This window comes from Halichoerus grypus, chromosome 2 (genome assembly GCF_964656455.1).
Source record: "Halichoerus grypus chromosome 2, mHalGry1.hap1.1, whole genome shotgun sequence".
In the NCBI taxonomy this organism is placed as follows: Eukaryota; Metazoa; Chordata; class Mammalia; order Carnivora; family Phocidae; genus Halichoerus; species Halichoerus grypus.
Genome location: NC_135713.1, coordinates 27416540 through 27488628, shown reverse-complemented (window position 1 = coordinate 27488628; position 72089 = coordinate 27416540).

Genomic DNA, 72089 nt, shown 5'->3' with positions numbered 1-72089 from the left:
CAAGCCATCAGCGAGAGGACCCCCCACTTCTCCTCCCGTTCTTGTTCGTGAGAGGATCTCTCACTTCTCCTGTTCCTGTAGTGAACATTATGAATTTAGCTGGAGTCACAGCATTAAGTGTAGCATGAAGTGGGGGAGCAGAAGGCTGGATGGATTCCTTGGAGGTGGTACAGCACACAGAAGAAAAAGATAACCCCAGATTTAACAAAGTTGCAAAGAGAACCAAGGAGCTGGAATTTATCAGGGTTTGTTACCTGCCAGGTAGGACACAGTGAGCACTATTTAGGTACTAGTTCATTCATTAATTTGCTCTCTCTTCATTTCACGAATACTTATTAAGTGCTAACCGTAGGCTGTGTGTGCAAGGATATCCCACGTAGGTTTGCTCTCTAGCTCCATGGAGTTTGCATGGTACAGTAGGGGACATATCCATTCAACCAGGGGGAAAATGTGAAAATGGAAAATTTTAAATCGTAGAATGATGTGATCTAACATGTGTTCTTAGAAGATGGCTACTGTATAGTGAATCATTTGGGGAGGACAAAAGTGAAAATGGGCAGATTAATCAGGAAACTATTGCAAAAATTCAGGTGAGAAACAGTGGAAAGGGGGCTGAGGTGGTGGTATGAGAGATTTCCGGAGGTCAGCAGGACTTGGGTAAGGACTAGATCTGAGAGAAAGGGAAAGGGAGGTTTTGAAAAATGATTCCCAGAGGCCTCGCTTTCACCTCACTGGGTGAATGGAGCTGGTGGTTTAACTGATGTGGAAAACATTGGCTTAGAGAAGATAAAACATTCAAGTTTCGTCAAGTTCATCTTTAGATGCATGTGAAATATATAAATGATAAAGTGGATATATGAGTCTGGAATTCAAAAGTGAGGTCTGGATCAAGGGTATAAACTTTTGAGCCACTACCATATTGACGGTAGTTACAGCCGCGGGAATGAATGCAGTCACCAGAGGAGAGAGAGAAGCAGCAAAAAGGAAGAAGGATGAGATCAAGCATTTAGGCATAAATCCACCCACCCCCGGGTGTGACTTGGTCATTCTGCTGTTTGGTAGCTGTCGCCTCCTCTTTCTATTTTCGCCCATGGGACTTCTGTGCGGTGCTTATCAGATCTCACGCGTACTACATGGCTCTGGACCTTTTGTATTTTTCGTTTATTACCTTTTATGCTGCATTCTGGGTACTTCTCTCAAATCTGTCCAATTTCATAGTCACCTGTGTCTAATTTACTATTTAGCATGCTCACTGAGTTTCGATTTTCTTTCTTTTTTTTTTTTTTTAGGAGATACGAATGCTTTTATTACTGAGATTTCCTTTAGTTTATGAACATATTTACACCCACAGCCTAATTCTGCTTTATGCCAAAGGATGGCGACTTTAAGCCTGGGAGAGGCTTATGAAATCCAAAGGCAGAGAAACAAATGATGGCGAAACAAGAAAGGAATTTCTTTCAGCGAGGCCCACACCGGAAGACAATGGACCAGTGTCCCAGAGGCTGTCTCCAAAGTGCTGAAAATACTTCTAGGTTTATACGAGGAAAATGTGGGACAAAGGAAAATGTGGGACAAAGGCTGGTGGGTACTGCCAGCTGGGTGGTCAAGGTCATGTCAATCATTGTCTCAGGGGTCTTGCTGGCATCCGTCAGGACAGTCCTTATTGCTTGAGGGGCAGTTTCAGTTCACATCATGAGATGCTTGGCCCCTCAGGTCTTTTGCCTGAGTTAAAAGATAAGCTGGAGAGAGGAACTGAATCAATTAAAAAGTACAGACTGAGGTCAAAATGGAGGTAAAGTCCTGTATCAAAGTGAAATCTGTCTGCCTTCCCTTTCAGGAACCAGGAACCTCAGGAGGCATCCTTCTAACCTATCTTCCAGCCTGAACACCTTGCTGCCTTAGCGATCTCCTGCCATGAAGCAAGGCTTCAAATCCCCTTCTTGCAGACTCCACAGCATCATAAGTGAGTCTTGTGTCTTGTGCGCAAATCCCGCTTCCCCCCAACAGAGACCCCATTTTCTCTCCTGGTTCTCTTCTTACATCACTCTTGGACAAGAACATCCTAACTTATTTGGTCTCTCTTCCACTTGAGGGCTGAGCATCAGATTCTCTTTAACGTTGTCCTTCAAGAATGCTGACGTTCCATTGTCAAGAGGGGCTGCCACTGTTTACCACATCTTCCTTCCACATCTCTGTGACACGGACTCGGGCTGTTCGTGTTGTTAAGCAGGGGGCACTGGACTCCACAGCAATTCAGTCTCAGGAGAGGAAGTCAAATTTCACATCTACTTGATTGAATTCTATATTGTTTGGATCTTTTATATCAAATATTGTAATATCTCACCTTTAGGATAAAAAATTAAAAGTAATGACATATTCTGAAGGCACCCTGCTAGACAGAGAGTAGAAGGAGGCAGCCCAGGAGTACACATTCTACATCTGAAAAGGAAGATATAACATTGTAATTTTTAAAACAAGACATTGTATGCAATCAAATGTTGTCTGTACTATCTTGGCCAAGTATGAAAGTGGGCAAATGTTTCTGTCCAAAGTCATGTAGCACAAATACACTTGAGGTTCTTGCTGGAAAAAAAAAAAAAAAAAAAAAAAACTGCTCACACTTCTCTTACCCAACCCTAAAACACAAATGAGAAAACAGATGATTTAACTATATATAATTAATTTAAATGTTGCTGAAAATTTCTTAAAAGGAAATAGTGGCAGTAGCATTTAAACAAATAGTGAGTAGGGAATCCAATAGGAAAAGAGCAGATCCTATACAGACATTAAATCACATTTGTCAAATAAAAGTGAAGTTAGGACAGTAACAAACGAGTCAGTGAGGCTTTTATATTTTCAGCCAAAGCACCCAGGGCATATCAAAAAGAGGGCATTGCTTTCATAAACCTGGATCAGTAGAATGAAATAGTATATATGTCTCACAGAATGGAGGATATTCAGGATAACGTTAGTTTCTGTGGCAAATAAAGCCAGAAATGTCTACTGACCCGAGAACAATAGAAATGAATATCTTACTCACGTTTACTAGGTGGGTGAGCAGAGGTTGGCTGCTCCTCTTCCACATGATCATTCAGAGAAGCAGGATGATGGGAGCTCTGTCTTCATCAATAGGTGGTTTCCAGGGGAGTCTCCTGGGATTCCCCTTCTAGCCAGAAGGAGGAAGAAGAGAATGGAGATGCGCTTACGACAAGTTGATCTGGTCCAGGTCTGCGTGCGAGTGGTATGTATTTCCTTCCATATTCCCTGGCTACAGCTCAGTCACCAGGACATACTTACTAAAAGGGCAACTGGGGAATATGCTCTTGCCTGGGAAAAACAAGAAAACATGTATTTGATAAGCAGCTAGCATCAGTAAGAGTAAAGGAGAATTACCTTCTCTGTAGATTGTTATGAACAGAACAGCTCTTCACCTGATTACAATAGTATGTATGCAGTGCCGCTTTGGACATAAGCATGACTTCACCAAATATTCTCCAAAGGACGACAGCCTAAAGCCATGACAGTTGTTTCTTTCCTTCTGTCTTCATATGAGGGCCTGACTTCAACTTTGATGGTGGGGCATCCACTTCAAAGGTACCTACGAAATGCATCGCCAGCCACACACCAGATGAAGAGCTAGGCTGCCTTCCCACTGAGGCTCCTTTGTTTTAGAGATCTTGGTCAATATCCGTAACTGACCACTTGGGCTGCTTGCTTTTTCTCCTCCCATGCTTGAAATTTCTGCTCTTCTGTTTAAAATTCACCAAAAAAGAGTGAGTCTGTGCCCTCCACCTCCATGAAAACAGAATCCCCAATCCAAGTACTGTCTACTCACTACCTTGCTGTGTGGTCCCAGGTATGCTGTGTAATTTCCAGGTCTTATAAGTAATAAGCCTTTCTTTCTTTCTCCTTCCTTCCTTCCTTCCTTCCTTCCTTCCTTCCTTCCTTCCTTTCTTTCTTTCTTTTCTTTCTTTTTCTTTCTTTCTTTCTTTCTTTCTTTCTTTCTTTCTTTCTTTCTTTCTTTCTTTCTTTCTTTCTTTCTTCTGAAGTTTTCTGATGGTTGTTGCTGCAAGGCATCTTGCAATGCTAAGAACCACAAGGTTGGCCTAGTCCTCACATGGGTGTGGGAAGGGGAGATGTCTGTGGGCAGCTGGTTTGGCCCAGGTGAGTGTCCCTAAGCTTTTCTAGCCCACAGCACTGGTACCAGTGGGCCAAGAGCAACACACAACCCTTCAAGTCTCCTGAGTTTTGGAAAGGTGCTTGTATTTCTGTTTAAGGAGAAAATAACTCATAGAAGTAGTCCATGTGTAAAAGAGTTTGAATGGCGCAATTGGGAAATTATAGAGAGATTTATGTTGGCAGGGGCTGTGGAAGGAGGTAAGTTAGAGTGGAAGGATGACAAAGAAGAGGGGGAGACTCGGGGGGGAAGGACAATGAAAGGGTGAAGGAGAATGTTCTTATTTTTCTGTGAAATGCTGAAAAAAAAATCTCAAAACAGCAATGAAAAGTGTTCCAAAAATTAAGAGAAAATATCACTGTCCATTCAGTGCCACTTACTCCTAACCTTATAAATGTCATGAGCAAGAAGAGTTGCAAATACACACATGCTCAGACTCACGCTTGGGAAGCCTCTACCACACTGGCCTCAGAACCGCCCGGGGTGGCCAGTAAATCAGAGCCCGTAACACGATATTTACACTAGGCTAAGTGTGCTGAAATCCCCTGCTTACTGTGACAATTTGAGGGCCCTTTTTAAATAATACCTTAATTTATTTTGATTGCTTTTTTCCCTTTCTCTCTTTCCCTCTCTCTCTCTTGGAATCCAGGTCAAACCAGTCATTCTATCGTTACTTTGAAAAGATTAACTTTCTTAAAGAATTTGAGGCTTTTAACTCTAAAAAAAAAAATCATGAATCTTGTGGGTAGGAGCAATCCAAAGTTCTGAACCTGCCCATATCCTTGCTTGTTTGAAAAATTTAAATAATGATGCCAAACCCACACATGACCTCAATAACCAAAGTCAAGCAAAACTGCTAATACAAGATTTTTTAACTCCTTCTAAACCTGGACTTTTATCGTGTTTGCAGCACTTTATCTGCTGCTTTGTTTTTGTTAGGCTGGCATCAAAATGATAGGTTCTAATGGGATCCATTTAGACCTTGGAAATACATCATCAGTTAGAAGGTTGTTCACTAGCATTCTGGAAGCTTCCCTTCGATGATAGCAGCCCATGTCAGCTGACAGAACTGCAGGCTTGTGGCCCAGACGTCATCTGAATCTCTGCAGCATCCGTGAAACTTACTTCTACAAGAAACAGGCAAACTGTAGATGGAAGATAAAAACTTTAGTGTGACTGTCCTTTCCAGCTCCACTGGCTCAAAGTAGCCGGCCTAACCTTTGCCTTTTGGTTTTAGTCAATGGCAGCCGCTGGAGCCAAAGTTAATGCCTCAGTGTCATGGCTTGGCTAGATTCATATAACTTCTGCTCCAGTTTTTCATAGAAATGCCTCAAGTTAACCTGTCTACTGAAGACATGCCATACACAGCATGGGAAGAACTATACGCCATCAGCTACTGATGATTGAAGAACAGTCTCACAGAATTTGGAAAAAGATGGAGGAACTCCATTCGGATACAGACACGTTATTATAGCAAAGGTATACCATGGGCTGAAGCCTTTGGCAAAGGATATTAGTGGCATGTGGATGGACCATGTGAAAAAAGATCTAATGTCACTGAGGATAGTGATATTTCTTTAAAACAGGGGAAAATGGTTTATATGTCATATTCTATTTGTAGATTAATACTATACGTAGTTATTCAATAAAAGTTCTTACATTTTGACTGAATTTTTCTACCTATAGGTTTATCGAAGAAAGTTATTTGGTCACCTTTAAAAGTGGGAAACAAAGAAAGTTTTTAAATTAGGTATTATCATGTCCGTTGATTTTTTGAACCAAAATATATTTGGTCTCACAGATGCATGCACAGACCTGTGGGGTTTTTTCTATCTATGCCTAGTTGTAAGGTCCAACAAAGGTCAATTGGGAAAACAAGGAATTTGTTTCCTTAGCTTATGGATTTAGGTTTATAAAGATAGGCTGTTGAGAGTTGCTATTTTTTTTTTAATGTGCTTTCATGATTTAGAATAAGTTGCCATTAGAGGATGGGGTAGGCAGAATAATGGCCCCTCAAAGTGGCCTACGTTCTAATCTTTGGAACAGGTGAAAATGGTAGGGACGTGGTAAAACATTCCCATATTAATATGCAGTCAAGCTATGTATCTATTAAATGGAATTATAATTGTTAATCAATTGACTTAAAAATAGAGATTATCCTGGATTATTTGAGTGGGCCAAATGCAATCACAGGGGTCCTTAAAAGTGGAAGAAGGAGGCAAAAAAGGAAGTTAGTAGTTTTGTGAGAACTACTCAACCCACTCTTGCTGGCTTGGAACACAAGAGGAAGGAGGCCATGATTCAAGAATGCAGGTCAGCCCCTGGCCACTATACACAGCCTGCCCTAGAGCTTCCAGAAGAGAATGTGGCCCTATGGAAACCTTTATTTTAGCCCATTAAAAGCAATGTGGAACTTCTAACTTAAAAAATAATAAATCTGTGGGGGTTTTAAGCCATGAAGTTTGAGGTCATTTGTAACAGCAGAAATAAAAAACTAATAGAAATGCTACCAGGGTGATACAGAATATCAATACTCAAGGGAAAAAAATAGATTGTAGCCCCAGAGTAGACTGAGGTAATATAGCTCAACTTCATGCCATTCACCTTGAATCCTGCCTAAATATATTACAAACCTTTAAAATGTCTATAACTAAACTTTGATGAAAAGAAAACAAAATCCTTTGGAGAGAAATAAAGAATTTTAAATCAGAGGGAAAAAAATTTTGCATAACTGATGGGATTTTGAACCAGATGCAAAAATCCTACTGGTAGCGGGAATAAAATGTTCCAGGATAACAAAGGAGAAATTAGTTATACCTTGAGTATGCAAGGGAGACCTGCATGGTGGTTGGCACATAAATTGGGCCTACAAAGGGGAATGGATTTTCACCAGGTGCATGAAGGAAGGCAGAAGGGCATTGTAGACAGAGATCAAAGACGTCTGGCATGAGAGTAGAAAGTGCGTTCCAGAACCCACAGTGTGCTCAGTGTGGAATGAGCTAGAGTTTAAAGGCAAAAGCAGATTGGGTCCAGATTATGCAAAGTCTTGGATGTGTCCCTAAAATGTTTTGACTCTCTTATAGGCCAAGGTTCACAAACCAGAAGTCTGCAGATGTGGTTTAGTTGTCTCTCACAATGTTTGTGCATGTGTGGGTTTGGGTTTTTGTTTTGTTTATAATTTACAAAACTAAAAACATTTTAAAAATTGTGAGACCTCACATAAAATTCTAGACTTCCAGCTTTGCTTGGGAAAAGAAAAAGAAGTAACAGAGATGATTTGGCCACACTGGGCTTCACTTGACCACAAATGGCTGGAAGTGAGTAGCAACTGACCCTTTAGTCTATGCATGTCCTCTGCAGGCCACCACAATTTCTAAACTTTCCACCACTCCCTACTGTGTGGTACCTTTCTATTTCACAAATATTTGTACTTGCTGGACTTCCACAGGCATGTGTGTTTGCGAACCCTGGTTACCAAGTGGTAACTAACCCCTGAAGGATTTTAAGATCGAATCTGTGCTTTGGGAAGAAAACCCTGGTAGCAATTTTAAAATATCCTCTGCATTCTGATGGCACATTATGTGCATTTCTGTCATCAGACTTGCAACATTGAGTTCAAATGATCTATTGATGTGTTTGTCTTCCCTGCTAGACAGTGAAATCTTGTGAAGGGTCAGAGATATTTCTTATAAATTGCTGTTACTATTCCTGGATGATTGTGTAAATAATGATTTTTAAATATTGTAAAGCACTAGACAAATGTTTAATAAACATAAATACATTTTAAGTCTTACCCAGATCCTTCTAATCACAAAGATCCTCTCTTTGTGATCTGTGATAGCCACTGTGCTATGTATCTTGCAGTTCTGAGGCACTGGGAAACTCCAATGGAAAAAAAAAATTGAAATAAACCATAATAATACTATCGAATCCAGTCCGAATAAGTATAGGTACTCATATCACTTCCCTGGTCACCTCTCTGCCCTCTTCCATAGATAATACACAAATACATTAAAATCCACTTAGTACGAGAGCTCCTCTGATAATAATGCGTTATATTGCTCCAGCAATTATGTAAAGAGGGAGAGTAGCTTAATTTCAAATGGCTGGCCCATTTGAGGCCGCACATAAAAATGGCATCGTGTGAAAGCTCGGTCATAGTGTTAACCGATCATGAACATATCCATTCAGCTAAATGAACCACTTTTCTTTTTAATTTATAGTAGACAAATAAGCTTTAGATCACTTACCCACAGAGAAAGTCATATTATTTGGGAATAAAATTAAAAGCAAAGCAAGAAAATTTACCCTACCAGTCTTTGAATTTACATACCCAGGTTACCATTGGACAAATTAACTGGCCATGTCCCAGGTATTAATATGCAGTAAAGCTATGTATCTATTAAATATGGATACATACCTTTAAAGTGAAACTTTACAGAATTCTAAGGGCACTATAGAAGTGGGATCTTTTGTGAAGGCAAAACCAAATACTTTTGGTTTGGGACTGCAAAACACTTCGCGTCGTTATAGACTAGGGAGGGCCACCAATTTAAAATGGCTAGTGACTAGGAATCTATTGACTTAAAGTCTTTAATGAAAAGTCTGGGAACACTGTCATATCAGAATATGGTGTTGGGGAAAGAAGAAGGCTTTAATCAAAATCTTAATAGATGAATCCTTTTCTGCAGAAAGAGTCCACTGTCAAGGAAGCTAATTTCTCATCCAAGACATTCTCTGAATGCTTACTCACGAAACAGCCCCTGAAAAAGCCACCATAACTCAGGCACCCAATAAATAACATGCCAAAATCAATACAAGGGACAGGGAGAACATTGCCTGCCTCTTTAATTTGTCCCTTCACTCATTCCATTCTTTAGTCCTTTCCTCTTCGGTCAAGGAGACCCATTGCACATAGACATGTGAGAACAGGTGGAGAGAAGAACAGAAAAGGAAGAAAATACTCAAGTCACACAATCTCAGACAAGCAACAACAAAGAAAGTTGTCAGAAGCAGGACACTGGTCAATTGTGCCCCAGAATCCAATGCAGAGTAAGGGGGTAAAAGCAAGTGCACGGTCAGTGGGTACAATCCAGAGAATATTTTCTGGAGGAATCGATTTAGGATTAGAGGGACAACTTCTGTGACTATGTGATGGTCTTCCCAGTGTAACTTTCAGGACCCTGTTCAAAGAAAAAACAGGACGAAATGTATTTTCTTTTCTTCTGCAGTTGCTCTCTGTCCTCACCTGTTATGGTATTTTTTTTTTTTTTTTAATTTGCTGTTAATGTTGTGCTTTCTCAGGCACAGGACTAACATGAAGCAACTCCAGATCTTCACAGGTGCCCCAGGCCCTGCACAACACAGCACACAAAGTGCTTGTGCCCAGCCCCCCTCCCCTGACGTGGTGCCCAGGATCCCACGGGAGCAGCGCTAAGAGGCAGGACCACGAGTGAGCTGAGGCTTCAGGCCACTGGCGCATCTCCATTGATCCTTTGGACTTCACTTACAAAACACAAATTCAAAGATAAAATTATGAAGAATTTCCAGATGAAACCTTAAACCCTATTCATGGTTCCTTCTCAGACTAGGCCCAGGGCAACCACATGGTCACATGCCATGTAGCCAGCCCTGTGGCAAATCAGCCAGTCCTGAAAGACCTCCCAAATTCTCACTAAAATCAATGTAAACATAACCATCCCACCCCCCCCCCCAAAATAAGAATTATAGAATCAAGGGGGAAAGAGAGGGAGAGGCAGAGCAGAAGTTACCATGAACTTCACTGTTATGTAAAACAACTTGAAGATAAAAAAAAAAAAAAGGACGATAACACAGTTCTATAAAAAGTGAATGAAAATAAGATCATATGTGGATATATCCTGGAAATATTTTTATTTTAAGAATAAAGAAAAATCCTATACCTAGCCAGATACAAAAATATAAATTGTCTTAAAAGCTGCCACAAAGAAATAAAAATCATCCTGACCTTACTTAGATGACCATCAATGTTAAAAGATGGAAGATTATTCCAGAACATGATTTGTGGACATTAGTGGCAAAATGTGGGGGCTTCTATCCCTGGTCAAATTGCTACCTACTAAAGCAAGAGAAACCCATTCCTATATGCTCAAGTAACAAAATTATATGTCATTCATATATTCTTCAGGGGAGGTGGGAGAACTATTTGAAATGTACTCTATCTGGCTACGACATTAACAAAAATCAGGGTATCAAGAATGTGAAAATTGTTTTATTAGAAGCCTTCTAGCGAGTATTAAAATTAAAAATAGAGTTAAGTATAAATAATCTTTTTCTAAATCGGTGTTTAGATTTTAATTCCCCCAGAAATAGACCCTGAGGTGTGGATTTGAGAGCAAATATTTTATTTGGAATGTCAGGAAACACGTCAAAGAATGCGAGAGAAAAGAAAGGCAACCAATACAGAGTGGGCTGTCAAGCCAGTTACAATGAGGATAAAACTAGAGTTGAATCCCACAGGGAAGTTCTGACAAACTATGCAAAATGCATGGCCCAGAGTCACTGCACCCAAGAGTTGAGAGAGCGGGGACACTCACACGCCAGTGTCCACTAGTCATTGGTTGAGAGCTACAGGACGGGGTTATTGGGCCCCACTTCCAGCCTGGAGGCTGGACAGAGCTCCCTGGCAGCTTCGGGGTGCAGCCGGAAGTGGCTGTCACCAGGAACACACTGCAGTGGGAAGGTCTGAGGGATGTCAGCGACCACAGACGGCGCCGAAGTCTGCTGAAGTCACCGAGTGCAAGCAGCCCCAACCAATTCTTATGGTGGCGGGAAAAAAAAATGCAGAGCATAGGCTGATTCACAGCTCCAGATAAAACCTGTAATACTAGAAAGTGAAAAAGGGTAGAGAAAACACAGCGAAGAAGCCAAACTCCTTATTGCTTACAAAGGAAAAATACAAAGTTACCGTCTATTGAGAATTACAGAAATATAAGCTTGGGTTAACCTTGCACTTGAAAAATTAAGGGCAAATACAAGCGAATAAAATACTAGTTATTTTCCATCCCTACTGTCACAAACAAAAAGAAACAAATGGGCACGACTGGGTGGTTCAGTCGGTTAAGGGTCTGCCTTCCACTCAGGTCATGATCCGGGGTCCTGGGATTAAGCCCCGAGTCGGGATCCCTGCTCACAGGGGAGTCTGCTTCTCCCTCTCCCTCCCCCCGGCTTGTGCTCTCTCTTTCTCTCTCTCTCACTCACTCTCTCTCTCAAATAAATAAAATCTTTAAAAAAAAAAAAGAAAGAAATGTATCATAACACAAAAGAAAAGCAAAGTAGAACAGAGTAACACCAAATGTTTCCATTGTAACTGGACGTCTGTGTGCGCACACTGCTCTGTCAGAGAGCAAAAGTTGTCCTTTATGTGTTAAAAATTCCTATATATGCTGCTTATGAGAAATATGTCCCAATCTAAGTATTATAAAGCTTAAAAATAAATAAGACACAATACGTAGATGTAATGCCAGGTTGAAGAGGAAATGTTTTCCCGTAAGGAATATACCCAATAATGCAAAGTATGCCATCATAAAGTAATAATTCATTGTGTTTGTTTGTTTGTCTATTTATTTACTTATTTATTTTCCTTTTTTATTTTTTAATTTTTTATTTAAATTCAATTAGCCAACATAGACTACATCATTAGTTTCTGATGTAGTGTTCAATGATTCATTAGTTGCGTATGACACCCAGTGCTCATCACATCACGTGCCCTCCTTAATGCCCATCATCCAGTTACCTCATCCCCCCACCTACCTCCTTTTCCACAACCCTCAGTTTGTTTCCCAGAGTCAGGAGTCTCTCATTGTTTGTCTTCCTCTCTGATTTCTTCCCATTCAGTTTTCCCTCCCTTCCCCTATGATTCTCTGTGCTATTTCTTATTCCACATATGAGTGAAACCATATGATAATTGTCTTTCTCCAATTGACTTATTTCACTTAGGATGATACCCTCCAGTTCCATCCATGTCGATGTAAATGGTAGGTATTCATCCTTTCTGATGGCTGAGTAATATTCCATTGTATATATGAACCACATCTTCTTTATCCATTCATCTACTGAAGGACATCTCAGCTCCTTCCATGGTTTGGCTATTTGGACATTGCTGCTATGAACATTGGGATGCATGTGCCCCTTCTTTTCACTACATCTGTATCTTTGGGGTAAATACCAGTAGTGCAATTGCTGGGTCGTAGGGAAGCTCTATTTTTAACTTCTTGAGGAATCTCCATACTGTTTTCCAGAGTGGCTGTACCACCTTGCATTCCCACCAACAGTGTTAGGGGTTCCCCTTTCTCCACATCCTCGCCAAAATTTGTTGTTCCCTGTCTTGTTAATTTTAGCCATTCTGACTGGTGTGAGGTGGTATCTCATTGTTTTGATTTGTATTTCCTTGATGGCAAGTGATATGGAGAATTTTTTTTATGTGTCTGTTGGCCATTTGGATGTCTTCTTTGGAGAAATGTCTGTTCATGTCTTCTGCCCATTTCCTGACTGGATTATTTGGTTTTGGGGTGTTGAGTTTGAGAAGTTCTTTATAGATCTTCGATACCAGCCCTCTATCAGTTATGTCATTTGCAAATATCTTCTCCCATTCCGTAAGTTGCCTTTTAGTTTTGTTGACTGTTTCCTTTGCTGTGCAGAAGCTATTTATTTAAGGGGTTTGCCGATGTGACATGAAATACTGTCTTGGATGAAGATAACATAAAACTCATAATATGCCACTGTAATGAGGACATTGATGAGAAACTGCTTAATGAACATCATCAATTCAGAAGAATCTAATACAAAAACGAACTTGAAATGCCCTGAAACCTTACAGCTCATGTAACTGAGGCTTCCTTAAATTTGACATTCATATCACTCTGCCAAGCAAGTGCTGTGTGGATGAAAGAGTAGTAAAGAACAATTGCTATGGATCATACCAGAAGCAATGAAGCTAGCTTTCTCTTCTCTATAGACAATATTTTAAGATCTATTCAAAGTATAGAAAATATTATAGAAAGAAGTAATCTAAGAGTGTGTAGGAAAGAAAATGAAGGAGAAAAGTTAATATGGAGTATTTCAGACAGCTAATTAATAAAAACATGAAGTGAATTTTCCTGATTTTGTGATGTTTGTGATATTTATTGCTGTATTTTCCTTTTTCATTCTAAATAAACATTCACTAACATAATTCAATGGCATTTGTGATTTTGTGTGTGTGCATGTGTGTGTGTGTGTTTTCCTGAGCCCACCACTGAAGGCAAAGCTATGCCCCTCACCTCTACCACCAGGGGCCAGCAGCTCATTTCATCTTCTTCACACCACTTGTCAACATTTAAAATTTCCTTGCCTTTTTTTTAAATGTGTATTGTTTATAGCTCTCCAACCTGCCCCCCAACACATGGGATACAATATGCCATCATGTAGCTGTGTTTTTCACTGTGAAACCCCTACCTCATACAACAGTGTTAGTCAGCCAACGACTGGTGAACAAATGCATGGGAAAAAGAGAGGAAGAAAATATATACCAGTTTGGCCTTTTTTTAAATGACCACCTCTGAGTGGTGAAATTATACATGGTCTTTTATCTTCAATTTTATGTTTGTATGATTCTTCAGGTTTTCTGTAGACACATAATCAGGAAAAACAAAACAAAAACCTGAAATACAACAGGGGAAGGCTGACCTACAGTAGTGATACATCCAAAAAAATTATGCATCTATTAAAAGAAAGAATGAGTGGGGCGCCTGGGTGGCTCGGTCGTTAAGCGTCTGCCTTCGGCTCAGGTCATGATCCCAGGTCCCGGGATCGAGCCCCGCATTGGGCTCCCTGCGCGGCGGGAAGCCTACTTCTCCCTCTCCCACTCCCCCTGCTTGTGTTCCCTTTCTCGCTGTGTCTCTGTCAAATAAATAAAATCTTTAAAAAAAAAAAAAAAAGAAAAGAAAGAATGAGAAAGATCTTGGTACCGATATGAAAACATCTCCAAAATATATTCGTGCCAGACAGTGTATAAATCTGAAGTGGGCAACCATCCTCATTTGTCCAGGGATGAGAAGTTTCCCAAGACTTGGGAACTTCGGTGTTAAAACTGGGCAAGTTCTGGGCTAGCAGGCAAGGGTGGTCCCCCTAAGTCCAGCCCTTTTCTCTTTAAAATTAGTAGGAATTAGAATACAAGTTCACATTAATTTGTATATGCATGGAAAGCCTCAGGAAGGATACACAAGAACGTAACCATAATGCTTGGCTGTTTTACCTTTGGTGGGGGTGGGGTAGATGGAGTTTTGAGACTGAAGAGAGTTATTTCATTGTGGGTATGTTTTTAAATTTTTGACCTATGTGAATTTGATAGCTATTCAAAAATTAAACAGGCAAACACATAAACAAAAACAAATAAAAATAACCCCTCCCAAGAGAGTCAGAAATGAGAAGGCAATCTGTTTTGTGGGGGCAAAATATGTACTTTCCCTCAGCAAAATGTCTAGGTAATTTATATAGTTGAATGACTTGGACACTTTCTTGCAAAATATATATTTTTTATAACTTTTGCCATCCAGCTTTAGGATAATGAATGTAATGCAATGTCCTGCCCTTTGAGAACGAAGACTTGCAGGCTGTCTTGCCCTGCCTGGTCAAAGAGAGCAAGTCTGAGCTGCACTGAAATTTCTAAATTGCATAGAGTGTAATTCAGACCTACTGTCTGAAGGAAAATAGATTGTACACAAACCAAACAAGCCCTTGAGCAACAGGATATTTACCTCAATTTGAATATGCAACCTGTATCACAGATTCTTTTTTTTTTTTTAAGATTTTATTTATTTATTTGAGAGAGAGAGAATGAGAGAGAGAGCACGTGAGAGGGGGGAGGGTCAGAGTGAGAAGCAGACTCCCTGCCGAACCAGGAGCCCGATGTGGGACTCGATCCAGGGACTCCAGGATCATGACCTGAGATGAAGGCAGTCGCTTAACCAACTGAGCCACCCAGGCGCCCACAGATTCTTCTTTATACCATTCATGCACATTGCCATAAGTCTCTGTAAAACATTAGGACTTAAAAAAACTTAGGACTTAAAACTTAGATGTCAAATTCATATTTTTTCCAAAGTGTTTGTTTCTCCATTATTTGGGGACAGTAGAGAGAGGGGTGGAGCAACAGAAACAGTAGGAGTAGTTCCTAAAACAACGTGTGCGTGAATGTGTGTAATTGTGTGCATGTGTTCTTGCTGTTGAACCGGGAGCACCAGTGGTGGAAGTCCCAGTCCAAAGGCCGGAGACCAACGTCCCAACTCAAACAGTTAGGTAAACAGAGTACATCCTCCCTTCCTTTGTCTCTTTGTTCTGCTCAGGCCCTTGAGGGCTTCGAGGATGCCCACCCAGACTGGTGAGGGCAATCTGTTTTACCCCATCTACCGAGCAATGTTAATCTCATCCAGAAACACCCTCATAGACACATCCAGAAATAACATTTAACCATGTATCTGGGTAACGCATGATCCAGGCAAGTTAACACATAACATTAGCCCACACAGTGGAGGTCAAGGGATGTATAGAAATGAGTAAGATAAGATCTCTGCCTTTAAGGAAAAGTGGTGACTATCCACCTGCTAAAAAGACAGGTGTCACAATCCTGGACGTGGCTGAGCAGGATCTAGTTAGATTGTCCAGATAGCACAGACTGGGAGATGCCAGACGTGGAATTGGACAGCTCGTCTGAGGCAGAGACTGCTTTATGTAGGTGGAAAGACCGTGTGGAGGTGCTCTGAGGGTATTCAGTGCCCCCAGAGAAGAGAACAATGGATAAGGGGGTCAGTGCAGTACTGAAGTAGCAGCAAAAACATGGAAATGCAAGGAGACAGAGTCCTGGCAAAGGAATCGAGGAGCAGCCGTTACCTGTGCATGAGCAATCAGCTCCAAGGTGTCCGTAGATGAGAACTGGACCTGGGCAGGGATTCATCTGCCCAGGCCCAATCTGTTCCCAAAGTAGGATAGAGGTGTGGCGGTAAAGTCCGAAGCGGGAGCTGATCCCCGATCTACGAGGCACATTTTTAGACTGGGATTCAGTCTAAAATGTGGGAGCAGATAGAAACTAGTTACCTCAAAATTTACCTCACATACACGAAAATATTTCAAAGAGGATCACAGTCCAAAACACAAACTAAAACTATAAAACTTCTAGAAAATAAATAGGAGAAAATTTGCATAATTCTGAGCTAAACAAATTATACAAGATGCAAATATTAATCAACATAAAAGAAAAAATGATAAATTGGATTTGATTGCAACTAAAAAGTCCTGCTCTTCAAAAAACACCGTTAAGACAAAATGAAACTGCAAGCTGCAATTCATAACATGTGTATTTAAGAAATGAATTGTATTCAGATATATAAAGAATTCTACAACTCAGTAAGGAGACAAACAACCCAATAAGAAATTTGCAAAACTTGACTAAAATTTCAGAAAATAGGGCACCTGGTTGGCTCAGTTAGTTGGGCGACTGACTCTTGGTTTCCACTCCAATCTCATGGGTTGTGAGATCGTGCCTGTGTGGGGCTCCATGCTCAATGCAGAGTCTGCTTGTCCCTCTCCTGTCGCCTCTACACCCCTCCCCCCGCAAATGGATAGGTAAATCTTTGAGAATAAAATTAAAATAACAAAAATACTCAGTTCTCATGTATATGTAGGAAAATGAGCACACTCAAATACTGTGAGTATGAACTGTAGTCTCCTTGAAAAGAATATCTGGCAATTTTTAGCAAATTATAAAAAGAATATACATATACATATATTCTAACCATATCCATTAATGAAGAAAACCCACTTTCAAAATGTAGCATATAAAAATAAAAGCAGCAGTGTATAAGAAAGTTTATTGCAGCATTGTTTGTGGTATAGAAAATAAGTAAGAAAAATTCTGAATGTCCACTAGTAGGTTTAAAAATTATGACAATTCCGAGTGCCTGGGTGGCTTAGTCGGTTAAATGTTGGACTCTTGATTTGGGCTCAGGTCATAATCTTGGGGTCCTGAGACTGAACCTCAAGTGGGACTCTGCTGGGCATGAACTCTGCTGGGGATTCTCTCTCTCCCTCTTCCCTTGTTCGTCCCCCCTCCCACTTGCACACACTCTCTCTAAATATATATACACACACACACATATGTATATATATGTGTATATATATAATAATAATTCTATGCCATAAAATATTATTAAACTATTAAAAAGAACAAACTATAGTTCCTGCCTTTGAGGACAGCAGTAGGAAAGCCATTCCCTATATTCCTTATGTGCTTACCCTTCATCCATTGCCCCTTGAGCAATAGCCCCCGAATCCCATTCAAGGACCTACCACACCCATTTCAGCCCATGTGCTTCCTGGGAGTTTCCACTCCCAATACAGGGTAGAGTATACGATCTGGGGGAAGCAGAGGGAGCTCAAGAACACAAAGTCAGTACAATCAAACCCAGTCAAGTGGAGTTAAACATTTTTTTCGGAGAACGCTAGGAGTGCTGGGTGATAGAAGGTGAGGCAGCTCTCTCCTGCAGGACTTGGGCCCGAGGGAGGGCAGCCTCCACCAGCGTGATGAAGCCTGCCCACGAAGGAGCTGAGAGACCCAGAGAAACCGAATCCTGAAGATATCATCAGAGCCACACTTGGAGCTACACCACCTCTGAAGATATCATCAGAGCCACACTTGGAGCTACACCACCTCTTTTATTATTTTTTTAAATTAATTAATTTATTTGAGAGACAGAGTGCGCACATGTACGCGCACAAGCAGGGGGAGGGGCTGAGGGAGAGGAAAAGAGAGAATGTTAAGCAGACTGCCTGCTGAGCTCGAAGCCCTAGGCTGGGCTCGATCTCATGACCTGAGCCGAAATCAAGAGTCGGTGCTCAAGCAACTGAACCACTCAGATGCCCCTCTGCCAGCTCTTTAATCTAAATGAGTTTGGGTTGGGTTTTCTGTCATTTGGGAAAAAAACAAATCCTTATTGATACATTTACATATTTTGGTAACTTGAATGGAGAAAGTTAGGAAATAACAGAATGGCAGATTATTTGTACTGCTTACCTAAAGGGGTTGAAATGGAGGAAGTTGAGAGAGAATTATTAAAGCATTACTAATGATATTATTCGTATAATGTTACTATATATAATAATATTCCTCTATCATTAACATACTTTTGGATTTCATTTGTCATTATAAGCATGAATAACATTTGAAACTGAAAAAGAAATCCTACAAAACACCTACTGCTTTGACTATTGTTATCAATAAGTTTACATCTCTGCTTTTGAAAAAATGGAATGTGAAATCCAAATGTATCTGTGAAAATTCAAGGATGATTTTGCCTCTTTCTTTGTACTTAAAATAAGATAAACATTGCCCTTAAAGAAAGCTTATCTTTGACAGCAGGGTTGCAATAAGAATATTCTAATTGTTTTTGCTGTTTTCCTCCATATGGTTACTGAATACAAATAAAATACCTGAAGCCAACAGATCGCAGCCTGTGTGAAGCTTGGGGTTCCAAAAGAGTGGAGTAAGAGAGAGGTCACAGTAGAGGTTTAAACTGAAGAAGTAGGGGGCACCTGGGTTGCTCAGTCGGGTTAAGCATCTGCCTTCAGCTCAGGTCAGGATCCCAGGGTCCTGAGCTACCCAGGTGCCCAGGAGTCCGCTTCTCCCTCTCCTTTCCCTCTGCCCCATCCCCCCTCTCGTGTGTGTTCTCTCTCTCTCTCTCTCTTGAAAATGAAATAAAATTTAAAAATCTTTAAGTTGAAGAAGTAGGGGCTCCATGACCTTGGACTCTGTAATATATGCTCCGAAATTTGCAATGTATTGGGAGCTTGCTGGGGAGCTGAAAGGTTTTGAGCAGTTCAGGGACACAGTGAGACTGGTAACTCTGGGGGTTCTCTAGAGGAGCCCTGGGCTAAACAAGGCTAAATGCCCTGATGTGTGGACCAGAAAATTCTTTCTCCTGGAGCACTCAATGCTGCTTTAATCCCTAAATGATATAAGTGTAATTTTGAAATAGTTCCACATGCTAGCAATGTATTTCTGCTGTGATTAAAGGATTCAAATCATTTAATGCTTTTCATTTTAAAAAGGAGGGTTTTTTATATTCAAATGCTGTAAATTGTTCAAAGCATTTAGGCCATCCTAAATGGAATTATGTTACCAAAGACATAATTGTTAGTGCTTCCTGTCCTGCATTTGTATGTTCTGTCCTCTCTTTTCTCATTTCCAAGTACAAATACTATTAGGAAAGAAAACTCCAAAAGCTTTGCAATTAAGCTCCAAATCCTTTACGTAATCATTTATCGATCATATATAAGTAATGTTGCCTCTGTCCCTCAGAGTCCCTGCTACCAAGTGGAGGCATTAACTTTTTGTAAGACTATTTGAAAAACATCTAGCATAACCCAGGACTCTTTAGGGTCCATACTAGAAATTTCTCTTGCCGAACCAATATGGACTTTTCCTCTCTTCTTACACGTATAAAAAATTACACTTCCTAGCCCTTTTATAGTTAAGTGAAGCCATGTGACTGGTTGTTGCCAATGGACTAAAATAAGTAGAAGTGAGGTGTGTCCCTTCTGGGAAGAAGCAAAGAAGAGCAGCCATGAAATCTCCATGCTATTTTTCCCCTGCCATAGTATCCAAGAAGGCCATGGTCCATATGGTATAGCAATAAGATGGTGGAGATTCTATTAGCCTGGATCCTTGAGTAACTGTCTGAGGAACAGAGGAGTCCTCCTGTTCCTCCCCCTAATCAAACTGAATTGCACATATCCTCATGAGTGAGAAATAAGATTTTGCTATGCTAAGTCACTGGTATTCCAGATTCCATTTGTAAACATTGCTGGCTTATCCTGTCTAACAAAGTTTCAAAGACACTTTGGAGAATCTGGTGCTACTACGCACCCTCTCTCCAGCTAGCTGCATCTTCAAACATTTTAACCGACTGAGCCACCCAGGCGCCCCTTCAAACATTTTAAATAAAGGATATGAATAAGCCTCTCCATGAAGCCCCCACCACAGGTGGATTTTAAAGATTAAAGAATATTTAGCTACTTGCTAGCATACAAAATATTCTGTGCGTGTGCACGTGTGTGCATGTTCGTATGTGTGCAGAAGCACTATTGCTTTATGTTATAATGGTTCAGACCTTATCTAATTTTGCAACCAAACGCTGGTGGCTAAATTATTCGTTAGAACAAGACTCAGTCTGTCTCGAAGCATACCAGCTCTGATGCCACGAAGGTGGTAGCTGCCAGACCAGAGGCAGGAAGGAAAGAGCTGGGCATGAGCTAAGCGAGCTGGCTTTGTATGGTAGAGGATCGAGAGCCATCTAGCTGTCTGCTTTACCTGGGGGTTGAAGGTGTGAACTGAAAACAAGAACCCCTTAGCATTCTGGTTTATTTACTTCAGAGAAAGTAATGACGTTCTGTTTCTCAGTAAAAAGAAAAATACTTTGAAGAGTCACACAGAAAGACCTCCTTAGCATACAAAATATTCTGTGCGTGTGCACGTGTGTGCATGTTCGTATGTGTGCAGAAGCACTATTGCTTTATGTTATAATGGTTCAGACCTTATCTAATTTTGCAACCAAACGCTGGTGGCTAAATTATTCGTTAGAACAAGACTCAGTCTGTCTCGAAGCATACCAGCTCTGATGCCACGAAGGTGGTAGCTGCCAGACCAGAGGCAGGAAGGAAAGAGCTGGGCATGAGCTAAGCGAGCTGGCTTTGTATGGTAGAGGATCGAGAGCCATCTAGCTGTCTGCTTTACCTGGGGGTTGAAGGTGTGAACTGAAAACAAGAACCCCTTAGCATTCTGGTTTATTTACTTCAGAGAAAGTAATGACGTTCTGTTTCTCAGTAAAAAGAAAAATACTTTGAAGAGTCACACAGAAAGACCTCCTTACCTATCAAAGGGCTCTTCTAAGAAACTGTGTTGGTGAGGGAAATAGAAAAGTATCAATACCCTACAGACATATTAAATAGTGAGGGGCACAAGTGTTTTGTTAGAGTATTTTCACTTTACCTAACGACACCCCAAACACTGAAAACGTAAGTTTTTGAAGCAGTCACTAAATAAACCAATCCCTCATATCGTGTCTTCTGTGTAGCTATGTGTACTAAGGGATGATTCCTGGCTGACGTGGGAACATAACACGTTTTCCCTGTCTGGCCTCATTTCATTTTCTTTCTTCGCTTTGGCCTACGCTATACCTTCCTTTTCAGTTTTGCTCCTCTCTGCTTGCTCCTGCTCACTCTACTGCCCGGTAGGGTGTAGGCTAATCCTTGGCTAGCTAGGGCTAGTCAAGAGTTGCGAACCTTCTACTATTCCTGTCGCCTATTGAAATTAACCAGTGTATAGGTTTGAGCTATTCGGGGCTAGGCTGCTTGTATAAGTCAGGGGTGAGAGTGTGCTGATCTAAGAAAACTGCAGTTTCTTAAATCAAGAACACAAAGACCCTGGAGGTCTTTTGCATTCAACTGCAAAGTAGGTGCATTTGTGCGATGTGTATTGTCCTCAAAGGATCAGCATTGCAGATACAATTCCGTTTTCTGGCTAGTGAAGGAAGTGCTAGAGCATCTAAACTTAAATATGAAGGAAATAAAGAAAAATCATTGCATAAAACCATAGACCAGGACATCAAAAAGAAAAAATAACAAATAAGGAGTAGTAAGAATTATAGCTAGGATTCATTGAACATGTTACCATCTGTCCAGCACAAATGATTAAGAATCCTATTTATATTAATTCAAATAACTCCCCCAATCCCAAATAATAGTAAATAATACTATCATCTTCATTGTCATTTTAAAGCTGAGGATACTTAGGCAGAGAAGTTAAGAAAGGTTAAGGAAAACACATCCATGGTTGCATAGTAGTTACTGCAGCTGGGATTTTGAAGCAAGGTGCTCTAGCTCCAGAATTTGTATTTTATCTACATTACTGTTTTTTTAAAACAGTTTATTTATTTATTTGAGAGACAGCACAAGTCGGCGGGGAGGGCCAAAGGGAGAGGCAGAGGGAGAAGCAGACTCTCCGCTGAGCAGGGAGCCAGATGTGGGGCTCGATCCCAGGACCCCGAGATCATGACCTGAGCAAAAGGCAGACACTTAACCGACTGAGCCACCCAGGCACCCCTTATCCACATTACTATTGAGAGAGAAACAAATAGATGGAAATTTATAGGAGAAAACAAATGGAAAGCTGGGTAAAAACAAAATGACTGGTCCATAAGCAAAATATAGATGATAAATAAAATATAAATATGAACAAATAAACATAAACAGAGGCTCATAACTATCTCATAGACCTGATGGAATGGGTTGATAACATGTCCCTAGAAGGGAACTTATTCCTCATTCAAAAGAAAACAGATTAAATTGAAAGAGAGAAGAATAGAGATAAATAAAATATGCTTGCTCCTTAGCTCTGCAAAGCAGAGAGGAGGCACCCTGAAGAAAGAACGAAAGGGCACAGCTACAAGGCAGCTGGCCATAAAAAGGATTTTAATGGTGCATTCATAGTGGCAAACTATTACATAGATGATGGGCTGGAAGTCTAGACACCAGCTGATAGTCTTGCCCTTCTAAAATATAATGGAACAAACAAATTCTTGACTTGCTGAAAGTTAATTGCTCAAAAGTAGAAGAAATAATGAGATTTAGGTCAGCTCTGGTCTTAATTTTGGTCAAGGAAAATTTATTGAGGGTGTGGAAGTGAAGGATCATTGCAAAAAAGTGGCAATGTGGTAATGGAATTTGTGATATCCAAAGAAGCTAACGCTGGGTGTAGTAATCCATTGTCCTGGGCTTTAGGGAGCACAATCTCAGAGCCAACCTCATGCATTCTTGACAATAATATGAAGTATTATTTTTACCATTTTTTCTCATAAGTCTGCAACCTTAGAACATTTTAAGGCTACCTACTATCTTCTTGCCTTTTATTATTTTCATGCACTTTAGGATGATAGATAAGTTAAACTCCACAGAAATATAATATTGTTCTGTATGGTCAATTTCACTTATATTTACCTACATATTTACTCTTCCTGTGTTCGTTCTTCCCACTGACATTTCTGTTGTCAGCTAGGCTCATTTTACCTCTGCCTAGAGAACTCCTTTCATTGTGTTTGTTTGTTTAGACAGTCTATTGATGGCCATATAACCCAGAAGTCACAATAAGGATGTTTTCTCTGGGTATAGAAGTCAAACTTGGCTGTTATTTTCCTTTGGTACTTTAAATACATCACTCACCAGTCTTATCACTTCTGATGGCAAGTCAACTATCAGTATTATTGTGGTTTCTTTGAAGGTTAAGTGTCTTTTATCTCCGTCATTTTAAAGATTTTCTCTGGGTCTTTGATTTTCAGCCAGTTTGATTATGATGTGCCTAGTAGGATTTTCTTTGAATTTTTGCTGCTTGGGGTTCTCTAAGATTCTTGAGTCTATGCTTTGAGGTCTTTCTTCAGTTATGGAAAGTTCTCTACCACTATTTGTTCAAAAATTGCTTCTGTCTCAGTCTATATCTTTTTTCCTTTTCTGAATCCAATTATATAAACATTGGAATTTTTAGCATGTTCCACGTGATTTTTAAATTTTTGTCCATTTTTCTTCTTTGTATCTTGCACACTTTTTTGGGTACTTTCTATTAATCTATTATCCAGTTTATTAATTCAATCTTTCAGTGTATCCACTGTATTAAAATGTATTCACTAAATTTTTAATTGAAGATATTGTATTTTTTAGCTCCAGAATGTGCATTTGGTTCTCTTTTTTTAGATTTCACCTCTGTAAAATCTCTTATCTTTTCATATATTTTCCCCATCATTTACTTTTTTTTAACATATTAATCATAGTTATCTTGAAGTTCATGTCTGCTGACCTCATATTCTGAATCACTTTGTTGTATGCTTCAGTTGTCTATTTTTTCTCTATTGGTCACCAGCCAAATGGTCTTGCTTCATCTCATGTCAACTATCTTAATTTTATTGGGTACAAAAGAACTATAGTGTTTCCAGATATTATCTTCCCCAGATAGAGTTCAGCCTCTCCTCTGATACACAGAAAAGTAGATCATACATCACCATGATCCAATCAGGACTGAGCTGGGTCAATACTGGGTTATAGTTTTGGTCAGCTCTAGTTCATCACTACGCCTAGCATATGGTCTCCAAGACTTCTATAGACAGTCTTGTGGTCTTTGACTATTTGGCCTTGATATTCTGCAGATGATTTAGTTTAGGTATCCTCTTAGAGAGGTCATTGTTTTGTGAGAACACAGGAGATTTCATTCTGTTTTCCAGAGGCTTTGGACCTTAGCCTCCTGTGCAGCTTCAAAATTAAATAAATATCTGTATAGGCAATGAGCCATATGTTTGTAATCTTTCAGTTTTCCAATATCATCCACCATGTACAACTGCTAAAATCTTTGTTAGTGTCTTTTTCTCTCACCAATGACCCTTTGCCTGGACCAAGCCCCAATATCTAGCTTCTACCCCACACCAAGAAACAACAAATATTTTTAATAAAAATAAACTGTGCTGATCCTCAGATCAAAATTGAATGATATGTCCTAAATCTAATAACCATTTTTTCCTTTGACTTTCATGATACTATAAATATCTGATTTTCCTCCCAGCTCTCTGGTTATTCTGGCTTTTCTAATTGTAGTCTCTTCTCCCCACTACTCCTTCAATTTATGTTCCTCTCAGTTTGGCATTTATATCTCTAGTACTTAGCATAAAAACTTTCACCTATGGGCATTTATATATATCTAGTTGACTGGGAAAATAATTTATATTTTAAAAAACGGAAGCATATAGAGGGGAGGGGGTGGGGGGATGGGTTAGCCTGGTGATGGGTATTAAAGAGGGCACTGACTGCATGGAGCACTGGGTAGTTATACGCATACAATGAATCATGGAACACTACATCAAAAACTAATGATGTAATGTATGGTGATTAACATAATAAAATTTTTTAAAAATTAAAAAAAAAAGAAAGTAAAAAAATAGAAGGATATAAAACCAGCAATGAGTATCAATAGTGGCATAGCTCTGTGGTAAGAACAGAAATAGGCAGGCTCTGATCCAAACTACACTAGCCTTTTTTCAGAGGAAGAAAATTAACAAAGAATAGAATCAGTGCTTGGGGCAAACTGGTGGCTGTTAAGAGATTTTGAATGGGGTAGAGGAGGGACGGGTGCCCACAAACTAACTGATGTTTTTTATTTCTATCTTTCTCAGTGATCTTCAGTCAGTTAACAGTAAAAATAAGGATTGGAAGTTCCAGATGGGAGTTTAAAAGAGTCCATGTTCTATGCACCAACAGAAAGCTTTTGCATGGAGCTGAAAAGTATCTAGTTGGAAAAAAAAAAAAATGTTTAACTTTGTTTATTTCAGAATACTCTAAAACTTTTGATCAAAGAAAATCTCCCCTTTGCATTAGTGTCTATTCCCTTATCAAGCACAGATATATACCATTGCTTTAAGGAACTTCAAAATATAGTTAAAAGGTAAGTAAGTCAACCACATTGAAAATAGTCACTGTTGAGCCCTGGTACCTTAGCTTACACCACATTGTACCAATATCACACCTCCACACTGTACTAATATCAATATTTCTTAAACATACATCAACTAAAGGAAGGGACAATGCCCCAGAGTTCTACTCATTAGAAGAGGAAATCTAGTGTAAGACTAAAATTATACCATGGACAACCCCAAAACAAAAAAAGGTAATACTCACATGGATACCTGACCATCGAGCATGCAATTAATATTCTTTAAGATTATAAATCCCATGAATTATTAATGATAATAACTAGCATTTAATGAGAATCTACTCTGGGCAGATGGTGCTAGCTTTTTACATTTATTTCCTCACTGAAATCCCAATAATGTCATGAGGTAGTTATCAGTGTAACTGTTTTACAGAAGTAACTAAGGCTTAGAGACTATGTATGGTGTAAGAGTAAGGTCTAGAAACCAGATTCCTGGAGTTAGAACCCTAGCTATAAGATGTATTCACTGTAACCTTGGGCAAGTTGCTTAACCTCCCTACTTCAATTTCCCACCTGAAACATGGAGGGAATGATAACGAGGATACTTCAGGGTAAAGTAGCTGGCACACAGTAAGTGCTTATACGTGTATGACATTGGGGCAATTAGTCAACGATAACTTGTTCAAGGTCACACAACTAGTAGGTGGCAGAGCCAGGATATCTTTCCAGGTTCCAAAGCTCGTATCTTAACTAAAATGTTCCAATATTATTACCACAAATTAGATTGTAGTTTTTCTAATACATTTAGGTAGCAATTAGTAGTATTTTATTGGGTTTCACAAAACTCTCTAAAATAGTATTAATTGGGGCGCCTGGGTGGCTCAGTTGGTTAAGCGACTGCCTTCGGCTCAGGTCATGATCCTGGAGTCCCAGGATCGAGTCCCGCATCAGGCTCCGTGCTCAGCAGGGAGTCTGCTTCCCCCTCTGACCCTCCCCCCCCATGCTCTCTCTATCTCATTCTCTCTCTCAAATAAATAAATAAAATCTTTAAAAAAATAAAAAATAAAAAAATAAAAAAGTATTAATTATTCTCACTATTCATTGTTTATTGAGTGTTCATGGCACGGAACCAGATACTTACACAATGAAGACGTGGCAGGGCCCAGAATAGAAGTGTCTGGAGCTCTGCTTGGTGGGCAGGAGCCGACAATCACTGACTCATAGTCCCCCAGGGGAACTAGATCTTATGAGGAAAGATATATGTCGGGACCCGACAACTGCCAATAGACTATTTGCTTCACAGAAGAAAAGAAGCTACAAAACTAAGAAAAACAGCCTTCCTCCCTTTTGCGTTCACACCTCATTTCCACTGTCATCTCTGGTTCTGACGTTCAGAGCAACCGACATTTGTAAAATAAAGCTGAGTTTTTTCTTTAAGTCAAAAACAGGGGAAATGACACTAATGTTGCTTAACTCTGCTTTTGCTCCCCACACGAAATCAAAGTTGTGCCCAAAGAGGGCTGTGATTTTTAGCACATTTCCTGGAGCTATTTTTAAATTGGTCTTTCTTGTCAGAGAGAGTTGGCAGTAAAACATTGGTGACATCAAGAGAAGTGAAAATTTCGTAACTCTGTGTTATCAGGTAACATTGACTGAATTTGTAAATCACATTATAGGGAAATGCTGGATCCCAAATGTTCTTATGACCAAGTCTGTGTTCATAAGCAACAATGGCTGTGACTCTGGAAAGATGACACTGTAACAGACACAAGACAACAAACATGGTGTGCCTTGGCTGGACTGCCCTCAGTTCCAGGTAGGAAGCATTGCAAACATACTCTGCATTGACCTTGGGAACCCTAGCTCGGAATCCTACAGTGCCTTCCCTTGTCTACTGAATCATATGTAAATGCCTCAGTCTTACTTGGAAGATTCTAGAAAATATAGCCATAAACTCATGTCCCACTATTTCATCTCATGAACTCTTACATTTGAAGCAAACTGGACAACTTATGCCTTTCTAAACAAGCTTTACGTTTCTTTTAAGCCAGTTAGCACATATTTATTGAACACTGTTAGGGGCATTGTGTTGGGTGATGGTGCCCTTGTAGGGTCTAGAAGGAAAGAGGGACATTTGTTATAAGAGTGTTGAGTTCTGTGAAGAAGGACAGAACACTCTAGGAGTATATAACAGGGAAGCAATCTGGTATGGGTGTCAGGAAAAAGTGTCCATGAGAAAATAACTTTTAGTGATAAGATGAATACATTCTAGAGATCTAGTTTACAGGATGGTGACTATAATTAATAATAATGTATTGTATACTTGACTTTTGCTAAGAGAGTAGATCATAAATGTTCTTACCACATACACATATACACAAAAGTAAATAAATAAGCTGATGCACAGGTTAATTAGCTAGCTTAGAGGCATCATTACCCAATGTATACATATATCAAAACATCACACTGCATACCTTAAATACATATGGTTTATATATTTGTCAATTAACATTTGACAATGATTATTTGTCAGTCATACCTCAATAAAGCTGACATAAGCAAACAAATAAAAAAGAACTGAGACTAGCTATTCTAGAGTCAAGATTGTGAATGAGTTTCCCATTCTGGTGCATGCTGTGACTCTCTGTTTTCCTGCTTTGTAACACTGCTGATCTTTCCTACCAAACACTGACTAGGCTAATGTGGCTTGCCAATCTAAATGATCTACAGATTTGTGTGAGATTATTTGAAAATTCTCCATACATTTTTTTTTCTCCATACATTTTAAATCTACATTTAGACAATGGAAATAATTTAGTACCGGTTGTGTACATTTTATCTCCCTTCAATTCTAATTTATTTCCCTGATAGACTCACTGGGAGAGATGGATTTGTTTCTGATCATTTACACCCACTTTGAAGAACAGCCTTCTGTCTATATGCAGAAGTATAGGAAACCTTGTTTACCTGGAATGATTTTGACTCTGTACTACTATTCAAAGACTTCTTGAAAACAACATAAAGTAATAGCTTTTGTGCTGGGCCATCCGGAAGCCTTGACTTCGGAAGAGCCTGTGGATGCTGTTAGCAACTGCAGCTTTGTAGTCATAGTAACAGCCTTGGGCTCCAGACGCAAAACCAATGAGCTTTAAGCATCACTACATTCTAGCTAAGCTTCTCCGACCTTATCAGGGAGCAACAAGATCCGTCTGTTCTTCCAAGTGCACGTGCCCCTCAGCAGGGAGGGAAAACTGTGCGTAATGTACCTGATTTAAATGTCATGTTTGGATTATTCAAGTGAGTGAATCCTTTTTCTAGTTTGATCCATCAAGTGGCAGGGTTTTTAAAAACTAGATTGCTGATTTCAAGGATCCAGGAGCATTGTTACAAAAGCAGACCATACAACATGCATGTTGTGAATGTTGTGGTTACTAAATGTTGCAGGGGAGTAAAGTATGTAGATTTCCCTTCAGTGACACAGATTGGAAACCCCAGGAGACCTGGAAAAAAATTTTCATCTGTTCTCTTGAATGTTTTCTTCTCATGGAAGATGGTAATAAGGAACAATACCATCTTTCAAATTAATATGTCATGCTAAGGTTGCAATAACAAGAAACCAATCATAATTCAATCTATACTTGACCTGCAATGTTTTTGAAAGGCTTATGACGTCCCCTGAATACTTCCTTCCTAAAACTGGGCTAGTAAACTGTAGCCCTCAGAGCTTCATGTTCAACTTTCTCAAGCTCAAAAGTCCTGGCTAGGCAATCAATTCATAAAAAGGACATAAGTAATTCCCCTTTCAGTTAAGCTTTGCTAGTTATTTATGGATGTATCACCTATGATTGCATAACCTCATATGCAAAAGTGTAATAACAAATCAAATGAGTTTCCCAACTGCATTTATATAACTATTGTTATTTACCTGAACTATTTTACACTTCATAGCATAATTCCTATATAAAAAAAGACAGCTCAAAATATTAAGCTTTTAATGCTATTTGAATTACATTTATCCTTTTTTCAAGTCCATTTCTGGTTCATCCCATTCTACTGCTGTTTCTGTTCCAGGCCAGTATATGATGAGAACTCCCTAAAGAAAATCACACTTTATAAATCAGGTTTAGTTACATAGATTTCTAATGCTTCTAATCTGTCTCAATTCACAAATTCACTCTTTATTTCATGTATACAACATATGTGTATAAAATGCCTGTTATGTATTATGTGAAATGCCACTGAAGTTACCAAAATGAACAAGAAATGGTTCTTTGCTCCCAAGAAGCTTGCAAACTAGACTTGATAGAGATGGATGTCATTTTTGGGGCTGTGCAGTCATCTAATGCAATCATTTAAAGCCACCAACCCTCCTCTCTTCACTTCTAACAAAACTCGAGGAGAACTGGAAGTTTACACCTTATTGACTTTATGGGTTCATGTGTTCATTCTGTTGTTTTTATTTTGCTAACTCTATGATCTGAAGCATGTTTTTTAAAAAAGTCTTTTTGGAGTCGTCGGGGTGGCTCAGGCGGCTAAGCGTCTGCCTTTGGCTCGGGTCATGAGCCCTGCTTCTCCCTCTGCCTGCCGCTCCCCCTGCTTGTGCACGCTCTCTCTCTGTCAAATAAATAAATTAAATCTCTTTTTAAAAAAAAAAAGGTTTTTTAAAGCAAGCTATTGTGTTTGAGATATATTTTGTTACAGGCATTTTGCAGTCATGTATATGCTATTGCTGAGAATTTATTTTTATCACCAGTTTACAAAATGGCATCTTAGATATTTGACTGGAATGGAAAGGTTTTTTTCTGTCAGGAGAATCATAGTTACTTACTTCATGACATCTTTGGTTGCTTTAGTCTGTACCAGATAAAAAGGTGTTGTTGGTGAATATCTTGAAAATGTCAAAAAATGGGCAACAAAGAGAAAATTTTAAATGAAAGTCAGATTTGGTGAACTAAGCTTAAAAAGAGTCCTTGTCCAAGAAATGACTTCACACCTAAACTTTGGGCTGATCATACGAAAAGTAAAAGCCAAGTAGACAACACTGAACTTACTGGAAAATGATCTAACGCTGTGTTCTTTCAACAGTTTATAACCATGTCATTTAATTTTAGCCTCACTTGACCATTGCAATCTTTGCTAATACCGGATAAGCAGAAAAATTTAAAGAAAGTTACTGTGTTATCAAATCACAGAAATAATATGGCTGAAATGGACATTAGATTCATGTAGTCTAAACCCATTGTTTTGTAAATGAGGACATTGATGTCTAATTTCCTTTCTAGTTTAAAATTTTAGATTTAACTATTTCCTGACAACCCAACCAAACTAACTGGTTGGTGTCAGTGTTGACTTAGAGACAAATGAAAGTCATCTGCTTTCAGTATATCATTTGATTCATACCCTTTCATTTCTTTCTATTTTTCTTCAGTTCATTTCAGTTTAGCTTCCTCCAAGTCAAAGGATGGTTAAAGTTCATGAGGCTTATTAGGAGAAAGCAATTAACCCAGTATGCTTCAGGGTGAGATCATCTTAAATTGCATTGATTGGGATTTATGTTAAACATGGTGAAGATATAAATAATAGTGATAACAAGCTTTTGAAGAAATAGTTTGAGTTTTCTGAGTCTATGATCTCTTCTGTGTTTAGGATTTCCTTTGTGTCCATTATCTTGTGGCTAGTCTCCATTTGCCTTCATATTTTCATTTTATTTCCTCACTCCCTTCTTTAGTTTTCTTCTTAACCTTCTACAAATGCATCTTTCTTCTTGTTATGTGTGTCTTAATGGTAGCCATGTCGAGATGCCATTTAACCTTTGACGTCTGAGTGTAAATATAAACTCATGGTCCTGTGTGACTGTTCTGATTCTGTAGTGGAAATCTGGGTGAGAAAACACACACACACACACACACACACACACACACACACACACACACAATGATGCTGTCTTCTAGGGATAAACAAATCTGCTCCATAGGCAAATTATGGTTTGAAAAAAATTGTTCCCAGTCCCTTTGTCAGCACCTTAATTTGGTTTGAGTGCCTTTCCTGAACTCGGTGACCACATGGGCACCGTCTCTTTTTGTTCCTTTGCAACTCTATGGAAGTTTCTTCACCCTCAGTGACCTGTGTCCTCAAGCTTTCCTTCTCCCTCTCCCCTTTGAAAACTTACTTCCTCTGGATATTATGCTCTCAAGATCCTTGTCTCTCAGACTAGAGACAATCTTCTAAATTATTTGTCTGAAGATGTTAATGGATGATAATGGCTTAATGTGTATCTTAAAAGGACTCTTCAGTGCTCTAACCTAAGTGAGCCGGGAATTTCTAGCACTGTAGTATGCTAGTTGGGAATATTTGCAGCATTCATGCTTTGCTATGCATGCCCTTTAATTCATTTAGTGGACAATTGTTCAACATCAACTATGAGCCAGCCCTGTTTATCCAGCTTAGATGCTTATATCTGGTACTTCAACGGAAAAACTAACAATAAAAACTCACATCCATCGAGAGTCTATGATGACCCTGAATTAGTTTGCTAGGACTGCTATAGAAAATATCACACACTGGGTGTCTTAAACAACAGAAATTTATTTTCTCACAGTCCTGGAGACTAGAAGTCCCAAGATCAAGGTGCCTGCAGGGTTGATTTCTTCTGAGGCCTCTCTTCTTCTCTTGCACTTGGCCACCTTCTTGCTGTGCCCTCATATGGTCTTTCCTTTGTGCACACCCATGTCCATGTCCTAATCTCTTCTTCTTAGATGGGCACCAGTCGTGTTGATTTGAGCCCACCCATATGCCTTTGTTTTACCTTAGTTACCTCTTTAGAGGCCCTGTCTCAAATACAGTCACATTCTGAGTCAGTGGGTGTTAGGGCTTCAACAGTTGAATATGGGGAAGATACAATCCTGCACATAACAGAGTTTCATGTTATAGTAAACAATTTATGTGTGTTATCTATCACCATTAAACAAGATCTAGAGAGGGTGCACTTTATTGTTAAAATTTTTCTGCTGAAAAATTGAGGGTCTAGAGGGATAAGTAACTTATCCAAAGTCATGTAACTACTAGGAAGTGAAATTTGAAATTGAATTGAGCCTTACAGTCCCAAAGCCTATACTTTTCTGCTATATCACCCTGCCTCCAGCTAAGAGTTATAGCCAGTCAGCCTGCTCCAAGACACAATGATTATTCTTCCTGGAATTTTTTACTCCATGGGAGACAGACTTCACTGATATGTGGGCAAAAATTCTCCTAAAGAATATGTGTTCAAAAAACAGAAAAATGGACTATTTTCCTATTATAGTCAGATTCTGTAAATTGGTAAACATTAGAGAGGATTTGACTTTTTTTTTCAGTAACAAGGAAGCTTTGGAATTTTAGTTTTTTACCAGCCACCATGATGTTTGAAGAAATATCTATAGAAATTTTTTTTAATCAATAAAATGGCATTAATTAGCATGTGTTTGTCCAGTCTCTAATCCACCAGAGGGTGCAAGGTGAATTAACAGGATCTTCAATATTTTATGAGAGAAACAATTCACAAAATCCTTAAGTTTTTCTCAATTCAAAAAAATTTTTTTTTTAAAGATTTTATTTATTTATTTGAGACAGAGAGAATGAGAGAGAGAGAGAGAGCACATGAGAGGGGGAGGGTCAGAGGGAGAAGCAGGCTCCCTGCCGAGCAGGGAGCCCAATGTGGGACTCGATCCAGGGACTCCAGGATCATGACCTGAGCCGAAGGCGTCGCTTAACCAACTGAGCCACCCAGGCGCCCTCAAAAATATTTTTTAAAGGAAAGGGCTGGCTGAGCATAAAAAGTCCAGACTTCATTGCTAGTTTCCCTTTATATCACTAGAAATGTAAACAAGGTGCCTCCTTACTCATTCATATTATTTATTTTACCCAATTTTTGCTGCAATGTACTGAAACCAGGGATTTCATGGTAAGAGATAGTCTGTGACTAGTCCTTTTTTTTTTTTTTTTGCAACACACAAAGTTTACATGAAAAAAAAATCCATAACTCTATTCAGATGACAAAATGATGATGGTGTTCCTGAAGAAAGTAACAGGAGAGTGAAATTCTTTTTATATGAGCTTACAGTTCAGCCTTCTAAAGAAAGCAGAAGAAAGTGATGAAGAAGAAAAGAATGAAAAATTAAGGTTCGAAACTTATGGTGGTAAAACCTGAAGACGGGAAGTTGTTGAAATTCTGATAAAAGTCTTTCTTTGCAGTCCTATCCTTAGCATGGAAAAACAAAAGAAGTGTATTTCCCGCCTATAGATGGTAACACTTGCAAATGTTTCTTTCTTGTGGTGTAGTTATCGCTCTGGAATAAATGCACTGTTACTGAGTGATGATGAAAATATAATTCAGCAGTTGAGGAAAAGAAAGGAATTGTGTCCCTTGGGTCTGATAATTAAAAAATTAGTAATTTTACCAAAGGTCAAATGTATAACTCTATAAAATCCCCCACAGAAGTAAGCGGCCCTGCCCTCATCTTAATGTCCATAGAGGGTTAAATCTACTGATTCTATTTTATGTGGGTTAGTTGGGCTCCCTCTAGGTCATCGCCATTGATCTTACTTATAAACCCAGTTAGGCACCTTGCTCTTGGATATTCATGATCCAGAAATGACTAGATGAAATAGTGGATAGTTAATGGTAAATCTAATTTAATTCAAAGAAATACCAAAATAGTTAAAACAATCATTACCAGCATCAGAACAGGTAAAGAGCAACTCGTATGCAGGAATCCAGGACTGTGACTTGGCAATCGATGCTCCCACACTTCTAGAAGGTGGTGGGGAAGATTTGGGATTAGTTGTTTCCGGACAAGAAACTTAAGTTTCTGTCTTATAGACCAGAAAGTTAATTGCCAGCTAACCTGAAGGAGATTCAATCCAAAGGAGATCATTTTATGAATCCAACTTATAGCGAGCTGATTTGCAAGTCTTAGCATCTTTCATTCTACCTTGTACTGTGCCAGAGATGTGAGACACACCAGAAGTATTTACAAATCACAGCATCCATCTGACTAATAGGTAATAACCAAGACTACAATTTACTAGTTTACATTAAGCAATAATGCTTAACCTGTTTTGAGGTCATGAGTTCCTTTGGGAATCTTTTTTTACTGAAGTATAGATGACATGATGTTGCATTAGCTGCAGATGTGTAACATAGGGCTTCAACAGCTATGTACATTGTGCTGTGCGTACCACGGGCGTAGCTCCCATCTGCCACCAGGTAAGGCCATTACAATACCACTGACTGTATTCATCCCTGTGACTCATCCCTTTCATAACGGGAAGCCTGTATCTCCCTCTCCCCTTCATCCATTTTGCCCATCCTCCCACCTCCGTCCCTTCTGGCAACCACTGGATAATTTCACTCATGTGTGGAATCTAAAACAAACAAACAAACAAAAGCAGAAACAGATGCCTAAATACAAGGAATCTTTTGATGCCATAAAGCTTTCTCTCCAGAAAACATAATGCACACACATCCAATATTTTGTAGACAATATTAAAGTGTTTAGAGGACCTTTAGAGACCATCCACATATGCCAGTTTAAGAAGCTCTGATAGAATTTCCAGTAATCGGTGTATTTGTATCATTCATTTAGGTATTGATACTTCAAGGAAAACTAACAGGGAGAAAGCTGTTCGATGTGGCTATCACCAGAGAATTGAAAACTGAATGTTAGGCTATGTCATCAGAATCAGTTGTTCCACTCACTGAAAAAGGTTGCATGTTGGGAGTAAGTCACCTTGAACGCCCTTTGCTAAGGCACTGGTAACAGGTACCAAGTCCAAAGTCAAATGCCCATGGCAAAGAGGACATCCTGTTTTCTCTGTTCGAAGTGGTTCAGCCCTGAGTACTTAGAATAGAAATTCCTTTAAGACCATATCATACCTTTATGTCATGGCTTGTTGTTCTCAAATTTTTGTTTAACATAAGCCTACCCTCATAAGGGCATATTGATGGCAAAATATTCACTCAACAAGTAATTTTTTCAGTAGGCACAGAAATATAGTGATGAACAAACATACACTGTTCATGATTTTATGGAGTTTACAGACTAGTGGACTCACCAAACATGAACAAAGTCAATTTTTTAGATCCATTAGCTATTTTTGAACTAAGTAGACAAAAATAAAACAAAATGCCGCTGAGTTTCCTCACAATAAGGAAAATTCCCCCAAATTTAAATGAATAATTATACTGAACCCCTGTTACATATAATGCATTGTCTATAGAGAAAGAATAAGATTGGTCCTTGTTATTAAGGAATTTATATGAATGAATTAATGAATTAATTTCATTGGGAAGATACTGTAGATATCAAAAGTCAAACACATCTGGTTTCAAATTCTAATTTTTAAAAGTTTTGCCTGTTCTTTTTTCCCTTGGACAAGTTCCTTATCCTTTTTGATGCTCAATTTCTTCTTCTTAAAATAAGGAAAATAAGAGCTATGTCACAGTATTGTTACAAAATTAAAAGAGGTAAAATTTTAAAGAAACTCGACACTCAAGTGTTTAACAATAGCCGTTGCAATTTCTAAAACATATAATAAGTTATATACAAATAATGTCACATATTGCAGACAATGATAAAACAACAAATGATTAGTACATGTAATAACAGATTCTGTTAAGAAGGATCAGCAAAGATTGGGCTAGTCAGAAGCTTCAGGAGAAGATGGGACCTGAGCTCCACCTTAAAATCTGACTAGGATCTGGTACAGGGGAGAGTAGATCAGAGAAGATGGGAAAGTGGGATGAGTGGTGAGTACAGAGACTGAATGTACATGTTTTATTGGGTGACAGTGAATAGATTAATCTGGCTTATTCAGAGGATTCCTCTAAGGTAACAGTATAAGAGAATTTTGGAAAGGTAGAGTTATGAAAAATTGGGGAAGGTCTTGAATCTTCATGAACAAGCAAGGAATGGAAAGACATTTCAGACATGTTTTAGAAAGATTCATCACATCACTGTGGTGTAGGAGGTAAATTTTATTTACACAGAGGGCTTTAGAAGATGGAGAGGTAAGACAGTTAACTGAGGCTATAAAAGAAATAAGTTAACACTGAGACAATCTGATAGATTATGGCAGTTAGAATGGAATGGAATAAACCAAAGCTAGGAAGAAGGAAAGAAAGAAGAAAGAAAGAAAGAAAGAAAGAAAGAAAGAAAGAAAGAAAGAAAGAAAGAAAGAAAGGAAGGAAGGAAGGAAGGAAAGAAGGAAGGAAGGAAAGAAGAAAGAAAGAAAGAAAGAAAGAAAGAAAGAAAGAAAGAAAGAAAGAAAGAAAGAAAAGAAAGAAAGAAAGAAAGAAAGAAAGAAAGAAAGAAAGAAAGAAAGAAAGAAAGAAAGAAAAGAAAGAAAGAAAGAAAGAAAGAAAGAAAGAAAGAAAAGAAAGAAAAAGAAAGAAAAAGGATTGATGGTGTTTATCAGTTGACTGGAAAAAGAAATGACTTGAAAATGATGGATTCAGCAAGTACATATTGAAGACAGAGCAGTGAACCTGAGTGTCTTAGAGAAATGAGGACACTGTATTAAGTAGGTTTCTTCTGGCAGGCAGAAGTGGGAAGATCATTTTAAGCTCTGAACAATTTACTTCTTGTAGGTAGGAACCATGTTGCATTCATCTTGGACTCCTCAACACTTAGTACAGTATCAGGAGTATGATGGATTCGAAATACGTGTAAGGAACTGATGAATATGTTATGGTTCCCTTTGAACTTGAGTAGTCTAAGTGTACAACCGGAATTCAAATCTAAATCAGAGCTGGAAATAGAGACTTGCATGGCTAGAGTATGGGATGAGATACATTATGAGGGAAAGAGGAGGATGGTGGGTGTGACCCATGGTTGGGGACTAGCAAATGCCCACCTTTCCCCTTAGCTCACCATGATCCGTGCAGTAAACCAACTTCCAACTGTCAGCAATTGCAACTCTTTGCTTGAAGACTTCCACTGCCCACCAGGGCTCCTTTGACCTACATGTGAAGCAAACAAGAAAACCTGAAGAATTATCACCTTTGGGAACAACCCTCAATGTCAGAGAGGATCTGCCTGATAAATATCCCAGGTCCTTTGGGTAGGATAACTCTGTGGTGCATGTTCTATACTGTCTCCCAGAGTTCCCTAGTAAAATCCAGCTGCAGTTGCCCACATTGGTGATTAGCTTGATGGCTCACCCTTTTTGTCTTCCTCCTCTTCCTCTACTACTTCCCATTAGTTTCACCTCCCATTAGTTTTTTCTGATAATTCCTCACAAGTATCTTGTTTTCAGAGTCGGCCTCTGGGAACCTACATTCAGTCAGTGAGAATGACAGATCAGCAAGAGAAGCAAACTAGATGAACCCAACTTTGATGGGGAGCACCAGTGGGTCAGGGTATGTCAGGACAGCATAATGGACAGTGATGCTGTGTACAGGCAAGACAGCCCAGCCCAGACCCACGTCTTACGGAGAAAGGAAGGATGAGTATGCTCTGGATCCAAACAGCCCAACTGTTTTGAAATCTCCCCAACACAGGCTCACTGTTTGTCCTCCCAGATTTCTGTGCTCTTCAAGGTAGCGTGACCCTGGCAGGCAAGAGGCCCACGTCACAGCTGGCAGACTTGACAATCAGTCTGCCCAGTGCCCTCCACGGTGGTTCTGTTCCATCTCCTGGAGCTCAGTGTCAGCCTGCTGTTCACCACACTGAGCCAGGCTCTAGTATGCACTTCCTGCCTGAAGCCCTGCCTTTTCATTTGGCTCTCTTGAGCCAGTTGGCCAGTCTTTGCCACCACATCTACTCCATGGCTAAGTTATATCCTTTCACCCTTAAGATATCTTTTTCTCATCTTGGGGGTCAGAGACTGCATGTTTGATAGTCCACTTTGGAGGCACACTCTTCTGCTGGATGGCATCTAAAAAAAACAGTCATTTGAAAGCATCACCAGGAAATGACAACAATTATATGACTGCTACCACTCTTGCTGCTGCTGCCATGCCAGCCCCGACTCTCTGCCCCTCACTGCGTGATCCACGTCCTTGGCCCCCAGCTGACATTTCCAGCATTACGGAGAAACAATGAATGGAGGAAGCAACGAACTAATGTCATCTTGCCAAATGAAGCTGCTTGCTTTTCAAATGTCAAGGCTTTGCCTCTTCATATTTCACTCTTCTCCTGCAAAATATTCTGCACCCAAGTGCCCTGGGAAACAGCAAGGGCTCTTAATTCCATCCCAGGGCATGTGAAGTTTGCTGGATGTGGTGATTCTAAAGAGCCTTGGGCAGTTTCTTGTTGGCTATAGTAACTGTCAAAACTATGATAAATGCTCTTAGGAAATAATGTTGTTGGAAGGGAGTTAAATTTGAAGTTTCAATATCCCTGGTTCATTTGCAAACCAGCAGACACAACAGCACAACATGTAGTGATGACATGCTAATGAGGTCTCAGTGTGTTACACCAATCCGCTGAAAGACCATTTACAAACATCTGTCAGAGTGTTGACTGTCCAGCTAAATTTAGAATGATTTTAGAGGCATCTTTCTGCCTACTGACCATGAAAAAGAATATACTGGCTGCAAAATACTCAGCTGGGAAGACTTGATGTAGCATACAGTTTTGTTCTAAGACTTTTTAGACAAGATCATGTCTGATGATGAAAAAAGATAAGAAAGAATCCAGCCAGGGAAGTAGCCATATAAAGTTAGTGTTAGATAAATATGCCAGTTCATGTTAAATGTGCACATGTGTGTATGTGTGTGCTAAATTATTTATGGTGTATAGTATAGTTATGCTTACCAATCATGTTATCTTACGACAACCACTGGCTTGTGCCTAAAAAATCTAATGTAACTGTAAAGCAGGTTAACCCATTAAATTCTTATTTAAAAAAGGACAATTACTGGTACCCTTTCCCTGCTTCAAACTACAATAACACATATCATCTAAAGATAACCAGAAGAAATTGTGTGGATAGGTGGGAAGCAGGAAGGAGGATATCCTGGATATCTTAAAATCCAAACAAAGCAAAACAAAACAAAACCCTTGAAATTGAAAACATACCTGAACTCTTAACAAAGCCCATATTGTACAACGCTGATGGGTACCCTCTTGTGTTTATTCACTATGTAATACATATACACATATGGTCACACAGAGCTACTGAATATTTGTTGCTTATTTTCTAAAAATGTTATGAGTGCACTACATTTGTACTTTCAGAAGGAACTTATATATTCAAATCAATGTTCAAGTCAGGTAAGGAAAGGAAGATATCAGTTTTAAATTGAATGTCCTTAAGAGAATTGGCTAACCACAAACTCAACTTTATAATTTGTATTTATTTTTTAAAAAGCACCAAGATGGGAGATAGAAGGTAAAAGACAACAAACCTCATAGGTAAAGAAAATCTTTCAAAGGGCAACCGCTGCAATGTGAAATCTAAAATGAATACTTGGTGATAAGGGCCTCATGGTGGAGCCAAGTCTGGACAGAACAGAGATGTTGATGAATTTCTGTTGTTTTCTTAAAACCAGTTGGTTTAAGTCTTCTTAAAAGGAAGACTTTTCTCTCAGTACTTAATAACTCATGTAATAATATTTTTTACTGAATAAGCGCTTCCCTTGTGCTAGATTCCATGCCAAACTAGGTATAGTCATCATCTCGTTTCATTGTTAAAGATAAGAATTATAATTACCCTCATTTTACAAAGGAAGAAACTAAATCTGAGATTAGATAAGTAACATGCCTAAGATCACCAAACTAATAAGTGGAACTGTCATGAGTTCTCACTGCAGTGTTCATGCCCTGCCCTCTATCATTTTGGGATTCTTTTGTGTTGCTATGCAAGAGAAACTGACCTGTGTAGGTCAGTATTTGCCAATAGAAGTATAGTAGCAACCATATATATAATTTAAATGTTTTGATAGCCACAGTAAAAAGGAAAAAGATAGATAAAACTAATTTTAAATAATCCAATATATCTAAACTCATCATTTCACATGAAGCACTATCCACGTTTCAAGTGCTCACTAGCTCAGTGTGGCTAGTGGCTACCATATTGGAGAGCACAGATGCCCAACTATCTAATTTTCAAATCACCAGACTTCTGAGATGACTCTGGGTAAATGGTTGTCAAAGAAAGCGATGATTATTCCAAAATATTTTTATGGATGGGTCTACAGGAAATCTAACCAATAAATAAATATGCAAAATTTTGAATCTTCTGAAAGCAACAGGAAGAAACATACAACTGGGAGATGTCTGTGACAAAAAAGAGAAGGAAGAAGAGGAAGAGGAGGAAGAAGAAAAGGAGGAAACCCCATTACAGGTGGTCATAAATAAACAAGAGCTAAAGCTTATTTGAACACAGGGACACTCGACCAAGGCTTCATGACTAAGCTGCAAAAAAGATCATTTCTGAGTAGGCAGAGACAGTTGTAAATATATGTAAATACACTTGATTAAAATGAAGGAAAAGGGAGTCTGTGGTTTTGGTCTGATGTTATGACTAACATAGTCTGGCCTTGTGTTGAGTCTTTAATGAAGCTTGGCTAAAAATACTGCTGCTAATTTAATCAGCTGTCGTTAGGCTAGTAGGACCTGCTATTCTGTAAGAAAGGATGAAACCTACAGGAGGAGGTGGAAAAACTGGAAGAGAGCTGATAAGTGATCAGAGTCCATGAGCACAAGGACACAGAGGGAGACTGGCCAAAGGTGACATGTCTGCAATTTCCGTATGGGTCACGGAGGCTCACACACCCCACATTTAACCTTCTCTGCCTACCAACTGCACCTCCAATTTTGACCAGGAAGAACTTCTGTCATCCTGCCATATTACATCAGTTCTCCTTTTCCAGATAGGAACCAGAGTTCCCTGACCTCCTGAATTTTGAGGGGAGGACCACATACGTGGGGTTGTGTTTAGGGTGGTATCACATGTGCCATATATGACCAGGAACAACAAATATTTTGTTGAATGTTACTACTGATCATTCTCATGTACTGAGCTTTGGGGGCTTAGTTGACTTCAGACTTCCACTGTATCCCTCAAATAACGTGAAGAGGTCTCTTCGAGAGATGCCTCCAGCCCCTAGAGCCATTTCTTCTGAACTGTGAGAACCTGGATTAGTTACTGTCTCTGTTTTCTCATCAAGAATCATTCCTAGCACATAGTAGACACTCTTTATTTGTTGAACCAATTAACGAATGGCCCTGTTTCATAGCAGGTACCAAAGAGAGTGTGGGAAGAGAGATAGGCATCAGAAAGACCTCAAGAAACTGGATCCTTTCTCCCCACATACATATATATGGTTTAAATCAGACAGTTGTAAACCAAAGACCCAAGAGTGAGATTTCAGAGATTTGAGTTAAAGAAAAGACTGTAGGAAAGCTACAAGTCATTTTAATAAAAAAAAGACAAAGAAACTCGGATTCTGCATGAGGGAGCTCCAGGATTGAGAAAGGGGCTTGTCTTGTGCCCCGGTGTGTTGTTAGGATGAGCACCTGGAAGAAAAGTTAACGTCAGGTCTGGGGGTTCCTGAGGGATTCCAGCCACAACAGCCACTATTTTAAGTGATGGGTTCCAGGCCCAGAAGGATCTATAAATTGGAGTTACGAGTGCTGGAGATGTCACTAGTTCTGGTTGCCATGTTCATGCCCTGCCCTCACTTTTTCTCTAAGACTCCATGCTCAGCTAAGGATCACAAGAACAAGTTCTTTTCTGGAAATCACAGGGCAGAGGAACTGTCAATTTCTACCTCCCTGCCTTCACCCTTACAGACTTGAGAAGGCTCAGGCCCACCTCAGGTGAGTCAAGGTCCCGCGGAGTCTGTTGGCTTGTTTTCCATTGTGGTTTACTGAGGAGATTTTTAAAAACTAATGTTTATAACTTCTTTCTCGACGCAAGCTTGACACCACCCCTAGTTCCATGAAAAATAAACTCAACTATTATTAATAACTTTCCCATGTTTAGGTAAGGTTTTATGATTTTTAAAAATTACACACTAACAACTGTTTCAGGGAATACAAAAAAAAAAAAACACAAAAAACAAAACAAGAAGACTGAAGACACAGTTCTTGCTTTCAACTTAACAATAAGTCAAAAGATGTTTTTGCAGCAGCTGCTGTGTGCCAGGCACTCTGGGCTACAATGGTGTCCCATGTGGATGGATTAGACTGATGTCATAAAAAGAGTTCATGGTTACATAGGGAAATAAACCATTGCAAGTACGGTGAGTGCTACTATGGAAACCACGGGGTCTGATGGGAGCATATAATTTGGGGACCTAACCTGAATTGGAGGTAGAAGGTATAGTTGGGAAAGGCCTTCTTGAGAAGGTGACGTTTACATTCAGGAAACATAAGTTCATTTGAAGAAGCCAAGTGATGGCACTTGAAGCAATACTGACTCTCTTGGAAAGACTACAATGACGGACTGAATTGTATGGAAAAGGGGAGGCCAAAGGAGGTGTAAGAACTAGAGGAATCAGGAAGGAAGGTGGGACTTAAGTCTGTCTTTGAAGGTAAATGGAGACAAACAGGGTTGAGTTTTTCTGGAAACAAAAGAATCTAAAATACAGCATAAGGAAGAAGTATATAATGTGTTTGTAGAAAAAGCAGATATCTGACCTTATTAAAGTATATAGGATTCTAAGCCGAGAAGAAGTAATAAATGCAACAGAGATGTTATACATGTAAACACAATTGAGATTCCTGAAAGCTATACAGGGAACCAAGACTTACTGGGCTGGGAAATAGGGAGCCACTAAAGGTTGTAAGGGAGTGATATGATGAAATTAAGATTCTAAAAAGAAGGAGGTAGATTTGATTGACAGATGATAAAACTGGACCAAAGGAATCTGCTGAAGTATCCATGTATGGGAGGATGGGGGTCTAAATTATAGAAATAGAAACAGAGAGATAAAATTAAAGGGAAAAAAAGGTGTCATGATTAATGTGATTGTATATAAACCAGTAGGCTCATTATGAGACTTCAAGCACCCTGGCCAGGCAGAGGGTGGGCCCAATGCAAGAGCCAGATTTGGGAAAGGGGTTGAGGAGAGCATGACAATTTCAGTTTTGGACATTATGAGTTTGAAACTTACTATTATTCACTCTTCCTTGTTACAACCCTCTGCTGATTATTTTTTGTCTGACTTTCTAATGACAACTTCACTGAGGCACACTCTAAATTGTGGGGTAGGGAAGAGGTCTCTTTTGTGCACTATAAATGAAGCTAATTGCTCACAAAAGAAAACCAAATTTTGAAAAATTTTTTTGAATATTCAGATTTCAGGGTATAATTGAGTTGATCTCATACCACATGTGAAATAATGAAGCTCTTGGTTTTGTTTGTTTTTACAATCCAGTGTGGAGATCACATGTATTATAAATTTTAGCAAACTTAACTAATATTTATTGAGCATGTGTGGTGTACCTAGATTGAAATTATTGTTTGCCACATGGCCATTCTTCGAATGCAAAGGAGAACACTTTTTTTCTAATTTGGTGGTTTAATCATCTTTAATTTTGGTTTTGTGATGATCATTCATTGAGGTGTCCTTGTTTTTAGTGAAAAGGCAAAGCTAAACTCAGAGCTAATCTGAATTTGTAGTGTAAATTACCAGGTTTGTCTGAATATTCCACTTCTTAAAAGAAAAAAGAAAAAAAAAAAGCTCAAGTGCAAAACAGGATTCACATTTAAACCAGACTTTTTAATACTGAGATAAAAGAAACCTGTTTGAAAGAATATCTTAAAGGCTTCCTCCGTCAGGACAACTGCCTACAGTTTACAAATGATCATTATAGACATGTTGTTGAACCATAAAACACAGTATTTAACTCACATGATGGGCATCAGGCCTTTCTCCTATTTTCTCACATCTATATGTGCCTTGGCTTCCTTTAATGGCTTTCCCCATCATAGCTGTTGCTTTATTTTAATGATGTGCCTTTTGTTTTCCCATTTATGTCATGGAGGTAGACACCACTCACCACGTCAGCCTCACCTTCCAGAGGCAAGTAACTTCCTAGGCTCTGTTCATACATACAGAACATCTGGGGTCACTCTAGGAAAGCTGGAGGACCCAGCAGCTCTATGCCCCCTGCTTTTATCATGATCCCTACTAACTTGTCAGCATGTAAGTCTACACAAGGAAGTATAGTTCTCTCATTCTGAATACTTTTCTTTTGGGATATCTTTCAGGAAAGTTTCTGGTGAGGAAATGTTTTTATTCTTTATACTTTATTATATCCCCTCATACACATTATTATTTCTATAAATTAGGTCTCTAAAAACCTAATTTGTAAGATTAAGTGACAGTGTTGGCTTAACAACAATTTTCTCTTCTTAGGGTAAAATTTTTAAACTTCATGAACAAAATTACTTACATATTCAATTGAAGCTCTTCACTAATTCAAAATAAATCTTCCCAAATTATTAACAATTAATGAAATTTGTTCTCTTCTTAGACAGGATAGTGTATTTAACGTATTCTTGTGTTAGAAACTCTTTTATAAGTAAGACATAATTATGCAAATAAGTAGGCAAAAATAATCAGAGTTATCAGACTTAGAGAAGTAAATAGTAATATAATTTCATTCAGCTATTTTACATTTCTGTTTGAGGTAACCATTGAATAATTAAGAATTAGAAATTTTTTCATTCAGCAAATACTATATACATTTAAACAATACTACAATCACCTGTGACTTGCCACTGGGTTCAGATGAAAAATGGAAAGGACAAAAGTCCCTGGGAAAAAGTCAGCAGACCAAGAATGAGGTAGGGTGAGAAAGATGGAACGGGGAGACACAGCACTGAGGAGGAAAGGAAGACATATACAAGGAGAATGAAAGAGAAGTTGGACATGAGTGACATGAAATCGAGCAATTTCTTAGATGTTACTAAACTTTCACCATGCACTGCTCTTCCCTGGGGTGGTGAGTTTAGAAAATGTTCACCCTTTATTTTCTCTGATTTGAAATAAGCAACGTAATCATTGTTGCCCATTTTTGTTAGCCTTAACCCTTCAGATGTTCTGCTTTTAATGATTTAACCATTAGGTTGGGGAAATTATTTGATGCATCCAAAAACAACATGCAGGGTGATTTTATCCCTTGGGTTAGATTTTAGATCGAGTCACTGAATGTCAAGTCCAAGACAGATATATCCAGTAGGCTGATAATTTTCCATCTCTGCCTTAGTCAAATAAATTATGGTAATGAACACGTTGCTGCAATAATGACTGACAGATTGTAATGCAATGCATGTGCATGCACATACAACTACATACATCAAAGATGCCTTTCTTCTGGCAAAACTGGTAGTATGTAGATGACTAATGCCAGGTTATCTATATCCTCTCGTAGTTCAGGATGTGTTTTTGTTGTTGTTGTTTTTGGTTTTTCCAGAGAGAGAGAGAGAGAGAGAGAGAGAGAGAGAACAGGGTGGGGGAGTAGGGAGCTGGGTAGGGGCAGAGAGAGAGGGAGAAAGAGAATCTTAAACAGGCTTCATGCTCAACGAGGAGCTTGACATGGGTCTCAATCTCACAACCCTGAGATCATGATCTGAGCCAAAATCAAGAGTTGGACACCCAACTGACTCAGCCACGCAAGCACCTCCAGGATGTGTTATTATCCATGCCAAGGACCAGTCCACATTTTCAGAGTGGTCCCAAGAAATTATGGAGAACAAATGTAAAGAAAACATATTTTTATATTTAGACACTTAGCTCAAGTGTATAGAGACAAGATTAAGACTTTCTGTTTGAGAAGAGACATTTAAATAAATCTTTGTGGTTCTAGCAATTAATAGTACAAAAAATTAATTTATGTTGATGCTTACCATGTATGAGGTATTGTACTTGCTAGTTCACAAATCTATTTTTCTGTAAGGTAAATAAAGAATGCAAGTGTTTGCAAGCTTTAAGTATAGTTTTTAAAATATCTATTGCCTATAATATGTATGGCAAGTCTTCATGCTGCAGGTTCTATGAAAAGAAGCAGTGTAGCAAAGTGGAAAGACATGGTCTTCTCTTGCGGCAAAACTTAGTACCTTAAAATTTGATTATGACTATGATCTTATGGATGAACTTCAGAAAGAGCTCAACTGTACAATTCCTGCTTGGTGTTGGTAGTCAATTAAACAATGTCCCCCCAAATTCTTGTCCACTTAGAACATTAGTATGTAACTTTATTGGAAATGGTATCTTCACTGATATAATTGGTTAAGGATCTCAAAATGAAATCATCCTGAATTTAGAGTGGCCCCTAAAGCCAATGACTGGTGTCATTAGAAGGAAAGGAGAGGACACATGGACACACATACACACACACAGAAGGCCATGTGAAGATACAAGTAGTCAGAGATTGGAGCTACACTGCCACAAGCCAAGGAACACCTGGAGCTACCAGAAGTTGGAAGAGGCAAGGGAGCATTCTTCTTTAGAGCTTTCTAAGGGAGTGTGGTCCCTCTGACACCTTGATTTCATACTCCTAATCTCAAGAACTATGAAAGAACAAACTTCTGTTTTTTGAAACCACCCAGGGTGTGGTACTTTGTTACAGCAGGACTAGGAAACTAACTTGGAGTCTCTTCTGTGATTGCAATTAGACATCAGGGCTACAATCTTCTGAAGGCTCAACTGGCCTAGAAATTGTCCCTGAGGATGAGGATGCATCAGTGACATCACTTGCACTGGCTGCTGGCTGGGAGCTCAGCTAGGACTGTCAGCTGTAGGCCACAGTTAATCTCCATGTGAGCCTCTCCATGGGGCCACCTGGCCTTCTGCAAAGCACAGTGGCTGGTTTCCGAGACAGAGTATCCTGAAAGAGAATTTCCTGTGAGCAAGGTTTCCTAGAGGCCCAAGCAGAAACTCCAAAGCCTTCTTATGATAGAGCTTCAAAAATTCCAGAACATAACTTCCACTACATTCTTTACATCAAGAAAGTCACTAATGCTAACCCAGCCTCAAAGAACGGAAGTTAGACTCTACCTCTCAATGGAAGGAGTAGAAAAGATTTCGCAGTTGTCTTTCATCAGCCCCACGGACCTAGATTCAAACTGCAACCCCACCACTTGCTAGCTGAGAGCACCGTACTAAACCTCTCGTAGACTGCTTTTCCATTTATAAAATGGAGATGACAGTATCATTCTTAGGAGGTTATTATGATGACCAAACTAAGTTACATAATGCCATTTCGGTCTCTGAAAATTCCACGATGTCCATGTGCACACAACTAATATGTATACATGTCAATGGTGAATATAGATTTAACTCTCTGAAGGTATCAGCTAAATAGAAACAGAATGCGAGTTTCAGAGGTGACATTTTGGGAATCCCCTATTCATGTATCTGTTGCAGTTTGTATGTCTAGAGTTCTAATGAGAATCATGCTTAGCTTTATTTTGACATAGAAGTTGGGACAAAAGTGCAACAGAGATTTACACTGTGGCTCCCAGATACCCATGGAGACTCCCGATGACGCTCTGAACACTCAGCAGCCAGTGCCCCCACTTTGCCCCACAGAAGGCAAAAGCATTGGCAAAATCTTAGATTCTCCTGCCCTCCAACTAAGTTATAATTTTATGTTGATGGAGTATTTAACCACCTCTGATTCCCCTAGTCTGTTCCTGTTTGTCAGAATGAATTCCTACTGCATTTCTACATTAAGTATTGCACAGTTTTCCCTCCAACTCAGTGAACTTGTTCAAGAAGAAAGGAAGCTTTGTGTGTTGATATGGGGACAAATAAGCATTAAGAGCATGATGGAATGCAGGAAAACTTGAGTTCATATGGTTCATTCCTCTACTGCCAAGCCCTCCTTTTCCACTCAAACTTCTTATTCCTTGACTTCAGTTACTGGTATATTCTTGGGTAACAGACTTAAAGCAACAATTCTCCATCCCTTCCCACCATAAGTTGTAAGCATCAGTCAGTTTGGATCTATGCAGTCATAAAATACTTTTTTCCTTATGCACTTCATCCTAGAAACTCTGCTTCTGTCAGTTCTCCAGTAGGAACCTGGGTTTGTAGAGTCAGGTGTTGTCCAAGGATGCCCCAGAATTCCAGCTGTCATCTCCTCCCATACACATACAATCCAGCTTAATCCAAAATGGAAGCCACTGGTTGTTAAAAACCCAGACTTGGTCACCAGACCACCTGGATTCATAACTCTAGCTCTGCCATTGATCAGCTTTGCGCTCTTATGCAGATGACCAATACTCTGTGCCTCGGTTCCCTCATCTATAAAATAGGGATAAGGCAAATACTTGCCTATACTGTTGTTATGAGAATTAACTGGGTGATACATGTGAAGTGTTTCAAAGGGTACTTGGCACTTAGTGCTCAATAAATTTTTTTTTAAAGATTTTATTTATTTATTTGACAGAGAGAGACACTGCAAGAGAGGGAACACAAGCAGGGGGAGTGGGAGAAGGAGAAGCAGTCTTCCCGCGGAGCAGGGAGCCCGCCACGGGGCTCGATCCCAGGACCCTGGGATCATGACCTGAGCCTAAGGCAGACACTTAACGACTGAGCCACCCAGTTGCCCCTAAATGTTTTTTATACAAGATGATGGTAGGTGGTTTACAGATCAATATATTTTGGAATTTTGTATTTATTTTAATGCATGCCTGAAAAAAATATAACTCACATATCAAACCTATTACACCAGATTTTATTGCTTAGGCTAAATAAAATTAGTGGGCCTACTGAAAAAGTATATTATGTAAACTAGCCTAGGTGATATACTGATAAGGCAAAAATCACAAAGGTAGCTAGGTGAATGATTAAAATTTGGGAAACACTTCCCTAGTTAGAAAAGAACTAGAAACTAACCCAGTACATGGACCCACTCTTTCCTTATACATTTGTAAATCACTCATAGGGTATGCTCTTAACTTAGACACAAGGCTTTTTTTTTTTTTTTTTTTTTTTTTTTTGCTAAGGGTCTCAGCAACCAGGCCTGTGTAGAGATTTCTTGTTCCAGTTTTTGGCAGTGAGGCAATTTCCCTGACTCAGAATCTGATTAGTCTAAGAACTGGACATACATGAGCTCCAAACAAGTGCTATCTCACTGTTAGTCACATTCAAGTAACATCATAATGCAGGCAAGGATCAGGCTGACTTGGTTTCTAATTATTCTTGCCTTGTTTTAGCTGTGAACCCTCAGGCAAATGACTTTTTCTAGCTTTGCAATTTCCTTAACTGAGGCTCCAACAACAGCTCTGCTTCCTTAGGGGAATGTTCTATCAAATAACATATGCTATGTGAAACCTCTTGGCAAACACCCAAAAAAGCTATGCACACAGATGTAAATATTGAGCATGAGATTAGGCTGTGAAAAAGAGTTGCTAATGACACTTTTAGGGGAAATAGACAACACCAAGATTCTTAGAAGGGATCCTAGCATGGTACTCTAGCACAGACACTGTAGAGCCAGACTGTGGGGCTCTAAGTTATGCCCCTGACTGCCTGAGTGAACTGTGTGCCTCCAGTTCCTCATCTGTAAAATGGGGATAATAATAAAGCTGGCATTACAGGCAGTTTATGAATACCTAATGTGTTAACACATACAGAGAGCTTGGGACAATGGCTAATTCTCAGTATATGTTCAATAAGTTAACTATTAGTATCAAACTGTTATATTTAGACACTGCTGGTGAGAATTCTGGTCATTTTCCAGAATTTTTGTTGAGACACGGTCTGGATTCTTTCTTGCTATGCACCTTCCATGAAAATATATAGCCAATAAGTTAACTGAAGAAAAAGATTTTAAAGGACGCATTGTATTCAATGTATATTTACTTGTATTTAATGTATATGATTTATCCCAGTGAGGATTATTTTTTAAATGCTTAGACTTAGTTTTATAACATCTGGTGGTTACATTTTTCCCCAAGGCCAGTGGAACTAGAGAAGAGGGATCAAGCAATGGGGTCTGGAATTAGCTGCCTGGGCTTGAATCCTAGTTTTATTACTTCCTTAGTGTAGTGACTACTGTGGACACATCACTTAAACTTTCAAAACATCAATAACCTCAGGTATAAATTGGAAATAATAAGTGCTTATCTCATGGGGTTATTGAGAGATTTATAGGAGGGAAGACCTGAGAGCATTAAGCAACTGTTACTATTATTGGATCAATTTGCACTGGAATCTACAGAGCTACCTTTCAAGTTGCTCACGTGGTGGAATTAGATACAGGGTTCAAATGTGCAGACAAAAGCACATATTTAAGTAATGATACTATGACCCACGTTTCTGGCTCCTGGTCTTGTTACGCCTCCAATGATGGGCTATCTCTATTGGGAAAGGTGCTCTGTGGGCAGGAGGAAACTTGAATGGACACAGCCCACATTCTTCTTTTCCTGCTAGAAGATTCTTTCACCTCGTTACTTCAATAAGATGCCAGGGACTCTGTGCCTTGTCTTCACTTGTCCACGGGTCATCTTGCTACTTTTTCATGTTCCTGTATAGCACCTGATTAAGGCTGCCCCTTTTTGAAGCAGCATTCCAGTTCATCTCAGGAATGTTTCCGGAGTTTTCCCTCAAAGTATGGGACATGCTTCACAGCTGTGGTGCCTGAGTTTTGGTTTGTTAAAACTGGGAGTTGAGAGTTATTTACCCGGTAGATGCCCCAGGCTTAACACAGTCAGAGAGTGACCATTACAGAAGCCCGGGGGAGGCTTAATGCCGTGTGGACTTTGCCACCTGCCTTCCATTTCTGACGCCATTCAAATCAATTATTTTAACCAAAACACAGTTACACATTTCACAACTGTGATTTTAAGAGCAGTGCCAACATTTCAAAGCCTTGATTCTAGAGGGTCGTTGAGATTAAAAAAAAAATACGTTCATTTTAAGCACGCCAAGTGTTTGGATCATGCCCTACAAGTCAGGGTGGACTGTACCATACATCTACGGATTTCCCTGCGTAAACTCATTAATAGCAAGTGTTTCAAAATCTTCCCCTTCCAGTATGAATCATGTGTTTGTACCTTGCTTGTGTGACATGGGATGCACTCAAACAGAGAAAGGACAAATTCCTGCCTTGAGAGATGGGAAGGGATGAGGTTAATAAAATAGTAGCCACAATAAGGGCTAGTCACGATGATAAGCTCTTTACCTAAATTATCGTCTTGAATTATCACATAATATGAAGAAGGTGCTAATCAAGACCTTAAAACACATATAATTATAAACCTTAAAAGGGCATTATATCAATTTTAGTCCTTCTCTACAAAAAAAAAAAAAAAAATATATACATATATATATATATATATATATATATATATATGTATATATTGATGACCAGGGCAGCTAAGGAAATAGTTCTGGAATAAGCCAGTCTATTCTTGCCCATTCTGGGCATCCAAATCTTATTTCCCTCAGGGATGTCTGGTCCACATACTCCAAGTATCTCTTTTTCCCCATGACAAATCTATCCTGATTAACATCAGGATACCAGCGATTGGCATGAAATCAGGAGGGGCAAAGTACTTGAGCACTTTGCCATCACGAGTGGGGTAACTTGCAACAGGCTGTAAGCTATAAATAAGTTACCAAATCCATGGCACCCTATTTGCTCAGAAAGAAAAATGTAACAGAACATTCTAGAGAGAGCTGTGATATCTTTAAATTAGTAGGAGCTCTGCAGGGGTGTCCTTACGGTTCAATTGGAGTCCGGAGCCTTCAGAACCAAATCCAAACTCCTCCATCTGGCATGGGACGCCTTTCACAACCTCCGTTCCTTCCACTCCTCCTTCCTGTGGCATTCCCTACCACACATCTATCCGACTTCGTCTCCTACCATTCTCTTCTATTTCTATATTCTTCAATGGAGTACTGAGCAATTTTTATTGACATAAATTAACATACAAAACATCTGTGAATATTTATTAAAAAAACACACACGTAGAATGTTGATAAAAATAATAAGATAACTTGCAGCTTAAGACCGTATCCATAGTTTATACAGAAACTATATATTAGAGGACAATAAAATCATAATCTTCATAAAATATAAAATGGAGACTTGTCAAAAATTTTGTTTAAACTGTTAATTAATAAGGGAACTGGTAACAAGTCACAATCCATTCAAGGGAGAATCCAAAGGGCAAAATTACTGGGATATTAGTCAATTGCACCTTAACTGGGTAAAAATCATTCGCATTTCTATGGACAAGAATAATTTGCATTACTACCCTTTTCCTCAATTTACAGAGATGTAAAATACTTCTAAAGACAATGAATGTCACAGATAACCTGGCAGTGTGCATTAACTAGGATATTTGGTAATTTTTTTTTTAACTTTTACCATCTCAAGATTTTCCATGATTCCTCCTGACATATTAGATACCATACAAGGTGGGATGTAAAAAACTAATAGACACGAGTGCCAGCCACTGTGACAAGGTCTTTACTTAAATTATTTTATTATCACATAACTCTGTGAAGTAGGTGTTAATCAAGGCTTTAAACCTTCAAAGAATGTTATATCGATCAGTCTTTAGTTCCTCCTCACCAAGGAACATTTGATGACTAGGGTAGCTAAGGAAATATTCCTGGTAGAGATTAGTTCTTCGTATTGGTATCTCAAGTCGCTCTGGCCTTGGGCAGTCTGGCTTGCAGATACGGGATCTCGGCAGCTTCTGCTTCTTCCTCTTCCTCTTCTCTCTCCCTCCTTCTTCTCCTCCTCTTTCTCTTCTTCTCCTCCTTATTTTCCTTCTTCTTTTTTAACAAATTACTGAAAGATCTTAATATTTGATCATCAACTCCAGAAATGCTCACAGTACTGGTGCCCTATAGCCTGACTCCCTCTAACCTGGGTGTTCTGTTTGATGGGTCTGACCTCTCTGTGTACACTGACAAGGGGGGGCGGGATTTTAGGTCCCTTGTCATGGGAAGAATCCTACTTGCTTACTCAGAAAGCTGAAAACAGACACCTTATTGTATAGAAACTTGTTCTCCAAGATGCTGCCTATGAAATGCTCTCAATCCCTGAACTTCTGTCCCTAATCCCATTGTAACTCTTAATATGACAGTTTGATCATTTCACAGTATAGTATAGAATATATTTCTCTTGTTCATTCATTCATTCATTGGACCAAGAGTCCTGGACTTCTCCTCTGCGCTAGATACAGCCCTTGGTCTAAAGGAAACCAACTGTGAACAAAGCAGACAAAAACTGTGGCCACCCTGGAACTTAGGCAATTTCTTTAAAACAAGTGGAATCTCTGCCACGTTAACTGATACAAAGTGTTACGGAATAAAGAAAACAAGAAAGGGAGGAGCTAAATTTATGATAATGTGGCATGAGTTGAGGGAGCACGGAAATTTTTTAATTGTGTGGTCAAAGAATGTCTCACAAAGACCTGAATCTGGGAAGGGGAGCCATGTGGATATCCCAGAAGAGAATGCACATTTTATAAGTGCAAAGACCTGAGGTGACAGCATGCCTGGGATGTTAAGGCACATCAAGGAAGAGTATCAAGGAGGTCAGTATAAATCATGGGGAAAAGCTCACTTTTCCTCTCTTAAAGATTGAAGACACAGGGGCGCCTTGGTGGCTCAGTAGTTAATCGTCTGCCTTCGGATCAGGTCATGATCCCAGGGTCCTGGGATTGAGCCCCGCATTGGGCTCCCTGCTCAGCGGGAAGCCTGCTTCTCCCTCTCCCACTCCCCCTGCTTGTGTTCCCTCTCTCGCTGTGTCTCTCTCTGTCAGATAAATAAAATATTTAAAAAAAAAAAAAGATTGAAGACACAGGTCATTGTATGAACTTCGCTCACCTCCAACCCTTTTGGGAATATGACAGGAATACAAAAATAGACTGTGAATAAATGAATGGAGTCCAATGTCCTTCCTCCAGTGCTGGTCACAAAATATTAGTATCACAGACCTATGGACTTTATTTTTCTCCCTCTAAAATACACGAGGAGTTAACAATATTTTAAATTAAAAAAAAAACTTTAAAAAAATTACTTAATTTAAAAAGCTTAATTTTATTGTATGACTAAATTGATCTTTCTGATTTTTTTAGGTAGCTTATTTTAGAGAAAATCAAATCCTTTGTTCTTTATTCTTTTGTATTTAAATATTGAAACTAATGCAATGAAAGTGCTAATTGATGTTGGAGAATGTATATTAGCTCTCCAAATTAGCTCTCTAAAGGCCTGATGGAGGTGTTTTGCCAAGAATAAGAATTTTCAACAAATGTTTGGTTTCAGAGAGAGATCAAGGGCAGTGTTTTCCCTTAACTTCAGAATATGGCCAAACATTTATAAAATCATATGCATTTCTCTTTTTATTTTTCCCATTTCTCATTTTGCCAAAGGATTAGCCCTCCCTAGTTCCATAACACCATTACTTAAGGACATGGCAGATCAAATAGGATACAGACACAATTTATTATATTGCACTGCACTGTAGCGCACTTTGCAGAAATATTGTGTATTTTACAAATTGAGGGTTTGTGGCAACCCTGAGTCAAGCAGATATATTGGTGCCATTTTTCCAACAGCATTTGCTCACTTCATGTCTACCAGAATTACATTTTGGCGATTCTTGCAACATTTCAAACTTTTTCATTATTATGATGTTTGTTATGGTGATGTGTGGTTAAGTGATCGTTGATGTTACTATTGTAATTGTTTTGGGACACTACAAACTGCACCCATATAAGATGGTAAAGTTAACTGATAAATGTGTTGTGCTCCAACACACATTGGCTCCACCAACCAGCCGTTTCCCCTTCTCTCTCCCTCTTCTTGGGCCTCCCCATTCCTGAGATAGGCCAATATTGAAATTAGGCCAATTAATAACCCCTACAGTGGCCTCTAAGTGTTCAAGTGAAAGGAAAAGTTACTCTCACTTTATATCAGAAGCTAGAAAGGATGAAGTTCAGTGAGGAAGGCATGTTGAAAGCTGAGACAGATCGAAAGCCAGGCGCAACAGTTAGCCACGTTGTGAATGCAAAAGAAAAGTTCTTGAAGGAAATGAAAAGTGCTAACCCAGTGAGCACACATATGATATAAATAAATAAATAAATAAATCAGCCTTATTGCTGATATGGAGAAAGTTTTAGTGGCCTGGATAGAAGATTAAACCAGCCACAATATTCTTTTAAACCAGAGCTTGATCCAGAACAAGGCCTTAACGCTCTCAATTCTATGAAGACTAAGAGATGTGAGGAAGCTGCAGAAGAAAAGCATGAAGCTAGCAGACGCTGGTTCGTGAGGTTTAGGAAAGAAGCTAGCTCCATAACATAAAAGTGCAAGGTGAAGCAGCCAATGCTGATGTACAAACTGAAGTTCTCCAGAAGATCTAACTCAGATAATTAAAGAAGGTGGCTACACAACAGATTTTCAATGTAGACAAAATAGCATCATATTGAGAGATGAGGCCATCTAGGATGTTCATAGCCAGAGAAGAGAAGTCAATCAATGCCTGACTTCAAAGATTCAAAGGACAGGCTGACTCTCTTGCTAAGGGCTAATGCAGCTGGTGACTTTCAGTGGAAGCCAATGCTCATTTACCACCCTGAAAATCCTAGGGCCCTTAAGGACTATTCTAAATCTACTCTGCTTGGACTCTATAAGTGGAACTTCAAAGTCTGGGTGACAGTACATCTGGTTTAATGAATATTTTAACCTGCTGCTGAGCCTTACCACTCAGAAAAAAAGATTCTTTCCTAATATTGACAAATCTGGCCAGCCAAGAGCTCTGATGGGGGTGTACAATAAAACCAATGCTGTTTTAATGCCTGCTAACACAACATCCATTCTGCAGCCCATGGATCAAGGAGTAATTTTGACTTTCAGATCTCATTTTTTAAGAAATACATTTTGTAAGGCTATGGCTGCCAGAGATAGTGATTGCTCAGATGAATCTGGGCAAAGTCAATTGAAAACCTTCCAGAAGAGATTCACTATTCTAGATGATATTAAGAACATCCCAGGGTCCTGGCATCAAGCCCTGCATCGGGCTCCCTGCTCCACGGGAAGCCTGCTTCTCCCTCTCCCACTCCCCCTGCTTGTATTCCCTCTCTCACAGTCTCTCTCTCTCTCTGTCAAATAAATAAATAAAATCTTTAAAAAAAAAAAAAAAGAACATTTGTGATTCATGGGAAGAGGTTAAAATATCAACATGAGCAGGAGTTTGGAAGAAATTGATTCTAACACCCACGGATGACTTTGAGGGGCTCAAGACTTCAGTGGAGGAAGTAAGTGCAGATGTGGTGGAAATAGCAAGAGAACTAGAATTAGAAGTGGAGCCTGAAGATGGGACTGAGTTGCTGCAATCTCGTGATAGAACTTTTAACAAATGAGGAATTGCTTCTTAGGGATGAGCAAGGAAACTGGCTTCTTGAAATAGAATCTATTCCTGGTGAAGATGCTGTAAAGATGATTGAAATGACAATGAACAATTTAGAATTTTACATAAATTTTTCAATAAAATAGCAGCAGGGTTTGAGAGGATTGACTCCAATTTTGAAAGAAGTTCTACCCTGGGTAAAATGCTGTCAAACAACATCACACACTACAGAGAAACCCTTCCTGAAAGGAAGAATCAATCGATGTGGCAGATTTCATTGTCTTATTTTAAGAAATAGCCACAGCCTCCCCAGCCTTCACCAACCACCACCCTGATCAGTCAGCAGCCATCAACACTGAGACAAAACCTTCCACCAACAAAACCCATTCTGACTCACAGAAAGTTCCGATGCTGGTTAGCATTTTTCAGCAGTCAAGCATTTTTAAATAAAGGTATGTTTCTTTAGTCATAAAGGATGCTGTTGCACACTTAATAGGCTATGGTATGGTGTGTACATAACTTTTACCAGTTCTGGGAAACCAAAAATTTCATTTGACGCACTTTATTGAGATATCCACTTTTATTGTGGTGGTCTGAAACGGAACCCACAATATCTCTGAGTTATGCCTATACTTAAAGCTATTAACATTATTATATGTTTACTATTTATATAGCAGTTAATGACCTGCAAAGTGCTTTCTAGATCTTCTCTGTTTATTCCTCACTAAGTCATAAGCTATGTAAATTTTTTCAAGGAGGCTGGAACACTTCAGAGATGAAAAAATTAACTAAGAAGGGAACAGAGTTTTTAAGAGCCAGAAATACCTATCTTGAGCACATGACCTAACTTAGCAGTGCTCTTTTCCTTCATCTCCTGTTGCTTCTCTTTCTCTTTTTAATCTCCTTTTCTCCATTTTGATGACATATTTAAGAACATAAGAAAAGGATGTATGTGTGTGTGAGACAGTGCGTGTGAGTGCCAGTGACATTGAAGTATGTCAGCCTCATCACCATTTACCTTTCCAATTCAGAGCACTGGATGGCTTTTATTGTTCAATGTGTTTTCAATAATTAGAGAGAAGTGGGAGGAAGAAGTCACTTTGACTTCTTTTCTCTCTGTCTCACAAATACTAGCTCTGGTGGCCTCCTGTCCCTGAGTCCACTCTATTTGTAGCTTTCAGTCATCACATCTTCCAAAATTGCACAGTCTATTTTCCCTTTTACCTATATTTCCTCCCTAATTCACTCAACTGTGGCAGATTTTGCAAAATTTCCAAATGTATCTTTAAATATTAGCCATTAGGCATTACTTCGTTAAATAAAGCTCATTATTTTCTCTTTCTGTTTTTCTTCCTAAACATGCTGATCCCAGGTTCTTATACCACTCTCATTCTTTTCCAGTCCCCAGAAGTTATAGACTAAGATAAAACTTAGACTAGATGGGGGCCAGGATAGAAGAAACAGAATCCAGACTCGGACGTCCTTGAGATTTTTCATGTTATCTGTACAGCTTGTTAGCAGTTTGGAAAACCAGTTTAAGGGTTTTAGAATCTAGAATCCTTGATTCAAATATTGGATCTAACATTGGCCAGCTCTGCAGTCTTTGGTAAATTAATTAGCCTCTCTGAACCTTGGCTTCTTTTTTGTCAAATGGGGATGGTATTTTAGTACTTAACTCCAGAAGCTCTTACAAGAATCAAAATAGGTAAAGGTCTTATCTTTAGAATTTATCTCATAACATCCCTATAAGACCACATTTTTGTCCCAATTTTACAGACAAGACAACTGAGTATTGACTAGAGTCATAGATAGAGCTAGTCTTCCTTCCTTCCTTCCTTCCATGAATATGTATAGAAGGCCAGCTAGGTACCATCATGAAACCTTCCATTCTAGTGGGGAGAGGTGATGATAAGTAAGTAGCAATATACAAATGAGAATTTTAGAAGTAATAACTGTAATGAAAAGAAAAATCAGGATAACAGAGAGCTACAGAAAAAGAGGGGAGATGTGTTCAAAAGGGCCCCTGAGGAATGGACATTCGTGCTGAGACCAGAATGAAGAAGAGCTGCACCATGATGGACCAAGGGCATGGGTTGTATGCTCATGGGTACACATCAGGAAGTTGAAGGCACAATACTTTAAAAGAGAGCTTGGCCCTCTGAACAAATCTCTCCCAGCTTTAGGGAGAACAATGACCCTATGGCACTCGACAGTCTTCTAGGATCCTAATGTCCTTAGTCAGCAACGTGTTTGTGCAGGTTTAATACAATGTGCTCCGTATGTTTGTGTGATTCCAAAGCGATGAGGGGAGAGGGACATCAAAATGTGCATATGTCCGTCTAGTTCACTGTCATGTGCTAACCTCAGAGGAAGCTCCCTGCCCATTTTGCTTCACTGGAGAGGAAAAGAGAGAATCTGTTAATGAACAAAGCAATCCAAGTAATTAGTCGGCTGCTGGGACACCACACGGGGCAATTTGCTCAGCTCTTTTGAGCTCGGACTGACCGGCTCCCAACAGAGCAGGGACAAAAATACACAGAACGTGGGTCTTTTAGGCCAGATGTTCCTTGATCCATGCTAGTTTCGGCTGTCACATTGCACGCCCTCTTGTGGCTCTGATTACACCATCCCAAGATAGCAAATATTTTGAGAACAATTAGAACTTAGGAGGAGATTTTGATTGGACTTGTGACGAAGGCTTGATCCAATCCATTAGTAATCCTCTCTAGATCAATCTGTCGTTTGCATGCTGTGGTGTGACACGTGGGGTATGTCCCCAGATGGGAGAGGAGTTCACATTTGAGTATAGAAAGAGGGGTGAACCAGAAGCCCCAGTGAGACCGTGAGTGAAGTAATAATATAAAATCATAGGGATTCAACATGGCTGCAGGGCTTACCGCACAGCATGGACCTTCAAGCAGCCAGACATGTTCCCAAGAGAAAAGACAGATGCAAGATAACACGCACGAAGCACCTCGGAGCTGCAGGCCTATATGAATGTGGAGGTAAGACATGTAAATCATCTGCCACCTTAGACTAAGTGTATTCGCTTCCTAAAGTTCTTGTAATAAAGTACCCAAAACATGGGTGGCTTAAAACAATGGAAATTTATTATCTCACAACTCCAGAGAGACCAGATGTCTGACATCAAGGTGCACCAATATTTTGGAAGCATTTTCATTTTATTAATCTTGTTTGAGCATCACAACACTAATTTAAGGTGGGTAAGAAAGGCATTCTTATTTCATTTTTAACTGATGAAGAAACCAAGTTGTAGAGATGTGGATGGCTTTGGTCAGATCAGACACCTGCAGCCCATGGAGGGCTGGAATCCAAGGCTCAGCACTCCTAGGACAGGGTTCTCTGCAGCAAACGCATTGCTTCTGGTGTCTTCTTGGAGTGGACTGGAACCTAGAATCTACCAGAAGGAGGAAGGCTCACAGGGCCTGTTTTAGGGTTGCCAAATAAAATACAGGATATCTAGTGAAATGTGAGTTTCATATAGATAACCAATACATATTTTAAACATAAGTATGTCTTGTAAAATATTTGGAACATACTTCAATGAAACGTTATGCATTTTTGATCTATAATCCAAATTTAATTGGGAATCATATATATATATTATAATATATATTTTGTCCTAAATCTAACACTCTTTTCCTGTTGCCCCGTCTGATTGGGTAACTCAGGTTAGAAAGCAGATAGTGTTAATGACTTGCACTATAACCTAGTGTTATGGGTTGAATTACGTCCCCTCAAGAGGACAGGTTGAAGTCCTAACTCCTCATTGCCTCAGAATGTAACCTTCTCAGAAAAAGGGTCATTACAGAGGCAATCGGGTTAAGATGAAGTCATTAGGGTAGGCCCTAACCCAGTATGACCCACTATGACCTAGTCCAGGATGGACACAGAGACAGATGTGCACAGAGGAAAGACAGCGTGGGGACAACAGGGACAAGACAGCCATGTGACTGGAGTGATGCATATACACGCCAAGGGGACACCCGGGATTGTCAGCAAATACGAGAAGCGGGAAGAGGCAAGGAAGGGTTCTTCCCTAGAGACTTTAGAAGAGGCATGGCCCTGCCAGCACCTTGACGTCAGACATCTGGTCTCTCTGGAGTTGTGAGATAATAAATTTCCATTGTTTTAAGCCACCCATGTTTTGGGTACTTTATTACAAGAACTTTAGGAAGCGAATACATTTAGTCTAAGGTGGCAGATGATTTACATGTCTTACCTCCACATTCATATAGGCCTGCAGCTCCGAGGTGCTTCATGCGTGTTATCTTGCATCTGTCTTTTCTCTTGGGAACATGTCTGGCTGCTTGAAGGTCCATGCTGTGCGGTAAGCCCTGCAGCCATGTTGAATCCCTATGATCTCGTAGTAGCAAGTTATTTTTTCTAGCTTTGAATTTAGGAGCCTGAAGTTTTGCCTTATTCTGTGTTCTGCAGACCAGCAGACAGTGTGGGCGCCTCCATCCCTTACCTCTAGGAAATGAATGGTTTCCATGGAGAACCACTGCCACGGCTTCAGTGTTTCACAATAAAAGACTAAAGAATTGGAATGAGAAATGTTGGCCGTAAAAGTGACCCCCCGAGGTGCTGACCAGGACATTTTGCTTTCAGACCTCTGCCCTGAAACATAAAAGTTTTTCCATCAACACCTTCATACATCTCTTTCTCTGCAGATGGAATTAGTGTTTGTGCACCAGTGGGCGAGAAATCACTTTTTACATTTGGAGAAAAGTCTCATCTAAAAAAAAAAATAGGGAGGAAAAAGAGACCCTAAAATGCTGAGTACTGAGATCACAGCCTTTCATGAACAATATGCAACCAATTCTGCGGGAAATTTTCAAGTAAGAACTAGAATAATTAGCCACGCTTGCTAAATAAACACTCGGTGTGGTTGCTATCAAAACGAAAATCCATCATTTCTATTTTGACTCTAAGGGTCCATAATTAAGTAGGCTTGGCAGCTGTTTTCAATCCACATGGACACCTAAGGAGGAAAATTATATGCTTTATCCAGTAAGGAGATTGTGGTTTGTATTTTACATTTTGTCTCTAAGGGATTTTTTTTTTTTTTTACCAGAAGATGAAAGGTTTTCCTTCACTTGTTTGAAGTGCTCTTGTCAGTTTATAGAAAGTATCATAAAGTGAGAGTAAATTTTAGTAGATTGCTGTAGCTTATGTAACATTTCAATATATTTATTTACGATTTTAATTATTTTCCTTAAATGTGCTATACTTAGTATCTAAGTGTACTATATAAGTGCCGCAATCTAGTGCCATTGCTTCAATTGGACATTTCGGGGGGTTACTGTCAAGTGTTAAATCAAATCAATTAATTTTTTTGTTTTCATGAAATGCTTATTTTATTTGCCAACTATCTTCTGTTTCATGTGAGACCCCCATGTACTATTACCAGTGCACATAGTCTATAGCGCTACTTGTAGACTGTGTAAAGAAGAAGTTCTATGAAATTAATTGTCCAGCAGAACAGCGCTAGAATATTTATGTTATCTAGAAGAGCTAATGCTTCCTGTTTTAACTGGAACTCTTATTCTAACTCTAATTTCTAATTAAGATTTCCCTTCTTAATCTTGTGTTTGAGAACATGGCCTTAAGATGTTAGTATTTTATAAGAGTCAGTGACTTTATAATAACCAGTGACTTTTTTACCTAAGACACACATCAGTGGAGAGGAGCACAGCTAAGGAGATGGAGTCAGTCTCTCTATCTTGCTGAGGTGAATTGGAAATGGTAAAAAATGGATCTGTACAGTTCTGGCTATCCTGCCAAGAACATGGGGCTTCCCGGGAGAGAGAATGATTAGAAGGATGACATGGTATCTGTTGGGTGGACCCGCCATGTGAGCACCGAGGCCTGACAAACGTCCCTCATGTGAGAAGTCCAAGCAGCTTGTGCACAAGACACAGGTTCTTAGACATTAATCAGTGGATGTTGTAGATGACCTTCAGTTGCTCTTCAGACTAATCTGAATCTGGATATCCCCCAATTAGGGAATATCTAGAGATTTTTAAGGTTTAGAAAGCCATTTTCTTGAAGTTGGCAAGTCTTCGGACAGAGGGTTATGTATTGGGCCATAACAGGACTAAGCTTTAGTTCGATACTACTAGATTATATAACCTTTCTAGAAGTAAATCATTAGTACCTATTTTCACTTTGCCATACTTCCCTTATTAACCATCCCCTACCTTTGTAAAAAAACAAAAACAAAAACAAAAAAACATGAACTTTACAAAACACTTTTATGCTAATGATCCAAATCTCTTATCCCCATTGGCAACTGAGGGACCTGTGTCTCAAAGAGATGGGGTGACTTTCCCAGAGTCCCCACAATGAGTTGTAAGTCCTCTTCCCTAAACTACCATGTGTCAATTATTCATTTATTAAAAATTATTTATTAGAACCCCCTACATGCCAGAGGAGGTGCTGGGATCAATTGGTGATGAATCAAGAAATAAGAAATACACTGTCCCTACCCTCATAGAGCCTACAGACTGTGAAGGAAAATGGTTAAGTGAGCAACCACAACACTGCAGAATGAGAACTTTCATAAATGAGGCATAGGGTACTACTGAGGGGTTGCTGAAGGCCCCACATCACCACCATCTCAAGGGACATTTATGGGACACTTAACTCCATGCTAGGCACCGTGTCATTGCTTTGCAGATATCATCTTGCTTATTACTCACCCAGGCAGTCGATAAGATGAAAAGAGAGAGACATGGAGAGGTTAACCAATCTCTCCACGTCACAAAGAAAGGTGGAGCCCAAATTTAACCAGGCAGTCTGGTTTGAGTCCAAAGACATGGACTTTCACCTAGATTCATTATATCTACCTGAAGAAAAGATTAGGTTATTTGGGTTAGCAAACCAACATAGAGTTTTGCCCAGTGAGGCAGAAAAGGTTAGACTAATGATCGGTTTGAATTAAAATCTTTCACAATTTCTAAACAAATCTCTTTCAAAACTGAAATAGAAACTAAACTTATGAAGTTTCTGTGTCCAAGGCATAGAAATTATTTTAATATTCTAACTATCCCATAGGCGAATCAAAAGAGTTAGCTGCTATGCTCATCTCTGTTATATTGCAAACAGGGTTTTTCAGCTTCTATAAACCAATCAGGAGGGTAGGAATCACCGAATGGTATCATTATGACCACAGAGTACTTAATAGATGCAGCCTTGGAGTCTTGTTGCAGGAAAACACGTAGGTGCCAATTGCGTTTCCCCTCTAGAAGACCGATCCAGAGCCAAGTTTGTAATGACACATGGAGGGAAAGGTTTCCATCTTTCTTTCCAGCCTCCTGAGTTTTATTTTCCACAACTTTTTTTTAAAACTTCTATCCAGGCACATTTAATGAAATTCCCAGTCCCGTTGGTTATAATGCTTTTATATCCAATAAAATTATTTATTCTTTGATTTGGTGGTCTATTTTTTTTCTGGACATTAATTAGGAACCTAAAACATTGCTAGCAATCAAGAGTTAAAGGCAGGTGGCAAAAGTGTTTCGGCAAGAGTAACACCATTTTTTATTTTGCTTTGCAGTTTGGAAAAGGAAATTGCATTGCTTTTGAAAATAAATGTGAAATTGTTAACCATGCCATTTCTATTCTGGTCTTCAATTGAAACTGTCTTTGTGGAAGACTGCACAGAAAGTCCTGTCTTTAGTCAGCCTCAAGCAATCTATGTAGAACATTTATCCCATTTCCAGTAACACATAGGTTGGCAAATCAGGACTAGTGAAAACAAAATTACTGTAAACTATAATTAATATTCAACTAAATATAATCAACACATGCTTTAGCTCTTTCTTACCCGTTTTTCTTACATATTCCCCAAATCACAAATTTCTTCTTGTCATGTCAATCTTATTTGTATATCAAAGACACACTTAATTTTCATGAAGATTTTATTTATTTATTTATTTATTTATTTATTATTTTTTTAGTAACCTCTACACCCAATGCAGGGCTCAAACTCATGACCCCGAGATCAGGAATCACATGCTTTTCTAACTGAGCCAGCCAGGCGCCCGGATGAGAACTTCTTTTAACGTTTGTTACTTCATCAGTTGTTAGGACAACTGACAATCAGCCTACCTTCCCATTATCATAAATATCTGAAGTTACCATCTCTAATTACTTTATTTATGCATTTTTAAACTAAAAATATCATTCATTTTTTATTATTCCCTTTTTATCAAATTTTGTTCTGAATGTCTCCTGTCTTTTTCTAAAGATTTACACTGTTTGGTTTGTTTCTCCCCCGTGGAGAAGTGACAAGAGGCAGGCCACCCACAGCCAGTGCTGTCGGGGGTGAAGGGCCACACCTGTCTGCCCATCAGAAAGGTTCATCCCCATCTGCTCATCTGAAGCCTTTCTGACATCTTATCCTGAAAGGGTTGGAGTTTGTCGTAGTTTTAATGCAATTTATGGAATGGGAAGAGGACAGAAGGGGGGACACAAGCAGGAGACTCAAAATTACAAGGTCTAGGTTTTAGCCCCATTCTAAAATCTGGTGGCTTTGGGCAAGTCCTTCCTCCTCTCTGCTCCTTCATTCGTTCATGTCAACCTGGGTGTGTTGGAACAAACATTCTCTGAGATTCGTTCCAGGTCTGATGTGGTATGTTTTCTAAGGCCTTCTGACATAATGGATGTAAGCCTCCTTTTGACAAATAAAAGTTGTTATTACTGATTTATTTGATAATAAAATCCTAGGTTTTCAATGCATACCAGTGTAGCTTGAACTCGGAATGGGTAAACCCAGGCAATGTGATTGAGAGGATTACTCAACCCAAGAAGGTGGTTTGGGTGCTGGCAAGCAGGGACAAATGAGCCTGTCTGGGTCATTTTAGCCAACCACAGCATAATTCACAAGGGACAGACTCCCACTATAGTCAGACGCTCCCAGATCAGCATATGCTAACAATTAGCCAGGGCAGAGCCATTTGTCTTAACTTAAAAGTCTGTTAGCTGAAGCCTAATTAAACATTGCCAGTTCCTTGAAAAAACAATTTAAAAAGTCATTCCACAATACCATCTTGTCATTGCAGAAAGCTTTAATTAGCAGGACATGCAAAGAATGTGTGTGTTACCTTCAGAAAGAGTTAGGTGCTCCTCTAGAATAACACTTTGCTGAGGGGCTTTGATGAGACAGATGTTCTCTCAATGCAACTTTGAGGAATATTAGGTTGATAGGTTTTTTGCTATAGTTGGGAATAAGAAAAAAAAATAAATTTTGTTTTGTTCATCTGGAGGATGTATAGAAAATATCCAAACCATGTAATACCAAATATAACCCAAATGTCCCCAATTATTTCTTCATCCTCTCTTCAATTCTACAGGCCTTCCTCTTATTTTTAAGCATTTGGTAGGATTTTCTGGTCTACCAGTTTCCTGACCCTAGTTATTTCCGGTACATTAGTGCTCCTGAAAATTCAAAATTTTCCCCCTAATGGTTTGGTACTTAGGATTCTGAATATAGGGGCACCTGGGTGGCTCAGTCAGTTAAGCGTCTGGCTCTTGATTTTGGCTTAAGTCATGATCTCAGGGTCATGATATGGAGCCACATGTCAGGTTCCACACTAAGTGTGGAGCATGCTTAAGATTCTCTCTCTCTCCCTCTCCTCCTACCCTTCCCCCTCTCCCTCAAAAAAAAAAAAAAAAAAGATTCTTAATATAAAATGATATGATCGAGCAGCCCCAGCCTGGGGTTTTCCAAGAATGGTCTAGAGAGACTTGTCAGGTGATTTCTCAGTTCCTCCTGTTAGGCTGCCCTGATACCTATCTTGACCTTGGTAAGTTTTCTAAAGTAGTTATTGTTTTGAGCTGTGGTTTAAAAGTTTCAAGTTGAAGCAGACTTTGTAGTAAATAAGAAAGTAAAAATCACTGTTCTTGAGGCAAGATGGTGATTGGTGGGTAACCTGTACTCCTCTAAAAAGCAGTTCAGTGGTTGAGCTCACTGTCTTCCTGGAGGTACCATACTGGTGAGGTAGACTGGTTCTTCTAACTTCTTTTGCCTCAGTTTGTCACTTAATCAACTTAGTCATCTTTTTGTCCCCCCAAACTGACAGAGGCATTAGATTTGGGATAATGAATATGTTCCCAAAGAAAGTCTTCCATTGAGCAGCTGCCTCAGAAAGAACATGAAAGCTAAAGAAAGTGGAGGGGCCCATGCGAATTCTCAGCAAGGCTGATGTGAGCGTAAGAAAAAGGAGGGCGCCCTGAGGACTAGCCTCAAACTCAGATCTGTTTTGATAGCCTGCAATCACTGGTGGATCGCATCCAGACTCTGCCTGAAAAATCTGCCGTGTTGAGATGGAAAGTAACCCTGAAGATGAGTACATGTGGCTCTCAGGGCCTCTTGCTGAATGCATCCCAAACAATGTGGACTAAGGTAGATCAGGAAGTATGTTCCCATGAATGAGTGATAGGCAAAAATACAAGGTAAACTACGCTGAGTTAGTCTTTGAGGCCTACCTGTATCTTTGTTTATTTTTGTTTCGTTTTTTTTTATATACAAGTGATTGTTTGGAAGTTACATACATCTAATATCCCAGCATTGGAAATTATGAGAATGGTTCCAGACACATAAATCAACTGATGTAACTCTTTACTTGGAGCAAGGCCATAGCTTCCAGTTTTGTGTAGTTCAGTGCCATCCCCATATTATGTGAATTTTCACAAAGAAATCTAAGGGCTAGACAGTAAGTCAATCTTCCCAATCCCTGAGGCTGCTCAAGTACTGTCACCAAGCCTGAGGGTACCTGTAAAGTGGTCAAAGTGAAGCAAAAACCCAAGCTTCTAGATAAGGTATTGCTCACAGCCAGTACACGCCAACCCAGCAGAGGTAGCTGAGCTTTCTTTACATGTAGGTTTTAAAAGGGAAATTGTAAAATATCTCCCTTCTATATAACACCAACATACACTGGTATGACCATTTCTTACAACATCATTCCTATGAGGTTGGGGAACAGAATGATAGTATTTCCAAATCCACTGGTTTAGGTACAGAGAAATTTTCAAAGTATGAACATGTTCACTGGGAATATGAAAACAAAATGAAAAATGTGCCTCTTAAGTTAAGTCCTAGCCAAATATTTTGGACCACCCACATCTATTAAAATCAAGTTTGCTGCTTCTCTAGATCGCTCCCTCTGTGGTAAGCAGCTTCCAACATAGCCCCAATGATCCTCATGTACTGGTATTCATACCCTTGTATATTTCTCTTCCATGTTTTATCAGGGTCGGTCTATGTGACCAATAGCATATGGCAGGAGTGATGGTATGTTACTTCTCATTATAGGTCATAAAAGACCTTGTGACTTCTCCCTCACACTCTTTCTCTTGGATTGTTCACTCTGGGAGATGATAGCTACCATTTTGTGAGGACATTCATACTTCCTTACAGACAGGTCCTTGTGTGAAGAGCAACTGAGGCCAACAGCCAGGGTGGAACTGAGTCCTGTTAACAACCCTAGGAATGAACTTGGAAGCAGATCTTTTCACCCAGCCAAGCCTTGGATGACTGCAGTCTTGGCAAATATCTCAATCACAATCTCATGGCAGACCGTGAACAAGAACCAAACCACAGAGCTTCTCCCTAATGCCTGACTCATAGAAAGTATGAGGTAACAAATTTGTATTGTTTTCAGCCAGTAGGTTTTGGGGAAACTTGTTATGTAGCAATGGATAAACTAATATACTCTCTTTCCTGGTCTTAAATGATTTAGGGTTGATGCTATCTCATTTATTTCTTAAACCTATATAGTCCAAAGTAACTTCTTATGTCTTCTAAAAGTGCAAGTTCAGGAATTTCTTTAACCAATTCAAATAAAAGACCTTCTTCCAAGGCTTTATGCTAAAAAAGACTTCAGTCTCCTTAGCTATAGACTATACCACAAGGCTTTTCTTTGAGGCTTGAGTCCACAAAGACACAAAAATACATGACTGAAATGCACTGATTCTGTTGACTTAAATCTAATCAAGATGCTATATTGGGATTGAGATAAAAATAAAAGACAACAGAAGTCACTTTAAATGTATCATCCACTAAAAATCACCTCAAGAAACTCCTCTTAACGTTTTACTTATTTAAAGTAGAAAAACCTCTACCTTCTCCTCCACAGATTGTTAGCACTTAAAAAAAAAAAAAGTTTCAGAAGCATTTTTCAGTGTCAGTTTGCTTCTTACCTAAAAGACAAACAGTTTGAGCAGGACTCATTCACCACCATGTCTCCCTGGTAAACCCTCATTGCAGCTAAATAAACTGACTCTCAGGAAAGGTTCTGGGGCTGAAAATCTGCTCTTGCATCTTGTGATATTTTCCCAACATGCTGGCAACACCATGCTCCTACTGACATAAGATATCCTCGGTTGAGGGGCACCTGGGTGGCTCAGTCGGTTAAACATCTGCCTTCAGCTCAGGTCATGATCCCGGGGTCCTGGGATCAAGACCGGCAAAGGCTCTCTGGCTCTCTGCTCAGTGGGGAGCTTGTTTCTCCTTCTCCCTCTGCCCCTCCTCCAGCTTGTGCTCTCTCTCACTCTCTCTCAAATAAATAAAATCTTAAAAAAAAAAAAAAAGATATCCTTGGTTGAAAAGCATGACCCTGGGCCTCTAATTTTTAATCCTCTGTGCTGTGTTTCAGCTTGAAATCCTCCCCACAACCAAGTCAAATTGACCACCTCTATAGTCCAAGCAGCTCTTAACCAGAGGCCAATAACTTGAGGAGTCGCTCAGTGGAATCTTTCTGTGATGCTAGGATGTTTCCTAAAACAAAAACAAAAACAAAAAAACAGTTGGATTTACATAAATAACCACTGCTAAGTTTCCTTGTGACTTCATGAAATAGTTTTCTAACAAAAATAGATGGTTACATCACTAAAAAGAAGGTAAGAAAAGAGTCAACTTATTCTCATGCTTTTTTTTGTTAATTAAAAATGCCAGGAACCAGGGACGTCTGGGTGGCTCAGTCGTTAAGCGTTTGCCTTCAGCTCAGGTCATGATCCCAGGGTCCTGGGATCGAGCCCCGCATCGGGCTCCCTGCTCTGCGGGAAGCCTGCTTCTCCCTCTCTCGCTCCCCCAGCTTGTGTCCCTCTCTCGCTGTCTCTCTCTCTGTCAAATAAATTAAAAAAATATATTTTTTTAAAAAGCCAGTAACCAGAATAAATTATGTATTTTGGGCTCCATAACACCTTCTTCATTCATAATTTTCTCCTTGCCAAATGAAAGAGTCAATGATGGAGAAATGAAGGAAGGCCACAAATCTGAGCTGACCTATCAGCATCTACAAAAAAAAGACATGTCCAGTATGGATTACTGGCTTCCACACGCAGTGCCAGCACACACCGTGGCCCAAATAAAGATGGGAGAATGCTACTTAAACCCTTCAAACACCTCTAAGTTCTCTAGTTCAAGACAATGACCATCAGTGGATTTATCCTATAGAGCTTCAAGTATTTAAAATCTAGGTTGTTTTTGACCTTAATTTTATGTTCCAAACTTTGTGCGACTTTTCACTAGAACTTCTTTATTCATTTTGCATCTAATTTATGAGCATTGGTCATGTTATCAGATTTTTGATAGATTATTCCTCAGAAAGTTAACCACCCTTATCATTTCACTAATCCAAGCCTGATGAGCCCCATGGACTCAATCTTCAGCGATGCTATATTAACGATGAAGATCTCTCCAAAGAGCCACACATTTTTAATGATGAGACTTCTGCTCTAAAATGTGCTTAATAATATAGCTTGAAGTCTGGCATTGTGATGCCACCAGCTTTGGTTTTCTTTTTCAACATTCCTCTGGCTATTCAGGGTCTTTTCTAGTTCCATACAAATTTTAGGATTATTTGTTCCAACTCTGTGAAAAACGCTGATGGTATTTTGATGGGGAGTACATTGAATGTGTAGATTGCCTTGGGTAGCATAGACATTTTAACAATATTTATTCTTCTAGTCCATGAGCATGGAATGTTTTCCCATTTCTTTGTGTCTTCCCCAATTTCTTTCATAAGTGTTGTCGTTTTTGGAATACAGATCCTTTACTTCTTTCATTAGGTTCATTCCTAGGTATCTTATGGTTTTTGGTGCAATTGTAAATGGGTTCAATTCCTTAATTTCTCTTTCTTCCTTCTCATCGTTAGTGTATAGAAATGCAACTGATTTCTGTGCATGGTTTTATATCCTGCCACTTTGCTGCAGTCCTGTATGAGTTCTAGCAATTTTGGGGTGGAATATTTTGAGTTTTCTACATAAAGTATCATGTCATCTGCAAAGAGTGAGAGTTTGACTTCTTTGCCAATCTGAATGCCTTTTATTTCTTTTTGTTGTCCTATTGCTAAGGCTAGGATTTCTAGTACTATGTTAAACGAGAGTGGTGAGAGTGGGCATCCCTGCCCTGTTCCTGACCTTAGGGGAAATGCTCTCAGTTTTTCCCCATTGAGATTCAAGTTATAATACAAAGCTGTAATCATCAAAACAGTATGGCAGTGGCACAAAAACAAACACATGAATCAATGGAACAGAATAGAGAGCCCAGAAATGGACTCTCAACTCTATGGTCAACTAATCTTCGACACAGCAGGAAAAATATCCAATGGAAAAAGGACAGTCTCTTCAATAAATATGGTGCTAGGAAAATTGGACAGCCACATGTAGAAGAATGAAACTGGACCATTTTCTTACACCATACACAAAGATAAACTCAAAATGGATGAAAGACCTAAATGTGAGACAGGAATCCATCAAAATCCTAGAGGAGAACCTATGTTCTCAGCAATCTCTTTGATTTTGGTCCCAGCAAGTTCTTGCTAGACATGTCTCCAAAGGCAAGGGAAACAAAAGCAAAAATGAACAATTGGGACTTCATCAAGATAAAAAGCTTCTGCCCAGCAAAGGAAACAGTCAACAAACTAAAAGAGAACCAACAGAATGGGAGAAGATATGTGGAAATGTCATATCAGATAAAGGACTAGTATCCAAGATATATGAAGAACTTCTCAAACTCAACACCCAATAAACA